The 72,089-nt window shown below is 46.5% G+C and overlaps 1 long non-coding RNA gene across 4 annotated transcripts; it reads left to right on the top strand.

Annotated features, from left to right (window-relative positions):
* The first annotated feature begins 27,953 nt into the window (after positions 1-27,953).
* On the top strand, positions 27,954-70,804 carry LOC148147032 (uncharacterized). Of its 4 annotated transcripts, XR_015760226.1 has the most exons (11): positions 27,954-27,998; positions 28,633-28,739; positions 31,951-32,033; positions 35,140-35,226; positions 38,956-39,060; positions 48,804-48,910; positions 52,317-52,425; positions 60,506-60,612; positions 64,121-64,462; positions 68,487-68,574; positions 70,025-70,804. It is a non-coding gene; the product is annotated as an uncharacterized LOC148147032 (long non-coding RNA). The 4 variants fall into 4 exon arrangements; XR_015760225.1 differs by lacking the exon at positions 38,956-39,060; XR_015760228.1 differs by lacking the exons at positions 38,956-39,060; positions 64,121-64,462 and having other exon boundaries at positions 68,482-68,574.
* Positions 70,805-72,089: the final 1,285 nt, after the last annotated feature.

Genomic DNA, 72,089 nt, shown 5'->3' with positions numbered 1-72,089 from the left:
GACACACACACAGCGAGGGAGGGACACACACACAGCGAGGGTGGGACACACACACAGCGAGGGTGGGACACACACACACAGCGAGGGAGGGACACACACACAGCGAGGGAGGGACACACACAGCGAGGGAGGGACACACACACAGCGAGGGTGGGACACACACACACAGCGAGGGAGGGACACACACACACAGCGAGGGTGGGACACACACACACAGCGAGGGTGGGACACACACACACAGCGAGGGTGGGACACACACACACAGCGAGGGTGGGACACACACACACAGCGAGGGTGGGACACACACACACAGCGAGGGTGGGACACACACACACAGCGAGGGTGGGACACACACACACAGCGAGGGTGGGACACACACACACAGCGAGGGTGGGACACACACACACAGCGAGGGTGGGACACACACACACAGCGAGGGTGGGACACACACACACAGCGAGGGTGGGACACACACACACAGCGAGGGAGGGACACACACACACAGCGAGGGAGGGACACACACACACAGCGAGGGAGGGACACACACACACAGCGAGGGAGGGACACACACACACAGCGAGGGAGGGACAGACACACACACAGCGAGGGAGGGACACACACAGCGAGGGAGGGACACACACACACAGCGAGGGAGGGACACACACACACAGCGAGGGAGGGACACACACACACACACACACAGCAAGGGGGGACGTGCACTCACACACCGAGGGGAGATGCGGACACACAATGGTGGGGATATGCACAAAGAGCAATGGAGGGACACACACACACAAGGGACGGACACACACAGACAGCAAGGGAGTGACACGCGCACACACATCCAGGGAGGGACACGCACACACAGCGAGGGAGGGACACGCACACACAGCGAGGGAGGGACACGCACACACAGCGAGGGAGGGACACGCACACACAGCGAGGGAGGGACACGCACACACAGCGAGGGAGGGACACGCACACACAGCGAGGGAGGGACACGCACACACAGCGAGGGAGGGACACGCACACACAGCGAGGGAGGGACACACACACACAGCGAGGGAGGGACATGCACACACAGCGAGGGAGGGACACGCACACACAGCGAGGGAGGGACACGCACACACAGCGAGGGAGGGACACGCACACACAGCGAGGGAGTGACACGCACACACAGCGAGGGACGGACATGCACATACACAGCGAGGTACATACACACACACACATACACAGCGAGGGAGGGACACACACACACACAGAGAGGGACACACATACACAGCGAGGAAGGGACACACACACACAGGGAAGGAGGGGCAAGCACACACACGGCGAAGGGGGGGAAATGTGCACAGAAAGTGAGAGGGGGCACGCACACACAGTGAGAGGGGACTCACACTGACACGGCGAGGCAGGGACACACGCACACACAGCAAGGGGAGACATGCACGAACACAGCGAGGGGGATATACACAAAGAGCAAAGGAGGGACACACACACACAGCAAAAGGGACACGCACACACACAAAGCGAGGGAGGGACACGCACACATACACACAGTTAAGGGGATACACGCAGACACAGCGAGAGTGGGTCACACACACACACACACAGCGAGCAAGGGACACAAACAGCGAGGGAGTGAAACATACACATACACAGTGAGAGAAAGACACACACACACACACAGTGAGGGAGGGAAGGACATGCACACACACACAGCAAGGGAAGGACACGCACACACAGCAAGAGAGGGACACGCAGACACAGCGAGAGTGGGTCACACACACACACACACAGCGAGCAAGGGACACAAACAGCGAGGGAGTGAAACATACACATACACAGTGAGAGAAAGACACACACACACACACACACAGTGAGGGAGGGAAGGACATGCACACACACACAGCAAGGGAAGGACACGCACACACAGCAAGAGAGGGACACGCACACACAGCGAGAGAGGGACGCGCACACACAGCGAGAGAGGGACACGCACACACAGCGAGAGAGGGACACGTACACACAGCGAGAGAGGGACACGTACACACAGCGAGAGAGGGACACGTACACACAGCGAGAGAGGGACACGTACACACAGCGAGGGAGGGACACGTACACACAGCGAGGGAGGGACACACACACAGCGAGGGAGGGACACACACACAGCGAGGGAGGGACACACACACAGCGAGGGAGGGACACACACACAGCGAGGGAGGGACACACACACACAGCGAGGGAGGGACACACACACACAGCGAGGGAGGGACACACACACACAGCGAGGGAGGGACACACACACACACAGCGAGGGAGGGACACACACACACACAGCGAGGGAGGGACACACACACACACACACACAGAGGGAGGGACACACACACACACACACACACACAGCGAGGGAGGGACACACACACACACACACACACACAGCGAGGGAGGGACACACACACACACACAGAGGGAGGGACACACACACACACACAGCGATGGAGGGACACACACACACACACACAGCGAGGGAGGGGGACACACACACACACACACAGAGCGAGGGAGGGACACACACACACACACACAGCGAGGGAGGGACACACACACACGCACACACACAGCGAGGGAGGGGGACACACACACACACACACACAGCGAGGGAGGGGGACACACACACACACACACACAGAGCGAGGGAGGGACACACACACACACACACACAGCGAGGGAGGGACACACACACACGCACACACACAGCGAGGGAGGGGGACACACACACACAGAGGGAGGGACACACACACACACACACAGTGAGGGAGGGACACACACACACACACACAGTGAGGGAGGGACACACACACACACACACAGTGAGGGAGGGACACACACACACACACACACACAGCGAGGGAGGGAGACACACACACACACACAGCGAGAGAGGGACACGCACACACAGCGAGAGAGGGACACGCACACACAGCGAGAGAGGGACACGCACACACAGCGAGCGAGGGACACACAAACAGCGATGGAGGGTCATACACAAACACTCACAGTGAGGGAGGGACACACACACAATCATAGCGAGGGAGGGACACACAAACAGCGAGGGAGACACACACACACACAGCGAGGGAGGGACACACACACAGCGAGGGTGGGACACACACACAGCGAGGGTGGGACACACACACAGCGAGGGTGGGACACACACACAGCGAGGGAGGGACACACACACAGCGAGGGAGGGACACACACACAGCGAGGGAGGGACACACACACACTCACAGCGAGGGAGGGACACACACACACAGCGAGGGGGGGACACACACTCACAGCGAGGGAGGGACACACACTCACAGCGAGGGAGGGACACACACACACACAGCGAGGGAGGGACACACACACACACAGCGAGGGAGGGACACACACACACACACAGCGAGGGAGGGAAACACACACACACACACAGCGAGGGTGGGACACACACTCACAGCGAGGGAGGGACACACACTCACAGCGAGGGAGGGACACACACTCACAGCGAGGGAGGGACACACACTCACAGCGAGGGAGGGACACACACTCACAGCGAGGGAGGGACACACACTCACAGCGAGGGAGGGACACACACTCACAGCGAGGGAGGGACACACACTCACAGCGAGGGAGGGACACACACTCACAGCGAGGGAGGGACACACACTCACAGCGAGGGAGGGACACACACTCACAGCGAGGGAGGGACACACACTCACAGCGAGGGAGGGACACACACTCACAGCGAGGGAGGGACACACACTCACAGCGAGGGAGGGACACACACTCACAGCGAGGGAGGGACACACACTCACAGCGAGGGAGGGACACACACTCACAGCGAGGGTGGGACACACACTCACAGCGAGGGTGGGACACACACTCACAGCGAGGGTGGGACACACACTCACAGCGAGGGTGGGACACACACTCACAGCGAGGGTGGGACACACACTCACAGCGAGGGTGGGACACACACTCACAGCGAGGGTGGGACACACACACACAGCGAGGGTGGGACACACACACACACTCACAGCGAGGGAGGGACACACACAGCGAGGGAGGGACACACACAGCGAGGGAGGGACACACACAGCGAGGGAGGGACACACACACAGCGAGGGAGGGACACACACACAGCGAGGGAGGGACACACACACAGCGAGGGAGGGACACACACACAGCGAGGGAGGGACACACACACAGCGAGGGAGGGACACACACACACACAGCAAGGGGGGACGTGCACTCACACACCGAGGGGAGATGCGGACACACAATGGTGGGGATATGCACAAAGAGCAATGGAGGGACACACACACACACAAGGGACGGACACACACAGACAGCAAGGGAGTGACACGCGCACAAACATCCAGGGAGGGACACGCACACACAGCGAGGGAGGGACACGCACACACAGCGAGGGAGGGACACACACACACACACACACACAGAGGGAGGGACACACACACACACAGAGGGAGGGACACACACACACACAGAGGGAGGGACACACACACACACACACAGAGGGAGGGACACACACACACACACACAGAGGGAGGGACACACACACACACACACACACACACAGCGAGGGAGGGACACACACACACACAGAGGGAGGGACACACACACACACACACACACACACACACACACAGCGAGGGAGGGACACACACACACACACACAGTGAGGGAGGGACACACACACACACACACACAGTGAGGGAGGGACACACACACACAGCGAGGGAGGGAGAGACACACACACACACACACAGCGAGGGACACGCACACACAGCAAGGGAAGGACATGCACACACAGCGAGAGAGGGACGCGCACACACAGCGAGAGTGGGACGCGCACACACAGCGAGAGAGGGACGCGCACACACAGCGAGAGAGGGACGCGCACACACAGCGAGAGAGGGACACGCACACACAGCGAGAGAGGGACACGCACACACAGCGAGAGAGGGACACGCACACACAGCGAGAGAGGGACACGCACACACAGCGAGAGAGGGACACGCACACACAGCGAGCGAGGGACACACAAACAGCGATGGAGGGTCATACACAAACACACACAGTGAGGGAGGGACACACATACGCACACACACACACACAGTGAGGGAGGGACAAGCACATACAGGGTGAGGGGGAGGAAATGTGCACAGAAAGTGAGAGGGGGTACACACTGATACGGCGAGGGAGGGACACACGTACACACAGCAAGGGGGGGTCATGCACTAACACAGCGAGGGGGATATGCATAAACAGCAAGGGAGGGACACACACACAGCGAGGGTGTGACACGCACACACAGCAAGAAGGACACACACACACAGCGAGGGAGGGACACTCACATACACTGCACGAGGGACACACACACTCACAGCAAGAGGGGACACGCGCATGCGCAAGCACACAAACACAGACACACACAGTGAGAGTGGGACACGCACACACACAGCCAGTGAGGGAATGACATGCACACACACAGGGAGGGAAGGACATGCGCGCACACACACACACACAGGGAGGGAAGGACATACAAACACACAGCGAGGGAGGGATATACACAAACACACAGAGCGAGAGAGGGACACGCAAATAAACAGCGAGAGTGGGACACACCCACACACACAGCGAGCAAGGGACACACAAACAGCGAGGGAGTGAAACGTACACACACAGTGAGAGAGTGACACACACACACACACAGTGAGGGAGGGAAGGACACGCACCCACAGCGAGGGATGGATACGCACACACAGAGTGAGGGACACGCACACACAGTGAGAGAGGGACACGCACACACAGTGAGAGAGGGACACGCACACACATATACACAGCAAGGGTGGGACACACACACAGCGAGCGAGGGACACACAAACAGCGAGGGAGTGAAACGTACACACACATTGAGGGAGGGGGACACACACACACACACTCACGGAAGGAGGAGCAAGCACACACACGGCGAGGAGGTGGAAGTGTGCACAGAAAGTGAGAGGGGGCACACACAGACACAGTGAGAGGGGACTCACATTGACACGGCAAAGGAGGGACACACGTACACACAGCAAGGGGGGGACATGCACTAACATAGCGAGGGGCATATACACAAAGAGCAAAGGAGGGACACACACACGCACGCACACACATACACACACACACACACACACACACAAAGCGAGGGAGGGACACGCACACAGCAAGCGAAGGACACACAAACAGAGAGGGAGTGAAATGTACACATACACAGTGAGAGAGTGACACACACACACACACACACACACACAGTGAGGGAGGGAAGGACATGCACACACACAGAGCAAGTGAGGGACACACATACACAGCAAGGGAAGGACATGCACACACACAGCAAGGGAGCGTCACACACAAACACACACAGCGAGGGAGGGACACACACACACACAGTGAGTGAGTGATACGCATACACACACATAATGAGCGAGGGGAGGATACCCTCACACACTGCAAGAGGGGCACACACACTCACAGCAAGAGGGGCACACACACTCACAGCAAGAGGGGCACACACACTCACAGCGAGGTTGAGACACGCAGACACAGCGAGGGTGGGATATGTGCTCAGAAAGCGATAGGGGACAGACACACACACACAGTGAGAGGACACACACACACACAATGAGGGAGGGAGACACGCAGACATACGCACACACAAACACACACACAGCGAGGGTGGGACACGAACACACACAGCGAGGTTGAGACACACAGACACAGCGAGGGTGGGACATGTGCTCAGAAAGCGAGAGGGGACAGACACACACACAGCGAGGGGACACACACACACACACAGTGAGGGAGGGAGACACGCAGACATACGCACACACAAACACACACACAGTGAGGGAGGGACACACAAACACACACACAGTGAGGGAGGGACAAACACAGACAGTGAGGAGAGTTACACACACACAACGAGGGAAGGGGACACACACACACAAACACATGCATACACAGTGATGTATCTCCTCGGACGTGTAATCGTCCAGCTCTCACTCCAGTCTGCTCCCTCACAGGGTCACCGTCTGTGACTCCCAGGTACAACTCGGCCTCGATCCTCAGTGCTGATTTATATTCTCCCAGGTGTGAGTCAGCCTCAAGCTCCTGCTCCAAGTTGCTCCCTCACACGGTCACTCCCTCTGTGACTCGGTGCTGATTTCGAGCCTCCTGCTCTGCTTTTTATCCAAATCCAAGTCCCAGTCGGCCGTGACCCTCGATGCTGATGTATATTCTCCCGCTCTGTGCTGCTCTCTCTCAGGTTCTCTCCCCTTGCGACTCCCAGGTAATGGTCGGCATCAAGCCTCTGCTGCGATTTATAACATCCCATTCCGCAATGCTCTCTTACAGGATCGCCGTTTTGTCTGGAAGACAGTGGGAAAGAGGAGGATTAGACAGAGCAGAGGGTGTTACAGTGATTGAGGGAGCTGTAGGGGATGAAACAGGTTATCTGGGGAGCTAGGCAGACCTGCAGCAACTAAAGAACGTTACTGGAATATACAGTGAGAGTTGCAGACACTGAAGAAGGCAAAGGAAATAGAGAGATGGTGGCTTGTTCATGACGGAGCTTTGTAGAGTCTAAAGGGTTCAAAGTTTGTGAGAAGATTTGTAGCTCGGGTGCTCGTTGTTGTGGTTCTGTTCGCCGAGTTAGAATTTTGTATTGCAGACGTTTCGTCCCCTGTCTAGGTGACATCCTCAGTGCGTGGGAGCCTCCTGTGAAGCGTTTCTGTGATCTTTCCTCCGGCATTTATAGTGATTTGTATCTGCCGCTTCCAATTGTCAGTTCCAGCTGTCTGCTGCAGTGGTCGGTATATTGGGTCCAGGTCGATGTGCTTATTGATTGAAACTGTGGATGAGTGCCATGCCTCTAGGAATTCCCTGGCTGTTCTCTGTTTGGCTTGTCCTAATATAGTAGCGTTGTCCCAGTCGAACTCACGTTGCTTGTCATCTGCGTGTGTGGCTATTAAGGATAGCTGGTCGTGTCGTTTCGTGGCTAGTTGATGTTCATGGATGCGGATCTTTAGCTGTCTTCCTGTTTGTCCTATATAGTGTTTTGTGCAGTCCTCGCATGGGACTTTGTAAACTACATTGGTTTTGCTCATGCTGGGTATTGGGTCCTTCGTTCTGGTGAGTTGTTGTCAGAGAGTGGCTGTTGGTTTGTGTGCTGTTATAAGTCCTAGTGGTTGCAGTAGTCTGGCTGTCAGTTCGGAAATGCTCCTGATGTATGGTAGTGTGGCTAGCCCTTTGGGTTGCGGCATGTCCTCGTTCCGTTGTCTTTCCCTTAAGCATCTGTTGACGAAATTGCATGGAGTTTGAACCCACCCTGCAGCTCACCAATAGGATCAACAACACACTGAGAAACCTACAAAGAAAAACGGACAGATAACTAGGTTTGACCTACAGAGAATGAAACCTGAAAGCAACAACACCCCCAGATTCTATGGACTACCTAAAGTGCACAAACCAGACATCCCACTCAGACCCATAGTATCACTACCAGGGACACCATCACACAAACTGGCGAAAGAACTACAGCAGAAACTGAACACCTGATTAGCGGATCCAGACACTCTATACAATCAACACATGAATTCTTGGACATCATCAGAAATACACACATAGCCAAGGAAGTAACTATGGTCTCATTCGATGTAACGGCACTGTTCACCTCTTTCGACAAAACCCTAGCCAGAGAAAGAATAGCCAACCTGCTGGACATACAGAACAGACAACAGGACGGTGAACCTATCAACAAAGACGACATCCTCAAACTACTGGATCTGTGCCTCACAACACACTTCACATTCAACAACCAAATATATGAACAAATCAACAGCACACCCATGGGCTCACCTATTTCTGGACTCATAGCAGAAGCAGTAATGCAAAGATTAGAACAAACAGTCTTACCGCAAATTCAACCCAAACTCTGGGTCAGATATGTGGATGACACCTTTGTAATCATTAAAAACACAGAAATAGAGAACACACACCGGATCATCAACGCCACACTCACAGGAATCAGATTCACTAGAGAGGAAGAAAAGGACAACCAACTCCCATTCCTAGACGTGATGGTACAGAGAACACCGAACGGAGAATTCACCACTAAGGTATACAGGAAAGCCACACACACAGACCAAGTCCTGAACTACAAAAGCAACCACCCCAACACACACAAAAGAAGTTGCATCAAGACACTGTTCAAAAGGGCCACAACACACTGCAGTACACCAGAACTGCAAAAAGAGGAAGAGGAACACCTATACAATGTATTCGCCAAAAACGGATACCCCCGCAATTTCATTAGGGATTGTCTGTATAGATCTGCTAGACGACTGTCCTCTGATATTGATGAGGGCAGTGCAGATGATGTGGTTTATATGGAGTTCATTAAAGTCTTTGACAAGGTCCCACACGGAAGGCTGGTCCAAAAGGGAAGAGCCCATGGGATCTAAGGCAAGTTTGCAAATTGGGTCCTCAATTGTTGGAGGGTTGTTTTTGTGATAGAAAGCCATTGTCCAGCGGGTGTACCACAGGGATCTGTGCTGGAATCATTGCTGGCTGTTACGTACATTAATAACTTGGATATCAAAGCAGAAGGAATCATTAGTAGGTTCGCAGATAACATGGAAGGTGAGGGTGTTGCCCACAGTGAGGGGGATGGACTCAGGCTGCAGTCTGATATCGATCAGATGATAAACTGAGCAGAGTAATGGCAGACAGAGTTTACTTCTGATCACTGTGAGGTAATGCACTGTGGCAAATCTAATAAACGAATGATATACATCATGAATGGTAGGTCCTCCTGGAATACTGAGGAACACAGGGACCTTAGTGGGCAAGTCCCTGGATGTCTGGAGGTGTCAGCACAGATAGTTAGGGTGGGGAATACACCTGAACTGGGAGCAGCAGAGCGACCCACATCCTGGTGGGGAACGTTGCTGGAGCTGCTCGAGAGGATTTAAACTCGTCGGGCAGGGCTGTGTGACCCCAAATAGTCGTAAGGCCAGAAAGAAAGCAATAGAAGTAGACAAGGCAGGCAAGAACATAGCAGACAATTAGGGAAAACTGGTGGATTAAACTGTCGTTATTTCAATGCAAACGGCCAGACAGATAAGGAAGATGAACCCAGAGCATGGATGGGAACATGGGACTGGGATACCATAGATATTACAGAAACACAGCTGAGGGAGCAACAGGACCAGCAGCTCAATGTTCCGGAGACAGATGCTACGGGAAGGATAGAACAGGAGACAAAACAGGAGGAGAGCTGGTGGTTTTGATTGGGGGAAACATCCCAGCAGTACCTAGAGGGAGTATTCATGCAGGATCGCCTAGTTAAGCGATATTAGTGGAACCGAGAAATAAAAATTGGCCATTAGTTTTCTACAGTCGTACTACAGCGATAGGCAATGGGAAATGAAGGAGCAAATATGTCAAGAGATTTCAGATATCTCTTAGAACAATAGGGTTGTAATGATAGGGGATCTTAACCGTTCCAAACCTGGACTGGGATTGCTACTAAGCTAAGCATTTGGATGGAAGGAATTTGTTAAGTGTGTTCCGAAAACTCCCAGTCATTATGTAAGTGGCCCAATTGGAGAATGGGGCTAAACCTGATCTCCCCTTGGGAAACAAGGTCGGGAACGGGACTGAGGTGTTAGTGGGGGAGCACTTGGGAAAGTTACCACAATTGTATTAGTTTGAAAATAGCGATGGAAAAGGACGGCCTGGTCCACAAGTTAAAGTTATTCAATGGAACAAGATAGTATTAGACAGGAATTTTTAAAGTAGATCTGGGGAGGCTATTTGCAGATAAAGGGAAGTCTGGCAAGTAGGATTATTTTAAAACCGAGATAAAAGGAGTGTTTAGCGGCAGCGTGTTGCTGTTAGTGTGCAGCTCAATGCTGACTGAATTAGGAAACACTGGCTGAGTTTCGAGGCTGTGGTCAAGAAAAAAGGGGTCACATGTCAGATATAACTGGCTGACTCAAGGAAATCCCTTCAGGAGCATCAGGACTGTAGAAATACACTTAGGATGGAAATCAGGAATGTAAAAAGGGGACACGAGATAGATTTGGCAGAGAAAGTTAAGGAGAATCCAAAGAGACTCTACAAGTGTATTAAGAGCAAAAGAAGAGCACGGGACAAACCCGGTATCCTTAATGATCAATGAAGCAAACGATGTGTGAAACTACAAGATCCGAAACAAATATTTCACTTTGGAACTGACTGTGGATAAAGACTGGGGCGATCAGGGAACTAAACAGTGTTTGGCCTGACCACTATTGGAATACTGTGTGCAATTCTGGTCTCAATGCCATCGGGAGGATGTCGTGGGACATGAAAGGATTCAGAAGAAATGACCAAAGATGTTGCCAGTGTTGGAGGGTTTGTGCTTCAGGGAAACGCCTGAATTGGCTGGGGCTGTTTTCACTTGAACATGGGAGGCTGAGGAGTTAACCGATAAAAGGTGTTTAAAATCATGATGGTCATCGACAGGGTCAATAGACAAGGTCATTTCCCCAGGCGAGGGAAACTTTTCAAAGGGGTCTAAAGGACAACTGGCTCCCGCAGAGTGGATGGAATAAGCTGCCAGAGCAAATAGTGGAGGCTGATAGAAATACATTTAAAAGGCATGTGGATGGGTGTATGAATAGTAAGGGTTCAGAGGGATATTGGCAAAATTGTGGCAAATGTGACTAGAAACGCCATGCAGGAGTTGGTCCGAAGGGCCTGTTTCCGTGCTGTACATCTCTATGACTCAATGTCTTGAAATGAGTACACATTATAGAAAAGGAGGTGCTGGAGGTTTTAAAACACAAAGGTAGATAAATCCCCAGGACCTGATCAAATGTATCTCAGGACATTGTGGGAAGCTGGTGAAGAAAGTGTAGGGCCCCTAGCATAGATATTTGTACCATAGAGTGCTATGTGTGATCGGCTGTTAGACTGGAGGGTGGCATTGTGGACAGTGAAGAAGGTTTTCTGAGATTACAAAGGGATCCTGATGAAATGTGTGAATGGCTGAGAAACTGTAGATGGAGTTCAATCTGAATAAATGCGAGGTAATGCATTTGGTACAACAAACACGGTCAGGACTTATACAATTAATGGCAAGACCTTCGGTAGTGTTGTAGAACAGAGGGACCTCAGGGTTCAGCTACATAATTCTTTGAAGTTTGCAACATGGAGAGACAGGATAGTTTAAAAAAAAGGTGCTTACCTCACTTGCTTTCATTGCTCAGTCCTATGGATATAAGAGTTGGGAAGTCATATTGAGATTATACAGGCCATTGGTGAGTCCTCTTCTGGAATACTGTGTCCAGTTCTAGTCGCCAAGTTATAGGAAGGATATTATTAAGCTGGAAAGGGTTGGGAGGAGATTTACTGGAATGTGGCTGGGTATGAAAGGCTTCAGTATAAAGAAAGGCTGAATAGGTTGGTATTTTTCACTGAAACCTGAATGTTGACAGATGACCTTATAGAAGTTTATAAAATCATGAGGAGGATAGATAGAGTTAATGGGAGTTGTCTTTTCCCATGGACAGGGGAGTCTCAAGACAAGGCACTACATTTTTAAGTTTAGAGGAGAGACATATAAAAAAAAGACATGAGAGGCACATTGTTTCACAGAGGGTGGGTTGTGTATGAAATGAACTTCCCAAGGAAGGGGTGAACATGGGGACAATTACAATGTTCAAAAGACATTTGGATTAGTACAGGAATAGGAAAGGTTTGAAGGGACATGATCCCGGAACAGGCAGGTGGGATGAGATCCGTTTTAGAGTATGTTTAGCGTTAACCAAACAGTGCGGTATGACTCTGACTATGATTATAATGTTGTGTCATCAATTAAGAAAGGCTGCAAGAGAAAGCCAGGGAACTACAGACTGATGAGCGAGACATCATGGTGGGTCAGTTGTTGGTGGTCATTCGGAGAGGTAGGCCTTACATGCATTTGGAAAGATAAGGCCTGATTGCGGACAGCCAGCATGGCTTTGTGCATGGGAAAACATGTCCCACAAACTTGACTGGAGTTTGCTCAAGATGTGACCAAAAAGATAGACAAAGACAGAGCAACAGACGTTGTTTCTGGCTTCCGCAAACCCATGATACATTGGTTAGTAACGGTAGATAACAAAGGATCAGGGAGAGCTTGCCAACTGGATACAAAATGGGATGACAGTGGGAGACAGAGGGTGGTGGGACAGGATTGTTGTTCAGACTGGAGGCCTCTGACCAGCAGTGTGCTGTAAGGATTGGTGCTGGGACCACTGTTGTGCACCATTTACATAAACAATCTGAGTGAAAATATAGGCGTCCCTGTTAGTATGTTTGTGGATACCAAGATTAGTGGAAGAGTGGGCAGGGAATATAGTTATCGAAGGGGATGTTAATCAACTGGGCCAAGGAATGAAAAATGGAGTTTAATTCAGATGTTGGATTTAGTCAAGACAAACCAGGGAGGACTAACACGGGTAATGGTTGGTACCTGGTATCCCTCACTGTGTGGGTCTAATTGCTGCCTCTGTCACTGGAGAGGTACTGAGTCACATCACCAGAGTGCCGGGTCAAACAATTGTGCAGGAAGAAAGGGTCTTGATTCATGTTGCACTGGGATACACAAACTGTGAGCAGGCGAAGTGATGGCCTAGTGGCATTATTGTGTGACAATTTATCCAGAAACTCAGCAAGTGTTCTCTGGACACAGGTTCAAATCCCACCATTGCAAATGATTGAATGTGAAGAAAATGCTTCAAAAACGATGTAATTAAAAGCCTGTAAGTGAGTATTAAACAATTGCTGATGTTAAGAAAAACCCATCTGGTGCATTCCTGTCTGTAGTGAAGTAATCTAAAATGGGACTGGGATATCACAGGTATTACAGGAACAACAGCTGAGGGAGGGACAGGACAGGCAGCTCAATGTTCCAGGGGACAGATGCTGCAGGAAGGACAGAAGGGGAGCTGAGAGAGGAGGAGAGCTGCTGGTTCTGACTGGGTGAACCATCCCAGCAGGACTGAGAGAGGATATTCCCGCGGGACCGCCCAGTGACGCTGTGTCCGTGGGATTAATCAGTAACAATGGGTCTTCCCTTTCCTCTGATTATTCTACAGACCCCGAGAGCCCCGCCCTCCTGCACCTTGACCTTCTCAAGATGGCGGCCCTGAGGCCCGCGATCCCTCTTCCCTCAAACAAATGGCGGCCGTGACCCTGGGCCGCTTCCCTGATCAGGGACCGCCGCCTCCTTACACGAGCCTGGAGGGTCTTTATCGAGTTATTTTTAACCTGTATCCAGGACTTGTGAAATCTCTCCGCTTCTTTCTCCCAGCGAGGCTCCCACACACCGGCTCTGAGCACCGCTCTCTGAAGCCGATCGCAGCCGCTGCCGGAGAAAGCAGCTCCATGTCTCTCTCTCTCTCTCTGTGCCCTGATCAATGTGACATTGCGCATGCTCCACATGGAAACTAAACTGCGCGTGCGTCTGAGATTATCAGTGAGTTTATAGAGAACATTCATATCTGCACAGGATCATGGGTGAAATATAAATCATTAACAATTGCTCTGTCGAGTTACAGTCATCGAGATGATTACTATGCAAATAGATTATTTGGTCCAACTTAATCATATTAGCCAGGTAAGTAAATTACCAATCGTTCTGGGAGTTTGAAAATAAGTTTCTTACTCGAGTTGTGTAAACCGACCTGTGAATTATTCTCAGCTCGTCCCCTACACTATTGCAAAATCACCCATGTGTTTATCGAAGGATTGTTTAAATCTCCCTAATGTACGTTATCAGATTTACATCTCAACTATTTCTTAAAAATCTCACATTGATTCATGGGAGAGGTTTAATGCTCCACTATGTAGTGAGAATGATCAATCCTGCAAAATAGTTGGCTTTCTGACCAATCCTGAAGCGTTCACTCCCCGAGAATGCGTTGGCCCCGCTCCTCACTCACTCTGGTTGGCGGACCGGCCGCTGCTCAGTCCTCCGGTTCCGCCCCTTCCTCCCAATTGCGGAGTTGATTCAGGCGCGACTCAGCAGGCTAAGGGACAAGGGAAGTTAGAGTCGATGCCTTGTGATGTGGTGAAAATATCCCGAATCTTGGATCGAGATGCCTGAGTTCATTTCACAGCTTTATTAAGAAAAAACAAGGGAAGGTAGGAACAGAGTAAAAACAATAGAATATGCAAACAATGTGGTGGGGCTCTCAATGCTCTGGTCATTTTAGTCTTTACCATGTGTTTCAGGGCCCCAGGGCAGACTGGAGCCACTCCTCCTTGTGCACAGCCAGATACCACGATTGTGGGGCAAAGTGATGTGGTGGGGTACAGATTCTCGATTAGTGGTTCTGGAAGAGCACAGCAGTTCAGGCAGCATCCGAGGAGCAGTAAAATCGACGTTTCGAGCAAAAGCCCTTCATCAGAAATAAAGGCAGAGAGCCTGAAGCGTGGAGAGATAAGCTAGAGGAAGGTGGAGGTGGGGAGAAAGTAGCATAGAGTACAATAGGGTGAGTGGGGGAGGGGATGAAGGTGATAGGTCGGAGATGGAGTGGATAGGTGGAAAAGAAGATAGGCAGGTAGGACAAGTCAGGACAAATCACGGGGACAGTGCTGAGCTGGAAGTTTGGAACTGGGATGAGGTGGGGGAAGGGGAAATGAGGAAACTGTTGAAGTCCACATTGATGCCCTGGGGTTGAAGTGTTGTGAGGCAGAAGATGAGGCATTCTTCCTCCAGGCGTCTGGTGGTGAGGGAGCAGCGGTGAAGGAGGCCCAGGACCTCCATGTCCTCAGCAGAGTGGGAGGGAGAGTTGAAATGTTGGGCCACAGGGCGGTGTGGTTGATTTGTGTGGGTGTCCCAGAGATGTTCCCTAAAGCGCTCTGCTAGGAGGTGTTCAGTCTCCCCAATGTAGAGGAGACCGCATCGGGAGCAACGGATACAATAAATGATATTAGTGGATGTGCAGGTAAAATTTTGATGGATGTGGAAGGCTCCTTTAGTGCCTTGGATAGAGGTGAGGGAGGAGGTGTGGGTGCAGGTTTTGCAATTCCTGCGGTGGCAGGGGAAGGTGCCAGGATGGGAGGGTGGGTTGTGGGGGGCGTGGACCTGACCAGGTCGTCATGGAGGGAACGGTCTTTGCGGAAGGCAGAAAGGGGTGGGGAGGGAAATGGTGGTGGGGTCTGTTTGGAGGTGGCGGAAATGTCGGCGGATGATTTGGTTTATGCGAAGGTTGGTAGGGTGGAAGGTGACCACCAGGGGCGTTCTGTCCTTGTTACGCTTGGAGGGGTGGGGTCTGAGTGCGAAGGTGCGGGATGTGGACGAGATGCATTGGAGGGCATCTTTAACCACGTGGGAAGAGAAATTGCGGTCTCTAATGAAGGAGGCCACCTGGTGTGTTCTGTGGTGGAACTGGTCCTCCTGGGAGCAGATACGGCGGAGGCGGAGGAATTGGGAATACGGGATGGCATTTTTGCAAGAGATAGGGTGGGAAGAGGTGTAATCCAGGTAGCTGTGGGAGTCGATGGGTTTGTAAAAAATGTCAGTGTCAAGTCGGTCGTCATTGATGGAGATGGAGAGGTCAAGAAAGGGGAGGGTGGTGTCAGAGATGGTCCAGGTAAATTTAAGGTCAGGGTGGAATGTTTTGGTGAAGTTGATGAATTGCTCAACCTCCTCGTGGGAGCACGAGGTGGCGCCAATGCAGTCATCAATGTAGCGGAGGAAGAGGTGGGGAGTGGTGCCGGTGTAATTACGGAAGATCGACTGTCTTACATAGCCAACAAAGAGACAGGCATAGCTGGGGCCCATACCTGTGCCCATGACTAGCCCTTTGGTCTGGAGGATGTGCGAGGATTCAAAGGAGAAATTGTTAAGGGTGAGGACCAGTTCGGCCAAATGAATGAGAGTGTCGGTGGAAGGGTACTGTTGGGGACGTCGGGAGAGGAAATAACAGAGGGCATGGAGGCCCTGGTCATGGCGGATGGAGGTGTAGAGGGATTGGATATCCATGGTGAAGATGAGGCGTTGGGGGCCGGAAAAATGGAAGTCTTGGAGGAGGTGGAGGGCATGGGTGGTGTCTCGAACGTATTTGGGGAGTTCCTGGACTGGGGGGATAGGACAGTGTCGTGGTAGGTAGAGATGAGTTCAGTGGGGCAGGGGCATGCTGAGACAATGGGTCGGCCAGAGTGCTTAGGCTTGTGGATCTTGGGAAGGGGGTAGAACAGGGCAGTGTGGGGTTCCCGGACTGTGAGGTTGGAAGCTGTGGGTGGGAGATCTTCTGAGGTGGTGAGGTTCTGTATGGTCTGTGAGATGATGGTTTGGTGATCGGGGGTGGGGTCATGGTCAAGGGAGCAGTAGGAAGAGGTGTCTTTCAGTTGGCATTTGGCTTCAGCGGGGTAGAGGTCAGTGCGCCAGATTACCACTGCACCCCCTTTATCTGCTGGTGAAATGGTGAGGTTGGGATTAGAGCAGAGGGATTGGAGGGCTGCGTGTTGTGACGGTGAGAGGTTGGAGTGGGGGGGGGGAGTCAACAGGTTGAGGCGGTTAATGTCCCGTTGGCAGTTGGAAATGAAGAGGTCGAGGGCAGGTAATAGGCCAGCACGGGGTGTCCAGGTGGATGCAGTGTGTTGGAGGTGATTCATCCAACGTATTAGAGTTATAGCATTTCCAGTCAATTTTGGGGAAGTTAAAGTCCCCCATAATGACCATCCTATTACTTTCACTCCTATCCAGAATAATTTTGCTAATCCTCTCTTCCACCTCCCTGGAACTCTGCGGAGGCCTCCTTCATCAGGTGATTGATCAGCGTCACTCCGAAAGCTAGTGCGCTTCCAATTAAACCTGTTGGACTATAACCTGGTGTTGTGTGATTTTTAACTTTGTACACCCCAGTCCAACACCGGCATCTCCGAATCATGAGAAAAATAAACTAGCACAGATTATAAAGACAGATAGCAAAATTTTATATTGAATGAGAAAAGAGTGGCTAAAGTAAATGTTGGTCCTTTGGAAAATGAGAAGGAACATTTAATTATGTGATATCACAGTGGAGGGCCCTAATACCTTGCCAATAATTAGCAAAGAGACAAAGATAGGTGAGGATTTGGAAACGATCATTATTACGGAACAGCTAGTGTTGGACTGTTGGAGGTATTTGAGATAATGACAGAAAAGTCTTCTGACCCTTATAGAATGCATCCCATGTTACTAAAGGAGATGCCAGGAGAAATAGCAAATGCACTGGCAGTAATTTTCCAAAATTCACTGGACTCTGTGGCAGTCCCAGCAGATTGGAAAGCAGCAAAAGTGATGCCACGTTTTTAAAAAGGAGGTGGACAAAAGGTGGGGAATTATACACCAGTTAGCTTATTCTCTGTAGTGGGAAAGATGCTTGGGTCTATTATCAAGGAAGAAATAGCAGGAAATCTTAATAGAAATTGTCCTATTGGACAGACAGAGCATGGGTTCATGTAGGGCAGGTCATGCTTCACAAATCGTTTGGAATTCTATGAAGACATTTCGAGCAAGGTGGACAACGGGGACCCAGTGGATGCGGTGTACCCGGATTTCCAAAAGGCCTTCAACAAAGTGATGTGCAAGAGGCTGTTGCATAATATAAAGGTGCATGGCGTTAGGAGTAGAGTATTAGCATGGATAAAAGATTGGTTGACTAATAGGAAGCAAAGTGTGGGGATAAATGAGTACTACTCTGGCTGGCAATCAGTGACTAATAGTGTGCCTCAGGGATCAGTGTTGGGACTGCGATTATTTAGAATTGATATAGATGATTTGGAGTTGGCGACCACATGTAGGGTGTCAAAGTTTGCATATGACACTAAGATGAGTTGCAGAAAACAGTGTGCGGAGGACTGTGAAACTTTGCAGAGGAACATAAACACATTGAGTGAGTGGGCAATGGTCTGGCATTTGGAATAGAATGTTCATAAATGTAAAGTCCTACTGTTTGGTTGGGGTAACATTAAAAAAGAGATTATTACTTGAATTTTAAAAAGTTGCAGGGGCTCCTGAGTAACCTTCTGCATGAAGGTTGGTCACCAGGTAAAACAATCGTGCGGGACGTGTGGATGGAAAGCTGTTGGTCAGGAAAGAAATAAACAGCAGGAAGTGGGAGGGAAATGGTGTTGGTATGGGCTGAGAGGTTTTACAAACATTTAGTGCACGTCGGAAAATACAAATTTGAAACTTACAGTCCCGTTTTTGCAGTAAACTGGAAAATAACCTCATCGTGTGATCGCCGCCATCTTTATTCGGGGCAAAGATTCATTGGACACGTGTGCGGCCGCCAGCTTTGTCGGGGGCAAAGTTGAGCGTTGTGTATGTGCAGCCCTCCCTGGTAGAGAGTCATAGGCAGGATTTACACAGAGCACATTCAAACCCAGAGAAATTGATGTTTTTTTTTTCTGGATTTGTTTCTTCATCCATTTAAATGATTTGGATGTGAATAGAGCTGGTACGGTTCGTAAGTTTGCAGATGACACCAAAATTGGAGGTATTGTGGACAGTCATAAAGGTTGTCTCAGAATACAATGGGATATTGATCAGATGGGCCAATGGGCTGCGGAGTGGCAGATAGGGTTTAATTTAGATAAATGTGAGGTGCTGCATTTTAGAAAAGCAAATCAGAGCAGAACTCACACTGAATTGTAAGGTCTTGGAGTGTATTGCTGAACAAAGAGACCTTGGAATGCATGTTCACAGTTCCTTGAAAGTAGAGTCACAGGTAGATAGGATAGTGAAGAAATTGTTTGGGATTCTTCCCTTTGTTGGTCAGAGCATTGAATAAAGGAGCTGTACAGGACATTGGTTAGGCCACTTTTGGAATATTGTGTGCAATTCTGGTCTCCCTCTTATCAGAAAGAGGCACTGAAACATGGAAGGTTTGAGAATTGATTTTTTAGGATGTTGCCAGGGTTGGAGGATTTGAGTTGCAGGGAGAGGCATAATAGGCTGGGGCCATTTTCCCTGGAGTGTCATAGGCTGAGGTGTGATGTTGAAGAGGTTTATAAAATCGTGAGGGACATGGATAACGTAAATGGACAAGGTGTTTACCCTGGGGTGGTGGAGCCCAGAACTAGAGAATATAGGTTTAGGGTGAGAGTAGAAAATTCAAAAGGAGCCTAAAGGGCAACCAAAATTGTAACATTTAAAAGGCATTTAATAGGAAGGATTCAGAGGGATGTCGGTCAAGTGCTGACAAATGGGAATAGTTTAGGTTAGAATATCTGGTTTGCATGGATGGGTTGGACTGAAGAGTCTGTTTTTGTGCTAGACATCTCTGACTGTGGGATCATAAAAGTGAACACTGCTCTGATTCACCTCTGGGCTCCTTGATGTCCACTTGTTCATTATCTAGCTTCCTCAGTCTGACATGTGTATTTTTGCCATGTTTAGTATTTTACTCCTACGTTCACAGATCTTTTTGTAAATGGATTGTCCACTGCTGCCCAATTCCTGACCGTATGCTGCTCCATTATCAGGTTATTTTTTCCACAATATCTTTGACTGTCAAGAATTTTTGCCAATAGTGAGTGGATTTTTCTTCCATTTCTGAGAGTCAAATTCTGCACCGTTTTCATTCCCTATAATTCATATTGCACTCCCAGAAACATCGTGTGTATTTCTCCTTCCACAGATACCAGTGATCATTGCCAAAGTCGTGTTGCTTGTGGAGAGGGTGATGTTTGACTTACTTGTACAGCTACAGTTTGAATGGTGAAGGCGCTCCCACAACGTGGTTGGGTAAGAGACATTACAGATTATTCACTCAGCGATAGTGAAAAGTAGAAGATATCTGTACAAATCAACATGTTTTTAATTTCACAAAAACATTGAGAACTTTTGACATAAGGCCACAGCTGGAGTATATTATGTCCAGTGACCAAAACCATTGCCAAATAAGCAATTTTTCAGGAATGCCTTAAAGGAAGAAAGCAGATCTTAGAGGGTGGGAATTCCAGACCGTGTTGCCTTGGAATCTATAGAAACAGTCACACAGCTGAACTCAAAAATAAACACATCATTGGGAGTCTAAACTAAAATGAGTTATTGAGATATGAAAGGGTGGTGCAGGGAGATAGGAATGATTACAGCCAGGAATTAAGTCAAGGATGTGAAAGTAAATTGTTGTTGCTTATAAATGGGAGCCTTTTGATGGATCAGCAAGTTCTGGTACAAGTGAGCACTTGGGCGGTAGAGTTTTAAATATTCTGGAGATTATAGGGAGGGTGATTGTGGGATGCTGGCCAGGAGTGGGTTTAGATAATGAAATCTAGAGTTAACAAAATGAATGAATGAGAGTTTCAGTAAATGAGCTGAGACTGTGGTGAGGTCAGGTAATATCACTGAAATCGAAATAGTGGTCTTGGAGTGGGACTGGGCTATCACCCTCACCTCACCTCTGGAATTCAGCTGTTTGTCAGTTTGTGAATCAAGTCTGCAACAAGATCAGGTACTGAGTGGCCCTGGCAGAACCCAAACTGGGTGTCACAGAAGGTTATTGCTGATCAGCTGCGTGACAGCACTGTTGATGACACCTTCCATCACTTCACTGCTGAGCGAGTGTCGACTGATGGAGGGAAATTGGCTGGGTTGGCTCTGTCCTGCGTTTTTGTGTTGAACATCCCTGGGAAATATTCCACAATGTCAGTAGGTGCCAGTGCTGGACTTGTCTTGGTGGGCAGCAAGTTCTGGAGCACAGCCATCAGTATTATTGCCACAATGTTGGTAGGGCCGACCGCCTTTACACTACTTCTCCATTTCTTGATCTGATTTGAAATAAGTTTTCAACCAAGTTGATTCACGTCTGTGATGTCAGGGATCAATGTAGAAGCCTCATCCACTTGGCACTGCTGGCTGAAGATTGCTGCAAATGCTGTTATCTTGTCTGTTGCATGGATGTGTGAGGCCCCTCCATCAGTAAGGTTGGGGATATCTGTGATGCTTCCTGCAGTGAGTTGTTTAATTGTCCATCACCGTTCCTGACGAGGTGTGGCAGAACTGCAGAGCTCAGATCTGATCCATTGGTTGTGGATCACATAGTTCTATTTGGTGTTGCTTGTGCTGTTTGTGCATGTAGGTTGGGTAGCTTCACCAGGTTGGCACCACATTTTTAGGTATGCCTGGTATTGCTCTTGGCATGCCCTGCGGAACTCTCCATTGAATTAAGATTGATCCCTTGGCTTGATGTTAATGATTGAATGGGGAATATACCAGGCCATGAGATTTCAGATTGGGCTGGAGTACAGTTCTGCTGCTGTTTTGGCCTACAGTGAGACAGAAGATGCAGGGTAAAGAGGGCTGATTGTGTTGTTGTATTTACCAGTGCATTGGTAGCTGTAATGTGGTCCATCCAGTTTCATTCCTTTGTTGAGACTGTGCAGTGATTAATACAATGAGTGATTTGATGGGCCACTGTCAGGAATGCATCTTTTAAAAAAATGTTTTGTGATTTACACATGAAAGAAGTGAAACTATCGTGGTATTCGAACAGATGAAAGATTCAACAGACAATCAAGGTATTTTTCAATGGATAATTTCAGTTACATCACACTTAACTTTTGCTATAAATTCTGTGCCTTAGAATTGTGCCCTTCACAATCACCTGATGAAGGAGCGTCGCTCCGATAGCTAGTGTGCTTCCAATTAAACCTGTCGGACTATAACCTGGTGTTGTGTGATTCTTAACTTAGAATATTACAGCACTACTAACAGGACTGCATGTAAACAGGCTCAGTCCAGTTAATCAATACATTCGGAAGGATTTCCTCCAAGTTTGATGACACAATATTCGTCAAAACCGTCAACTTCAACCTGCAATGTTGTTATTAACAAAAACTTCAGGCTGACACAAAGCTCCCCACCCCACTGCAATGTGGTAACCGGGCCCGGCCCAGGAAATGGAACTGGGACATTTGTGGACTGTGATCTCAAAGGAAGTGAGCAAACACAATTCTGACAGATTAGTCCTCAAAGGTGAGTAGCAAGTTTGAGACAAGGCAGGTGGTTTGCCTTCTTGCACTTAGCTTAATTGCATTTCTTATTTACAATCGTGTTTTGCAAAGTATAAAGAACTGTGTTTTTTTTTCATGGTTGGGGAGTTTTATCTGCGTTGATCACAGTTGCTGCCTCTCGCTCCCCAAGTCAAATCATAGGATCGATAACAAAACAATAAACTGCAGGTGCTGGAGATCTGAACCCCAGAAACAAAGTGCTGGAGAAACTCAGCAGTTCTAAGGGCATCGGTGAAGAGAAAAAATGTTACATTTCAATTTCAGTGACTCTTCGTCTGAATAGACAAATGGTCATGAGACTTGGACCTTACAATGTTTTCCCTCTCAAAGATGCTGCAGGGCCTGCGGTTCTCCAGCACTGTGCTTTCTATAGTGAACTTTATTTACAAACAGATCGGAAAAATACTAATCTCCAAAAGTGAAAGGTTCATTGCAAACATGAGCATAGTTTCCACACTTGAGTTACACAAGCACGTCTCAGTTTAAAAACAAGATTTAACTCAAAGTAACATTCCATCTCAAAATTAGCCGAGTTACACCAGTAATAAAGCTCATCCACCCAATGAGGCACTTCAGCACAACATCCTGCAGTGTTGCACACAGCCACTTTTACCAAAGAATGATCACATGTCACAAAATTGAAGGCCAAGAGCATGTCTCTTTAAAGGAGCTGAAGTCAAACTCAATTTTTGGAAAGATTTTTATTAAACCTGATTGAACATTTAAATCTCAGAGCATAATCTTTGCTTTTTTTAAACAAAGAGTGTGGGAAACATCCACACCTTGCTAAAGGTTCAGTTTGGCCTGATACATCGAGCCAAAGGTCAAGCAAACATCACACTTTCCATTCACTTTTACAAAGGGCTGACATCACATTTCTTCAGGATTTAAAGTATTTTATAAATTGTTTGGAAAATCATTGTCACATTAAAGAACTGGACAATAAATGTCATTGTATACAATAAGAGTGAAGCCTGTGACAACAGATTTAGCTTTGGAGGGCAGTGTATGCGCATTCTAAATTCTGGGAGCACTTTGGGAGACTGCTCCCAGATGGTGATAGTGAGCACATCTGGAATGCACTGTTTAGATTTGGGAATTCATGGGAAACAATCTGTGGTTTCACTAATACTTGGCTTGCGTTGTTGGTGTACAGTAAGCAATTCATAAAGTTACTTATGTATTGTTGTTGACTACCTGAATGGTCTTCAAATCTGCCAGGTTGCCTTCAATAGTGTGAATGCATCTATTGTAAATATTTGGAATATTCCAGAACTACCCAGTGCTTGGCAAATTCAGGGGGGACAAAAAAATCACATTGAGTAATTAAGAATCCAAGAGGACGTAACCACTGAATTATTCAATTCAAATAGTTAAATGGAGTGTTCACATTTAAAATACCTGTTATCCATATGAATGGATGGACTGACAGAATTGGGACCAAATTCCTGGCTGGGGCATGTGAAATGTGTTTTGATAAAGTCATCTGCATTTACCAACAATAATTTGGCAAACTCGGAAATTTAAAAAACAATACGAGCTTCATTGCTGCTCCAGTCGGGTCTCAAGCTCTGTGAAAAAATAACAATGTTCAGGTTTATTGCATACACTCTAAAACACATGTTCCTTCTACAGATCCTGCAAGTTTCCCCAATGAGCATAGTCCATCGAAATGATGTGGCTAACTTTGGCCAACTCATTTCTTTCCGAGCCTCTATCGCCTGAAGAGTGACCAGAAGCAATTAATCCACAAATGTGGGAACATTACTGACGAGGATTTTTTTCCTTCAGAATTGACTTCCATATATTCAGTGCCCACAACAGATAAAAAGCTTGTTACCTTATATAGAGCAATGATTCAGTGGGAGTAAAACGCTAACCTTTTCTTGCTTAACAATCACGCTGCCTAAATTTTAAACATGAACACTTCTTAATAGTTCACCAGATCCTGAAGAAATATTTTGTGTGAAACAAATCACATGATACATAGTTATTCAGATAATAAAACAAGTTTGTTCATTGAAGAACCCAGAGGAAAAGGTCATGAAATAATGTGAGTTTGATATACCTCAATCATCATTTCAAGTGCATTCTCTGCATAAATTCTCCTTTTCCTCCTCGAAGTATTCAACTTCTTGAATAACTGAGAGAATGAAGTCACAGTTGTACAACACAAAATCAGACCCTTCAGTCCAACTTGCCCATGCTGACCAGATATCCAAAATTAATCTAGTCCCATTTGCCAGCATTTGTTCCATATCCATCTTAAACCCTTTCTACTGATTATCAGTTTATTTTACGTTTTCAGCACTTGAAATACTGACTTTTTTTTTCTCCCAACATTGGTTAAAGAAATCATAAGTTCATTCATTTAAGTTAATTTTGTAATCTTTCACAAAGAAACAAGTGAGAACAACATATAGCTGAGCACAAAACAAAATACTGCAGCTGAGTGTTATCTAGGAACACTCTAAAGGTGAGGCACTGATACTGCACAAGTTTGTCAGCACAAGTTCAATTACTGACAATAATTTAGTAATGTCTTAGCCTTCACATCGTTAAGGTAAATGTGAGATATCTGAATTTCATGAATTGGTTCCTATTGCACTTTGATCAGCAAGAATTGTTCTTGGTTGAATCTACTCAAAGGTGAAATTGATGACCAAAGAAGCTGGACATCACAGTCGAAAAGTGTCATGCTGGAAAAGCACAGCAGGTCAGGCGACATCCGAGAAGCAGGAGACTTGATGTTTCGGGCATAAGCCCTTCATCAGGAATCACAGGCTTCAGAAAAATAACTGGCATAGACTTATGCCAATACATATGTAGAAGGGTCAGAGTATGTTACTATCAGATTAGAGACTAATTTCAGATTTGGTACCATTCAGTGCAACATTTCAGTATGATATTTACATATGTACCTAAAGGAGAAGTTGTCTAAAATTACAAGCTCTAGAATGATTATAGAATTAAACCTGGAAATAAAGCTGGTGAACAAGAATGGCAAAGTGAAGTCCCATCAGTATCGCCTTGGGCAGTTTCAAGTAAGAATTTGACAACAGGGTTGCACTTTGGTGTAACCTGCAGTCTGGCCAAATTGCAGCAAAAATCTGTTCAATTTTATCTGCAAACTATTGAATGCAAAATCATCCTTGCACACTAATGAGGCAGCATTTTCGGGTGTCATTTTTAACATATATTATTTTTAAAGTTACTCACAATTAAGAGTTACACTTGATGCTGTCTGCATAACACAGTACAAAAAGGAATTAACAAAAAAAAATTCTAACCCCAATTCAGAGTCACTAATTCATTGATATTGCATGGGTCCAGCATTTATAAGTAATCATTTTTAAAAAATAAATACAGATACATTTACTAACTATATTGGAGTACAGTCAAGTTTCTTACTGAACAGTGACAGGATTGGACAGAGTCCGCATGGATTTAAGAGAGGGGAATCATACTTAGCAAATCTACTGAAAGAATCTACAGAATATTAAAGTAAGAAATTGCAGGACATTTAGAAAAGCTTATCATTAAACATGGTAGATTGGGTTTTGTGGAAGAGAAACTATATTTGACAAATTTACGACAGTTCATTGAGGAGATAACAAGCAGAGCTGATAAAGGGTATTTGGATTTTAAAAATGCAAATTATAAGGTGCTACATAAAAGTTAATTGCATAATATAGGAGCTCATGGTATCAGGGTAATGTATTAGCATGGACTGAGGATTGGTTAACCACACTTGCTGTTGTTGAGTCCTCACTTGAAGTACTGTATACAATGTTGGCTCCCATATTTAATATAGGATAAACCAACATCAGAGACCATTCAAAAAAAGATTCACTTAGCTGCTTTGAGGACAAAAGGATTCACCTATCAAGAATAGATAAGCAGGGGTGATCTTATGGAAACAAGATTCTGATGAGTTTGACAGGGTGGATGTTGACTAGATCTTCTAGGACCAGTGAAGCCTCAAACCAGGGGACATTACATAAGGGAACATTCATTTTAGAAAAAGTACAGATTTTTTTCTCTCAGTGAATGGCTAGAATTTTCTCGCCCAAACTTTTGTGAAAATTAAATGTGGGAGGGGAATGGTTGGGTTCCTCTTTGGAGGGTTGTTCTGGCTTGTTGGGCTGAAGGGCCTGTTTGTTTCCACACAGTAGGGAATCTATGATTCAATCACAAATTATTTCAAAAGAGGGCAGATAGATTTTTGAAATATTGAGCAGTTGAGGGCTATGCAGATCAAGCATAAAAGAGGTGTTGAGGTCTGGGTTGGCCAAGCCATGATCTGATAGAATGGGGGAACAAGCTGAAGGGAATGAATGCCCTACTCCTGCTCCGATTCCTTGAGGCTCCATTTCATGTTTTTTTTTGTTTCCAAAGAAGAGCGTGATACAATGTGCAAAAGATCTCAGATGTTGTGAAAAAGTGGTGTTTATGTACTGATTCAGGTGGCATTGATTCATCGATCACAGCTATACAGTCATGAGTAGGAAGGCAATTCCCTCCATGAATAAAGGAAATCTACTGCAGAGCTCACACAAAGGGAATTCTTACCCTCAGTAAACTCTACCATTACATTACCCAACATATCAGCTAAAGCAGGACACACTGCGCATGCTCTAGCCAACAAAGGAACCCCAGGTGATTATTGTCAGCACCGGACCAATGAAAGGACGGTGGGCGGCGTTGGAGGACCTAACGGGCGGTTGGTCCTCCAACCAATCAAAGTGAATGAAGGGCGGAGCTAAACTAAACCATGTGATCATCGTCGCGCGCGGCGCAGAGTCGCTGTAATGAATGCTCGGCAAGTTATGGAGAGAAAGGATACGGTAAGGAAAGAAATAAACGGGGAACTGGAGAAAAACTGTGTTGCTATGAGCGGAGAGGTTTTACAAACAAATTGTGCGCGTCGGAAAACACAAATTTGAACGTCCCAGTCCCGTGTTTGCAGTAAATGAGGAATGGCCTCAGCGCGGCTGCAGGCCTGAGTGAGCGCCGCCATCTTTATTCGGGACAACGATTCACTGGACATGTGCACCGCCGCCATCTTTGTAGGGGGCAAGGTGCAGCCAGGCGCATGTGCAGACTTTCTCCAGTTTAGAGTTATTGGGATCATAGCAGCCAATAGTGCTCTGATTCACCTCTGGGCTCCCTCATCACCACTTTGTCAATATCTAGCTTCCTCAGTCTCGAACCATGGGTGTATTTTTGGTCTGTTTACGACTGTATTGTTACATTTATAGACCCTTTGTAAATTAGTTTTTCACTGCGGCCCAGCCCCTGACCATGTGCTGCTCTATTATCAGATTATTTTCTAAAATATTTTTGACAGTCAAGAATTCTTTTTTCTAATAAGCAAGTGTATTTTCATTCCATTTCTGACTATCAAATTCTGCACCATTTTCATTCCCTGTAATGCATTTTGCATTCCCTGAAACATCAACTGTGTTTCTCCTTCCACAGATACCAGTGATTAATGCCAAAGCCCTGATGCCTGTGGAGAGGATGATGTTCGACTTTCTTGTACAGCTGCAGTTTGTGTGGTGAAGGTGCTCTCACAGTGTGGTTGGGTAAGTGGCATTATAGGTTATTTTCAAATCATCACTGTTGCTGAATGAATAATGTCCAAATCAACAACAGTTCGTATTTTTATTATCATGCTTATAATTTCACAAAAATACTATTGAGAACTTTAGACATAAGGCCAGAGATGGAGATATTAGGTCAGATGACCAAAAGCATTGCCAAAAAGCAGGTTTTGAGGGATGTCTTAAAGATGGAAAGCAGACCTGTGAGGTTTTGGCTGCGAATTTCAGATCATGCTGCTTCAGCAAATGTAGAAATAGCCACACAGGTGAAGTAATGAATTAACAAATGGTTGGGAGTCTCGAAGAAAATGGGTTGTCAAGGTCTCAAAGTGTGTGTGGTGCAGGGAGCTAGGGATTATCACATTCTGGATCAGTGGTGCTGGAAGAGCACAGCAATTCAGGCAGCATCCGAGGAGCTTCGAAATCGACGTTTCGGGCAAAAGCCTTTCATCAGGAATAAAGGCAGAGAGCCTGAAGCGTGGAGGGATAAGCTAGAGGAGGGTGGGGGTGGGGATAGAGTAGCATAGAGTACAATAGGTCAGTGGGGGACGAGATGAAGGTGATAGGTCAGGGAGGAGAGGGTGGAGTGGATAGGTGGAAAAGGAGCTGGGCAGGTCGGACAAGTAAGCAAATGTGGCTGTAGTAGCGGGTTTGTTTCAGGACGTGGTTGAAGAGCTTCAGGGCAGAGGAAATGACCTGGGAGTTGCAGTGGGAGAGAGACTCCCTGAGATTCTTGTAGAGAGAGGAGGAAAACTTCTTCAAGGCAGGCATCCTTGTAGAGGATTCGCAGTAGGGATAATACCTTAGGGATTATCACAGCCAGGAATTAAATCAAGTGTGAGAATTTTAAATTGAGGGATATTGGCCAGGTGCTGGCAGGTGAGACTAGATTGGGTTGGGGTATCTGGTCGGCATGGATGGGTTGAACCGAAGGGTCTGTTTACTTGCTGTACATCTCTATGGCTGTATGCTGTTGATTCTAATTAGGAGCCTTTTGATGAATCAACAAGCAGCGATTAAGACTTTCTTGAGATTACAGGGAGGTTGAATGTGGGAAGCTGGCCCTGAGTGTGTTTGGAAAACGAAGTCTGGAGATAACACACGATGGATGAGAGTTTCAGTATATGAGCTGAGAGGAGGGTGGAATCAGCTCGAATTAGTGGTCTTGGAGTGGGACTGAGCTGTCACTCTCACCTCACCTCTGGGATTCAGCTGGTTGCCAGATTGTGAATCAGGGCGGTACCACAATCGGGACCCGAGTTGCCATGGTGGAGCCTAAAATGAGTGTCGCTCAGCTGGCTGTTGCTGAGCAGCTGCTGCTTGGTAGCCCTGTAGATGACATTTTCCATCACTTTACTGCTGATCAAGTGTGGACTGACAGAGGGAAATTGACTGGGTTGGATTGCCCTGTGTTGTTGTGTTGAACATCCCTGGGCAATGTTCCACATTGTCGGTAGATGCCAGTGCTGGAGCGGTACGTGGCTTGGTGGGTGGCAAGTTCTGGAGCACAAGCCATCAGTATTATTGCCAGAATGTTAGCAGGGCCCGTAGCCTTTGCACTACTTTACCATTTCTTGATGTTATTCAAACTGAATCAATCTGGCTTAAAACTCACATCTGTGATGTTAGAAACCACTGGAGAAGGCTGAGATGGATCATCCCACTTTGCACTTCTGGCTGAAGATTGCTGCAGATGCTGTCATCTTATCTGGTGCATGGATGTGTGAGGCCCCTCCATCAGTAAGGGTGGGGATTTCTGTGATGCTTCCTCCAGTGAGTTGTTTAATTGTCCATCACCGTTCACAACTGGGTGTGGCAGAACTGCAGAGTTCCGATCTGATCCATTGGATGTAGGATCACTTAGCTCTGTTGCTTGCTGCTGATGCTGTTTGATATGCAGGTAATTCTGTTTGATAGCTTCACCAGGTTGGCACTTCAGTTTTAAGTCTGCCTGGTGCTGCTCATGGCATGCCCTCCTTTCCTGTCCATTGTAATGGGTGAGACCAGGATTTGCAAACCCATGAGATTACAGATTGTGCTGGAGTACAGTTCTACTGCTGTTGATGTCCCACAGTGCCTCAGAGATATCCAGTTTGAGATCCTACATCTCTTCAAAGTCTGTCCCCATTAGAACGGTGATAGTGTCACTCAACACAATGGAGGTTTTTCTCAACTTTAAGCCAAGACTTTGTCTCCAAAGGAAATGTGTGATGGTCGCTCGTACTGATACTGTCATGGACAGATGTATCTGCAGCTGGTCAATTCATAACAATGAGATCAAGTATGTTTTTCCCTCTTGTTGGTTCCCTCACCACCCGCTGCAGACTCAGTTGAGCAGCTATGTCCTTTAGGACCTGGCCAGCTCAGTCAGTAATTCTGTTGCAGAGCTAGTCTCGATTGTGGACCTTGAAATCCTGTATCCAAGAGTACGTTTGACACCATTTTGTTGCCTGAGTGCTTCCTCCAAATGTTGTTCAACATGAAGGAGAAGTGATTCATCAGCCAGTACAGTATATGGTAATCAGCAGGAGCCATGAGACATCCTGGTCTCCGGAGTCAATGCTGTGTACTCCTAGGGCAAATCCTCCCTGTCTGTACACCACTGTGCCACCACCTCTGCCTGGTCTGTCCTGCCGGTGGGACAGGACATATCCAGAGATTTCAGGAGAAAGTGAAGATTGCAGATGCTGGAGATCAGAGTCAAGAGTCTGGTGCTGGAAAAGCACAGCAGGTCAGGCTGATGAAGGGCTTAGGCTCAAAACATCGATTCTCCTGCTCCTCGGATGCTGCCTGACTGTTGTGCTTTTCCAGCACCACAATCTCGATATCTAGGGATGGTGATGGTGGTGTCTGGTCATTGTTTGTAAGGGATGATTCCGTGAGTATGACTATGTCAGGCTGTTCCTTGACTAGTCTGTGAGACAGCTCTCCACATTTTGGCATCAAAAACCATATGTTAGTGAGGAGGACGTTGCACCATCGAGAGGGCTGATTCTGTGGTTGTAATTTCTGGTGCCTTGTTAGTTGCCAACTGGTCCATCCAGTTTCATTCCTGTGTTGAGACTTTGCATTGATTAGTACAGTGAGTAGCTGGCTGGGCCGCTGACAGGTTGGCAGGATTTTTTTCGCCATTGACAATGGTTTCATGGAGATCAGGAGATTCCTAATACGTTGTTTTTTCTCTTGAATTCAGATTCCATCATCTGCCAAGATGGGATTCGAACCAGGACTTCAGTCGTTTGTTTTAATATTCTGGGTAAAAGCTAAATACATCAGGTTTGTTCACTCATTTTAAATATCACTAACCCTGGTTTTGTTTCTTTGTGAAACACTGTCCATCATCCTGTCTCCTCCATCCTCCCCTCCAACAATGAGTGAGGAGCACATGGAGTTTCTCTGTCACTGAGACTGAGATAATCCGATCTGCTGTTTCTCTCCCTCCCACTAGCCCACTGAGCCAAACTGCCTCAGGTGATGTTCCTGGTTTTTGTCCTAAACCTACATCTTTCTCCAGTCTCTTGTCAAGCCTTATCAGAGCTTAACTTGACCCTTTACTCTAATCTCACTAAACTCACTTTCCAACACTCTTTCCTCTGCTGCCCCCTCATCACCCCCCCCTCGCCAATTCATAGATATTGTTCCTTGTTCTGTCTGTTGGTCTTTTCTGGTTATGTCCTTCTCTCCCATTCTGTGAAAAACTAATATTTGACCTCACCGTTGTTGGAAAATCCTGCTCCATCTCCACTCTCCATTTCCTTTCTGAATTCCTTGCATTTGGTGTCCCTCAATGATCTATCCTTGGTCTCTCCTCTATCTCACGTACATAGTGCCAGGAGGTGATATCGTCCAAAAACACTGTGTTAGGTTTCACATGTACACTGACGATGCCCAGCTCTCCCTCCCCATCATCCCTCTCCATTACTCCACTGTTACTCAGTTATCAAACTGCTTATCACATTCCCACTACTCGATTAGCTGCAATTTCCTCCAATGAAACATTGTCACGGTTAAACCCATTGCCTTACCTTTACCTTTCTGCTGAGCCCCTCCCTCTCACTGGGAACTCTCTGCGACAGAACTACATTCTTCACAATATTGCTGTTATATCTGACCCCAAGATGACCTTCTGATCAGACATCCACACAATCAACACCAGGAATTCCAGTGTCTTAAACGTTGCTTTTCTCCACCTCACCCCAGCTCCATTGCCACTGAAACCCGTTACCCGTGTCTGTGTCGCCTTAACCTTGAATCCAAAACAGAACCCTTGATTCCGTGACTCAGAATCTGGTTTCAGACTCCCCTCTCAGTATTTACCCTCAGACACATCCTCTCTGTATTTATCCTGTCAAACCCCTAAAGAATCCCATCTGTCTCAATGAGATCACCTCTCTTTCTCCAAAATCCAGTGAGTAGAGTCCCAACCTTTTCAGCCTTTATTTAAAAGATAATGCCTCCAAACCAGGGATCATCTCATTGAATCTTCAATAAAGTGACATATTTCCTTATCTAAAGGGACCAAAACTGTTCTCATTACTGCAGATATGGTGGTCTCACCAGCACTTCCACACGTTACTCTCGGGTATATATTCCAAACTCTAATACTAAAAACCTTTGAAACAAAACATTCCATTCCCCTTCCTGATTCCCTGTTGTAACTGTGTGGTAGCTTTCTGTGTTTCCTGAACAATTACCCTTGGTCCCTTTGTTGTGCAGCTTTCTACAGTTTCCACCATTTAAATAGTACTTTGTTCTTTTATTATCTCCTCCAAACTGAGCAACTTCCCATTTTCCCAAGTTACACCCCATTTGGCAACTTGTTGCCCCTTCTCCTGCGCATCTCTCTCTTTTCATAATCCTCCTAGACATTTTTACAGTTATGCCTTTTCTAGGAGATATCCCCCCTTCCCATTCTTCCAAACATTTACTGGGAGCACTGGGCAGTGGGAAGCAGGCAGCGTTGCTATCTTTTTAGGGATACGCTTTGGAGTGATTGCAAGGATCCTCCTACCCATTGGTCAGGATGGAGACAACTTGCCCATCGTTAGGCATTAGCCTTTCACACCCATGTCTTATTGATGAGGCAGAGCGGCAGCACGGAATGAAAGAAAAGAAAGTCATTCTTGTTCCCCATGTCTCACTGACGCTTGGATCATTTTCTCCAACGTGTCAAAGAACTGCTGTGTTCAGTCACATGAGATCTCAAGTTGGAATCTCCTAGAAACCCACAGATTTCCCCCTGAGTTGACTGCTGATGTCATCAAGGGTAATATGTACAGTCATCCTGGGCCACAAGGAGGGAATGGTGTGGGTTTCTAACTTGAACTGGTAGTGACAGATTTTATAAACTTGTATTACAGGTGGACATTCAGATGGTAATCTTAGTAAATATTCTGCTAAACTCTGATTGAATTACTCAGTATATCAGGATCTGGATATTCGCATTGTGTTCCAGATAAATCCCATTTGCTGCTTAAAAATTCTCCTTTGAATCATCGCATTCTCGCAAAAGGTCTCCCCAAACCTTCAATGTGTCATGTAATCCTTTTATGATGACGTGATGAGTATAAGGTTTATTATTCGAATGTGTAATTTTTGTATAAGGATGTCTCGGAGAGGGAGCTGAATATTCTTAAAGGGGAGAATAACCATTTTGAGGGGAGGCTGTTGTTTATTGGTATCAATGACATAGGAATAGAAGATTTCACATTATTGGATCATTGGAATCTCTTGTGGGGTAGAATTGACCTCCATCAGAAGGATGGATTGTACCTGCACTGGAAGGGAACAGTTGCTAGTGCTATTCAGGAGGCATTAAACCAGTGAAGGAATGTGGGTAAACCCAGAGAGAGAGTGAGGAAGAGCTAAGTCTGACGCTGGGACAGTTCAGACATCAAACAGTCAAGGCAGACAAGGGCAAGGCACAGAATGAGCAGTTACACTGCATTTATTTCAATGCAGGAGGCCCGATAGGTCGGGCAGAGGAGCTCAGGGTATGGTTTTGAACATGGCACTGGGATATTATAGCAATTACAGAGGCATGACTCAGGGATGGATAGGACCAGCAGCTTAATGTTCCAGTGTATAGATGCTATAGCAAAGATAGAAAGGGGGCAACAGAGCAAGGGGAGAGATATTTTTGATTAGGGATAACATTACAGCTGGGCTTCAAGCGGGTATTCCTGGGAGTACATCCAGGCAGGTGATACAGGTGGAACTGAGAAATAAGAAAGGGATGATCTCCTTATTGGGATGGTACTATTGACCCCCCTTCCCCAATAGTCCGCAGGGAGTTGAGAAGCAAATTTACTAAGAGATCACTTCTCTGTAAGAATAGTATGGTTGTGTACAAGACTTGACCTTCTTTGTTATTCATTCACAGGATGAGGGTGTCACTGGCTGGGCCCAAAGGGCAGTAAAGAGTCAACCACATTGCTGTGCGTCTGGAGTCACATGTAGGCCAGACCAGGTAAGGATGGCAGATTCCTTCCCTGAAGGATATTAGCGAATCTGATGAGTTTTTTTTCGCAATAATCAACAATGGATTCATGGTCTTTAATAAATTCTTACTTCCAAATTTTTATTGAATTCACATTCCACTCTCTGCCGTGATGGGATCCAAACCCTGGGCCCCAGAATGTTATCTGGATGTCTGGATTATCCATCTGGTGATAATCTCACTAGGCCATTTGGCAGGGTGAGTGACTGAGGTATCCGTGGGGCAGCACATCAGCACCACAGATCCCATGGTCTCTGCGGAAGATAGAAAAAGCTGGGGAGGGAGATATATCCCTGGTGGTGGGGTCTGACTGTAGGTAGCGGACATAGCAGAGGTTAATGGAGATTCGTGGGTGGCAGGTGAGGACTGGGGGGTTATATTCTTATTGTGGTTGGAGGGGTGGGGGGAAGGCGGAGGTACAGGAGGTGGAGGATATGCGTTGGAGCGCATTGTTGATCACGTGGAAGGGAAATGTGGTCCTTGAAATAGGAAACCTTTCTGGGATGTCCTGGAGTGGAACTGCTTCTCCTGGGAGCAGATATGGCAGAGGCAGAGGAATTGGGAGTACAGGATCACGTTTTTACAGTAATATACTCGAGGGTAATCAGGAGAGCAAAAAGGGGACTTGAAATATCTCTAGGAAATAGTTTAAGGAGAATCCAAAGAGATTCTACAAATACATTAAGGATAAAATAATAACCGGACAGAGAATAGGACCCCTTAAAGATCAACAAGGCCATCTATGGAACAACAGGAGGTGGGAGAAATACTATGCTATTCTATTCTAGAGAGTTTGGAGAAATAAATACTGATCACTGGAAAAGTGTCTATATTACAGAGGGGGAAGTACTGGATGTCTTAAACAGTAACAAGGTGGATAAATCCCTGGGACCTGATCAGGTGTATCCCAGAAATTTGTGGAAAGCTCGGAAGGTGATGGCATTGCCCCTCCCTGAAGTATTTATATCATTGTTTGTGACATGTGAGATGCTGGAAGATGGGTGCCATTATTTTAAAAAGGTGGTAAGGAAAGGCCAGGAAACAAGAGAACAGTCAACCTAACGTCAGTGGTAGGTAAGTTGTTGGAAGGGATTCTGAGTGTCAGGATTTACATGTATTTGGAAAGACGAGGATTGATTAGGGATCGTTAACATGGCTTTATGTGTGGGAAATTCTCTCTCTCTAACTTGATTGAGTTTTTTTGAAGATGTGACAAAGATGATTGATGAAGGCAGACTGTGGACATTGTCTATATGGACACTGAACGATGTTCCACAAAGCAGACTGGTTAGCAAGGTTAGATAACAACATGAAATGGCAGGAGAACGAGCCATTTGGATACAAAACTGGCTTGAAGGTAGGAGGCAGAGGGTGGTGATGGAGGGTTGCTTTGCGGACTGGAGGCCTGTGAGCAGCATTGTCCTGCAGGAATGGATATTGGGTCCTTAAATAAATGACTTGGATGTGAATATCAGATATGGTCAGTGGGTTTACAGAAGACACCAAAATTGGAGGTGTAGTGGACAATGAAGAAGTGGACAAGTTCAGAATGCAACAGTATCTTGACCAGATGGGCCATTGGAGTGAGGAATGGCAGACTGGGTTCAATTTAGACAAATGTAAGCTGTTGGATTTTGGAAAGGCAAATCGGAGCAGGACTTGTACACTTAATGGTAAAGCCCTTGGGAATGTTGCTGAACATAGAGACCATGGAGTGCAGGTTCATTGTTCCTTGAAAGTAGAGTCGCAGGTAGGCAGACTAGTGAAGGTGGTGTTTGGTATGCTTATATTTATTGGTCAATAAATTGAGTACAGAAGCTGGGACGTCAAATTGTGGTTGGACAGGACATTGATTAAGCCATTTCAGGAATTATGTTTTAAGTTCGAAATTCCCTGTTCTGGAAAGGATGTTGTGAATCTTGAAAGAGTTCAGACAAGATTTACAAAGACTTAGCTAGGGTTGGAGGATTTGGACTACAGGGAGAGGCTGAATAGGCCAGAGTTAATTTCCCTGGAGAGTCAAAGACTGGGAGGTGACTTCATGGAGATTTATAAAATCATGAAGGGCATGGATAAGGTGAACAGCCAGGGTCCTTTCCCCCCAGTTAGGTGGGATCAAAATAAGATCACATGGGCTTAGGTTGAGAGGGCAAAGATTAAAAACGGATCTAAGGGGCAAAGTTTTCAAGCTGTGTGTGGTGTATGTGTGGAATGAGCTGCCAGATGAAATAGTGGAAGCTGATACAATTACAACATTTGAAAGGCATCCGATTGGGTACATGAAGAGGAAGAGTTTCCAATGATACGGACCAATAGCTGGCAAATGGGGCTCCATTTGTTGAGGATTCCTAGTTGGCATGGACAAATTGGACCAAAGGTCTGTTTCTGTGCTGGACATCTCTATGACATGAATAAATTAAAATAAGATGTGTTCCTCTTTTGTGGAGAGTTAGTAGAAGCACAGATAATTGTCCTTGGAGCTGAGAAGGTTAAGCAGTGATTTTGACCAGGTGCAAATTTGTTTCTAGGATATCTAATCTGCAGAGAGAGTGGAAATGTTAACAATGTCACAATTTTAGTAACTATTTTCAGGTAATTGGCAAATAATGTGAACATTATTTTATTCAGTAAGTTCTGAGTATCTGGAACAGTCTGAATGGCAGCTGGACACAGACTCAGCAGTTATTCATAAACAGATTTGGAATTTTACTTTTTAAGGGAAGATTTGGGGGGCTATGGGCAAATGGGAAGGGAATTTGGACAGATTTGCAGCATCTCCATAGGGAGAGGGTATAGCCCAAATGGGCTGAATAGCCCCAACCCCTGTGCTCTGTGATACTGCCCCATTGAGTGTGAATGTTGTAGCTCATCCCAGGGCAGAGAGAGGCAGGATCCCACCACTCACCTCACAATGGGCCCCGATGATTGATGTCAGCGCAGGCCAATAGGGGGCAGAGGGCCGTACTGGAGGACCAGATCGTACCAGTTTGTCTTCCAACCAATCGGAGTGAATGAGGGCATCCTCAAGGCTGGAACTAAAGAAAGGCACATATCGCAGAGATTTGAGAAACTGGAGGACATGAGATAGGGAGCGTTCTGTGGCTGGTGAGGAATTATATAAATAAGGAAGAGTTGTGAGGCTGGATGAGGTGGCAGTGAACGGGAGAGTTGAGGATGGAGGAATTTAGAGTTAGTGAGGATTAGAGTCATAATGTTATACAGCAAGGAAATAGGCCTTGTGGTCCAACCAGTCCATGCCAACCATAATTGCAAACTGAACTAATTGTACCTGCCTCCGCTTAGTCCACATCCATCCAAATGTTTCCTATTTATGCACTAATCTGAATGTCTTTTAAATATTGTAATTGTATTCACAGCTACCACTTCCTCTGGAAGTTCATTTCACACATATAAATTGTTTTTAAAACCCTAATGTCTTTTCTCAAATCTTTCTCATTTCTTCGCAAAATGAATGCACCCGAGATTTGAATCCCCCTCTCCCTCGTCCATTCACCTTATCTACACTCTTTCTGATTTTATAAACCTCTAATAAGGTCACCCCTCAACCTCCTGCACTCCAGTGAAAAAATTCCCAGCCTCTCCAGCCTCTCCTTAGAACACAATCCCTCCATTCATGGCAACATGCAGGTAAATCTCTCCTGAACCTGCTCCAATTTAATAATATCCTTCCTATAACAGTACAACCAGAACTGGACAGAGTATTCCAGAAGAGGCCTTTCCAACTTCCTGTACATCCTCAACATAACGTCCCAACTCCTGTACTCAAAGGTCTGAACAATGAAGGTAAGTGTGCTAAGCACCTTAACCACCCTGTCTACATGTGACACAAACTTCAAAGACGTGAAGTCCTCAGTTTCTTTGTTCCCATATCACTACTCAAGGCCGTACTTTTATTGAGTGTAAGTCCTACCCTCGTTTGTTTTGTCAGGATGTTATATTTTGCATTTATTCCAATCCAAAAAATTTTGAGGATAAAGGCAGTAGGAGTATAATTAAGAGGGAAATCAGGAGGCAAAAAAGGGACGTGAGATAGCTTTGGCGAATAGGGTTAAGGATAATCCGAAGGGCTTTTGTAAATGAGGAACAAAAGGCTAACTATGGAGAAAATAGAGACCCTCAAAGATCAGCAAGGCAGCCATTGTGTGGAGCTGCAGGCGATGGCCAAGATAGGGAAACAAGTATTTTGCATCAGTGTTTACTGTGAAGAAGTAAATGGGAGATATAGAATGTGGGGAAATAAATGGTGACATCTTGAAAAATGTCCATATTACAGAGGAGGAGGTGGTGCTCAATGAGTGGCTAAGGAGCTGGTGCAGGGGAAAAGGATTCACGTTTTTTGGATCATTGTGATCTCCTCTGGAGTAGAGTTGACCTGCATAAGAAGGATGGATTGTACCTGAATTGGAAGGTGTCTAATGTCTAGGCAGGGAGACTTGCTGGTGATACTCGGGAGGCATTAAACCAGTGAGAGAGTGGGTATAAACCCAAGAAGATAGTGAGGAAAGAGATATGTCTGAGGCTGGTACAGTTCAGAAGTCAAATAGTCAAGGCAGGCAAGGGCAAGGCACAGAATGAAGTCGAACTGAGCAGTTGAACTGCATTTACTTCAATTGAAGAGGCCTGACAGGGAAGGCAGAGGAGCTCAGGGTATGGTTTTGAACATGGCACTGGGATATTATAGCAATTACAGAGGCATCACTCAGGGATGGATAGGACTGGCAGCTTAATGTTCCAGGGTATAGATGCTATAGGAAGAATAGGAAGGGAGACAAGAGAGGAGGGGGAGAGGCATTTTTGATTCGGGATAGCATTATGTTTTGCTTAGGGAGGATATTCCTGGGAGTACGCCCAGTGAAGTTATTTAGGTGGAACTGGGAAATAAGAAAGGGATAATCACCTTATTGGGGTTTTCTGCATGGATTTCGTCCGGGTGCTCTGGTTTCCTCCCACAGTCCAAAGATGTGCAGGTTGGGTGGATTGTCCAGGTTGAATTGCCTATAATGTTCAGGGATGTGCAGGTTGGATGGATTGTCCAGGCTGATTTGCCTATAATGTTTAGGGATGTGTAGGTTGGCTGGCCCTGGGAAATGCAATGTTACAGGGGGAGGTTAGGAGGCTCTCCAGGTCAGTATCAATGTGATGGGCTGAATGACCTGCTTGCACACTGTTGGGGGTCTCTGATAATTCTACTAGTTTTAAAATAGTTACAGAAAATAATATACCAGATCTAAAAGTTAAGGTTCTGAATTGGACAAAGGCCAATTTTGATGGCACAAGGCAAGAACTTTCATCTGGACCCTCAAGCCTGCTACCATTCAATAAGATCAGGGCTGATCTTTTCATGGCCTCCGCTCCACTTTCCTGCTCTCTCACCATAACCCTTAATTCTTTTCATTTCACAAATCTACCTTTTGCCTCAAGGCATTCAAGTTGATAACGTCAAATGCTGCACTTGGCAGGGAATTCCACAGATTCACAACCCTTTAGCTGAAGAAGCTCCTCCTGAACCCAGTCATAAATCTGCTCCCCCTTATTTGAGGTAATGCTCTGTAGTTTGACCTACCCCCTATCGAAATAGCCTCCCTGCTTCTGTCTTGTCTACTCCCTTCCTAATTTTATTGTTTCCTATCCAACCTCCCATTTTTCTAAAGTACAATGACTATAGAACCAGTTTTCTCAATCTCTCCACATACACCTACCCTCAACTCCTGACTCAAACTACTGAACCTCCTCTGTACTCCCTCCAGTGCCAGTACATCTTCCTGAAGTAAGGAGACCAAACCTGTACACAGTACTCCAGGTGTGGCCTCCCCAGCACCCTGTACAGCTGCAGCATAACCATCCCTCTGGCAAGGAAGGACAATATTCCCTTCACTGCCTTAATTACCTGCTGCACCTGCAAACCAACTTCCTGTGATTCATGCACAAGGACACCCAGCTCCCTCTGTACAGCAGCATGGTGCACGTTTTCACCATTTTATCATCCAGTTTGCTGTTAGTCCGACCAAAATGGATGACCTCACATATCCCACCATCTCTTTTATCCTTGGGATGCATTCCATCAGAGCCAGGAGACCCATGTATCTTTCGGCTGTTACCTTTCCCAACATTACATCTTTACTGAGAATGATTGCTTCTGTATCCTCATCTGCCATTGCCTCCATAGGCCTGCGACAATGAGAGTATATAGACAGTAAGTCCCTGTTAAGGCCAAGGCTGGTAGGTGTAAAGAATGCTGCCTGATGAAAGAAATTGTGGGCCTGGTCAAGAAAATGAAGGAGGGATATGGCAGGTACAGAGAGCTGTGTTTGTGTGAATCCCGAGAGGAGTATAGGGGCAGTAGGAGTATACTCGAGGTAAACCAGGAGGGCAAAAAGGGGACATGAGATAGCTTTAGGAAATAGGTTTAAGGAGAATCCAAAGTGATTGTACAAATACACTAAGGACAAATGAGTAACCAGGCAGAGAGTAGGTACCCGCAAAAATCATCAAGGCTGTCTGTGGAACCGCAGGAGGTGAGAGCGATTCTGTATGAGCGGAGAGGTTTTACAAACAAAATGTGCACATCGGAAAACATAAATTTGAATGTCCCAGTCTCGTGTTTTCAGTAAACGGGGAATTGCCTCAGTGAGGCTACAGGCATGGGTGCGCGCCGCCATCTTCATTCCGGGCAAGAATTCACTGGACATGTGCGGAGCCACCAGCTTTGTAGGGGGCAAGGTGCAGCCAGGCGCATGTGCAGCCTTTCTCTGGTACAGAGTCATTGGGCAGGATTTACACAGAGCACATTCAAACTCAGGGAAATGGATGTTTATTTCTGGATTTGTTTCGTCATTCATTTAAATGATTTGGTATCGTAAATGAGTTTGCAGGTCATACAAATTTGGAGGTATTGTGGATAATGAAGAAGGTTACCTCAGATTACAATGAGATATTGATCAGATGGGGTTTAATTTAGATAAATATGAGGTGCTGCAGTTTGGAAAAGCAAATCAGGGCAGGACTTGTACACTGAATGGCAAGGCCCTGGAGACGTTTGCGGAACAAAGAGACCTTGGACTGCAGGTTCACAGTCCTTGCAAGTCAAGTTGCAGGTAGATAGGATGCTGAAGAAGGTGTTCAGTATATTTTCCTTTATTGGGTCGAGCATTGAGTATAGGATGTGGGAGGTCATGTTGCTATACAGGACATTCGTTAGGCCACTTTTGGAATATTGTGTGCAGTTCTGGCCTGCCTCCTATCAGAAGGGTGCTGTGAAACTTGAAAGGTTTCAAAAAAGAATTACAAGGATGTTGTTCGGGTTGGAGGATTTGAGCTGTAGGGTGAGGCATAAAAGGCTTGGGCTGTTTTCCCTGGTGTGCCGTAGGCTGAGTGGTGATGTGATGGAGGTTTATACAATCATGAGGGGCACAAATAGAGTAAATGAACAAGGTGTTTTCCCTGGAGTGGTGGTGTCCAGATGTAGAGGGCATTTAGGGTGAACGGAGAAAATTTCAAAGGGGCCTAAAGGACAATTCTTTCATGCAGTGGGTGGAATGAATGCCAGAGGAAGTGGTGGAGGCTAGTACAATTAAAACATGTTAAAGGCATCTAAGTAGACACATGATATGATTAGGAAGCATTTACAGGGATATGGGCCAAGTGCTGGCAAATGGGAATAGATTAGGCTTGGATACCTGGTTGGCATGGATAAGTTAGACCGAAGGGTCTGTGTCGGTGCTATACATCTCTATGACTGTGGAATCATAACAGCTTACACTGTTCTGCTTCATCTCTGGGCTCCCTCATGACCCCTTTGTCAATATCTAGCTTCCTCAGTCTCAAACAATGGGTGTATATTTGGTCTGTTTAGTATTTTACTATTACTTTTACAGACATTTTTGTAAGTTAATTTTTCACTGCCGCCCAGCCCCTGACCATGTGCTGCTTATTAATTGTTTTCTGGAAAATCTTTGACAGTCAAGAATTATTTTTTCCAATAAGCAAGTGCATTTTCCTTCCATTTCTAACTATCAAATTCTGCACCATTTTCAAGACCTGTAATCCGTTTTGCACTCCCTGAAACATCAACTGTGTTTCTCCTTCCACAGATACCAGTGATTAATGCCAAAGCCCCTGTTGCCTGTGGAGAGGGTGATGTTTGACTTTCTTGTACAGCTGCAGTTTGTGTGGTGAAGGTGCTCCTATAATGTGGTTGGGTTAGAGACATTACAGAGTATTCATTACAGCAACAGTGATGATCTGAAGATAATGTCCAATTAAAGAACACTTTGTAGTTTTGTTATCCTGCTTATAATTTCACAAAAATATTATTGGGAACTTTAGGCATAAGGCCAGAGAAGGATGATATTAGGTCAGGTGACCAAAAGCATTGCCAAATAATCAGGTTTTGAGGAATGTCTAAAGGAGGAAAGCAGATCTGTGAGGTTTTAGCTGTGAATTTCAGACCTTTTTGCTTTGGCAACTGTAAAAGCAGCCACACAGGTGAGGTAATGAATTAACAGATCATTGGGAGTCTCGAACAGAATGGGTTGTCGAGATCTCAAAGGGTGTGTGTTGCAGCGAGCTCGGAATGATCACAACCAGGAATTGAATCAAGTGAGAATTTTAAATTGAGGGATGTGGGCCGGATGCTGACAGGTGAGACTAGATTGGATTGGGATATCTGGTCGGCATGGACGGGTTGGATTGAAGGGTCTGTTTCCATGCTATACATCTCTGTGGCTCTATGTTGTTGATTATGAATAGGAGCCTTTTGATGCATCGACAAATTTTGGTACGAGGGAGTACTTGATATAGTGTTTCTTGAGATTACAGGGAGGTTGAATGTGGGCAGCTGGCCAGGAGTTGTTTGGATAATGAAGTCTGGAGATGTAACAAGGTGGATGAGAGTATATGAGCTGATACGAGGGTAGAATCAGCTAGAAATAGTGATCTTGGAGTGGGACTGGGCTGTCGCTCTCACCTCACCTCTCGGATTCAGCTGGTTGCCAGATTGTGAATCAAGGCGGTAACACCATCGGGAGCGGAGTGGCCCTGGTGGAGCCTAAAGTGAGTGTCGCTGAGTTGGCTGTTGCGGAGCAGCTGCTGCTTGGTAGCCCTGTAGATGACATTTTCCATCACTTTACTGCTGATCGAGTGGGGACTGACAGAGGGAAATTGCCTGGGTTGGATTGCCCTGTGTTTTTGTGTTGAACATCCCTGAGCAATGTTCCACATTGTCGGTAGATGCCAGTGCTGGAGCGGTACGTGGCTTGGTGGGTGGCAAGTTCTGGAGCACAAGCCATCAGTATTATTGCCAGAATATTGGCAGGGCCTGTAGCCTTTGCACTACTTAACCATTTCTTGATGTTATTCAAACTGAATCGAACTGGCTTAAAACTCACATCTGTGATGTTAGAAACCACTGGAGAAGGCTGAGATGGATCATCCCACTTTGCACTTCTGGCTGAAGATTGCTGCAAATGCTGTCATCTTACCTGGTGCATGGATGTGTGAGGCCCCTCCATCAGTAAGGGTGAGGATATCTGTGATGCTTCCTCCAGTGAGTTGTTTAATTGTCCATCACCGTTCACAACTGGGTGTGACAGAACTGCAGAGCTCCGATCTGTTCCATTGGATGTAGGATCGTTTAGCTCTGCTTGCTGCTGATGCTGTTTGATGCAGATGGTCCTGTTTGGTAGCTTCACCAGGTTGGCACTTCATTTTTAGGACTGCCTGGTGCTGCTCATGGCATGCCCTCCTTTCCTGTCCATTGTGATGGGTGAGAGCAGGATTTACAAACCCATGAGATTTCAGATTGTGTTGGAGTACAGCCCTGCTGCTGTTGATGTCCCACAGTGCCTCAGAGATACCCAGTTTGAGATACTACATCTCTTCAAAGTCTGTCCCATTTAGAACGGTGATAGTGTCACTCAACACAATAGAGGTTTTTCTCAACTTTAAGGCAAGACTTGGTCTCCAAAAGGAATGAGTGATGGTCGCTCTTACTGATACTGTCATGGACAGATGTATCTGAAGCTGGTCAATTCATAACAATGATATCAAGTATGTTTTTCCCTCTTGGTTCCCTCACCACCCGCTGCAGACTCAGTTGAGCAGCTATGTCCATCAGGACCTGGCCAGCTCAGTCAGTAAATCTGTTGCAGAGCTAGTCTCGATTGTGGACATTGAAATCCTGTACCCAGAGTACGTTTGACACCATTTTACTTCCTCAGTGCTTCCTTCAAATGTTGTTCAACATGAAGGAGAACTGATCCATCAGCCAAGGGAGGACAGTAGGTGGTAATCAGCAGGAGCCATGAGACTTCCTGGTCTCCGGAGTCAATGCTGAGTACTCCAAGGGCAAATCCTCCCTGTCTGTGCCACGACCTCTGCCTGGTCTGTCCTGCTGGTGGGGCAGGACATATCCAGAGATTTCAGGAGAAAGTGAAGACTGCAGATGCTGGAGATCAGAGTCGAGAGTGTGGTGCTGGAAAAGCACAGCAGGTCAGGCTGATGAAGGGCTTAGGCTCGAAACATCGATTCTCCTGCTCCTCGGATGCTGCCTGACCTGTTGTGCTTTTCCATCACCACAATCTCAATATCTTGGGATGGTGATGGTGGTGTCTGGTCATTGTCTGTAAGGATTGATTTCATGAGTATGACTATGTCAGGCTGTTCCTTGATTGGGCTGTGAGACAGCTCTGCACATTTTGGCACCAAAATCCAGATGTTCGTCTGGAGGACGTTGCACCATCGAGAGGGCTGATTCTGTGGTTGTATTAAATGGTGCCTTCTTAGATGCTGAGTGGTCCATCCAGTTTCATTACTTTGTTGAGACTTTGCAGTGATTAATACAGTGAGTAGCTGGCTGGGCCACTGTCAGGTTGGCAGGTTTTTTTTCCGCCATTGACAATTATTCCATGGAGATCAGGAGATTCCTAATTCCAGGTATTTTTTCTTGAATTCAGATTCCACATCTGCCAAGATGGGATTCGAACCAGGACTTCAGTCGTTTGTTTTAATATTTTGGATAAAATTTAAACACATTATGTTTGTTCACTCACTTTAAATATCACTTACCCAGGTTTTGTTTCTTTGTGAAACACTGTTCACCATCCTGTCTCCTCCATCCTTCGCTCCAACAACAAGAGTTTGGAGTGCATGGAGTTTCTCTGTCACTAAGACTGAGATAATCCGATCTGCTGCTTCCCTCCCTCCCTCCCTCCCTCCCTCCCGCCTCCCGCCTCCCTCCTCCCGCCTCCCGCCTCCCTCCCACTAGCCCACTGAGTCAAACTGCCTCACGTGGTGTTCCCGGTTTTTGTCCAAACCTACATCTTTCTCCAATCTCATCTCATGTCAAGCCTTATCAGAGCTCATCTTCACCCTTTACCCTAATCTTAGGAAACCATAGACTTTACAACTCTCTTTTCTCCTCCTCCTCATCAGTCCCCCTCACCGATTCACAGACATTGTTCCTTGTTCTGTCTTTTCTGGTTATGTGTTTCTCTCCCATTCTGTGGAAAACTGACATTTGACCTCATGTTTTTGGAAAATCCTGCTCCATCTCCACTCTCCCTTTCCTTTCTGAATTCCTTGCATTTGATGTCCCTCATGGATCTATCCTTGCTCTCTCCTGTATCTCACCTACATACTGCCAGGAGGTGACATTGTGTAAAAGCACCATGTTGGGTTTCACATGTACACTGACGATGCCCAGATCTCCCTCCGCATCATCCCTCTCCATTACTCCACTGTTACTCAGTTATCAAACTGCTTACCACGCTCCCACTACTCGATTAGGTGCAGTTTCCTCCAATGAAACATTGTAGTGGTTAAACCCGTTGCCTGACAAATTCCTTTCCCTTACTGCTGAGCCTCTCTCTCTCTCACTGGGAACTATGCAGCAGAACTAAACTCTTCACAGTATTGCAGTTATATCTGACGCGAAGCTGATCTTCTGATCAGACATCTACACATCCCAAACACCAGGAATTCCAATCTCTTAAACGTTGATTGTCTCCTCCTCACCCCAGCTCCATTGCTACTGAAACCCCTTACCCATGTCAGTGTTGCCTTAAACTTGACGAATCTGAAACAGAACCCTTGATTCTGTGACTGACTCAGAATCTGGTTTCAAACTCCCCCCTCAGTATTTACACTCAGATACATCAGTATTTATTCTGTCAAACCCCTTAAGAATCTGGTGGTCCGGTCTGATTGTAGCTGGTGGAAATGGCAGAGGATGATGTGTTGTATCTGGGTGGAAGGTAAGGACTTGGGGGGGGGGGGGGGGGGGTTCTATCCTTGTTGCGGGGGGGGGGGGGGTGTTCTATCCTTGTTGCAGTGGGCGGGGGGGGGTGTTCTATCCTTGTTGCAGTGGGCGGGGGGGGGGGGTGTTCTATCCTTGTTGCAGTGGGCGGGGGGGGGGGGGTGTTCTATCCTTGTTGCAGTGGGCGGGGGGGGAGGGTGTTCTATCCTTGTTGCAGTGGGGGGGGGGGGTGTTCTATCCTTGTTGCAGTGGGGGGGGGGGGGTGTTCTATCCTTGTTGCAGTGGGGGGGGGGGGGGGTGTTCTATCCTTGTTGCAGTGGGGGGGGGGGGGGTGTTCTATCCTTGTTGCAGTGGGGGGGGGGGGGGGTGTTCTATCCTTGTTGCAGTGGGGGGGGGGGGGGTGTTCTATCCTTGTTGCAGTGGGGGGGGGGGGGGGTGTTCTATCCTTGTTGCAGTGGGGGGGGGGTGTTCTATCCTAGTTGCAGTGGGGGGGGGGGGTGTTCTATCCTTGTTGCAGTGGGGGGGGGGGGGTGTTCTATCCTTGTTGCAGTGGGGGGGGGGGGTGTTCTATCCTTGTTGCAGTGGGGGGGGTGTTCTATCCTTGTTGCAGTGGGGGGGGGGGTGTTCTATCCTTGTTGCAGTTGGAGGTGTGGGTTTCAAAGGCAGAGGTGCGGGAAGTGGAGGAGATATAGTGGATGATAGCGACACATGGGAGTGGAAATTGCAGTCCTTGAAATACGGGGCCATTTTGTATGTTCTGGCCTCACTGGAACACTGCAGTAAGCATGAGACAGAGATGTTGGCCAGGGAACAGACTTGTGTGTTAAAGTGGCAGGCAGCTGGAAGCTCGGGGTCTGTTTTTGCAGCAGAACGTAGATCATCAGTCGCCATTTCCACCACCTCCACGGAGATGCTGCCAGACACAGGTTCCTGTCCCCTCCATTAACAGCTATGCACCCTCCCAGCCAGATCGTAATCCACTCCTTTGTCTTTCCAAATGTTCCGATCTGTCTTTGGGTTCTGTCCCTGCCGATGACTTCCTCTTTAACCCTTATCTCCTGCAGTGCAAAGATCTGCAGGTTAGTTGAATTGGGGGTAAGGTCCAGTGAGGTGCATGTGCATGTCCCCTTCCGAGGATTGAGGGGTGGGGGGGGGTGGCGGTGTGCGATTTGAAGAGAGGCATTTACACATCAAGCACATACCAAGAAAAAATTATGTCTTTATATTCTTCCTGTACTGACTGTGAGTTTTGTTTTGTGAATTCATTTCATAGGATATTAAATCAGAATAATTGAGGCTGGGATCTCAAAAGCAGTTTTTACAGTCAATGGAGTCATCGGGATCTGAATATCATTGGCATTTAACTGTGGAAGGAGAAAGGTTTGTCTGTTCTGTTTGTGGGAAGATATCTCCAATATTCTTGTTAAGCAGAACGGCACGGTGGCACAGTGGTTAGCACTGTTGCCTCGCAGCGCCAGAGACCCGGGTTCAATTCCCGCCTCAGGCGACTGTGTGGAGTTTGCACGTTCTTCCCGTGTCTGCGTGGGTTTCCTCCGGGTGCTCAGGTTTCCTCCCACAGTCCAAAGATGTGCAGGGTCAGGTGAATTGGCCATACTAAATTGCCCATAGTGTTAGGTAAGGGGTAAATGTAGGGGTATGGGTGGGTTCGCTTCAGCGGGTCGGTGTGGACTTGTTGGGCCGAAGGGCCTGTTTCCACACTGTAATGTAATCTAATCTAATCTAATCTAATCAGAAAGATGTACAAATTCGTGGTTAGATCACCCTTTGGGTGTGTGCTCTGTTCTGGGCCCTGCAGCTGAGGAAGGAGATATTGGCCTGCGAGGGAGCACAGATTTATCCAAATTACACCTCGTCTCTTTGTAAGTACTCTCAGATTTAGACCCAATCACCCACTTCATGATGTTAACCTGTAAACTTCTATTACCTGCAAACTTCCCATTAAAAATCCTTTTGGACTCAAATTCCAGTACCTTTTCAGGTGGAATGTTCCAGCTTCTGACAACTGTCTGTTCATCCAGAAACTGCTGAGATCCATGTTGACTCTGGGGTTACAAAGGGCTGAATTGAAAGATGAGGTGCTGCCCCTGAGCTCCCATTGAGATGCATTCGAACAGTACAGGAGGCTGAGGGCAATGTAGGTGTGAGCAGACAATGAAAATGACAGGGCTGCACTGTGAGGGCTGCTTGGCTCAATGAGATTGTTCTGGAGTTGGGTGTAAACAGACTGATGTGAGACGGGGAGAAGGTGAGGCTGAAACTCAGTTTTAGTTCAGGCCCTTCAGATATTCACATGGTCCCAATGTGAACAGCCAGTTTTTAAGTGATACCTGCGGATTATTTGTTAACAGTTTTTAAAGTATTTTTCCTGAGGGCAGTTGAGTTAACCACATTGCTGTGGGTCTGGAGTCACATGTTGGCCAGACCAGGTGAGGATGACCGTTTCCTTCCCTGCAGGACATTAGTGAACCAGGTGGGTTTCAATTGACAATAGTTTCATGGTCATCATTCGCCTTTTCATTCTAGGTGGTATTCAATTCCGATGCCACCATCAGCCATGTTGGGATTCTATCCCTAATCCTCGGAACACTGTACATATCACTCATCTGGCAGGAATACCATTAAGCTATTGCCTCCATTTTTAGCATTGTTTAAAAGAAAGTTCCATCATTCTAGGTGTACAATGTGAGATAAAATACTGCAACGTCCATGTGTCAGCCTCTCCGAAAGGTCAATCAACAGAAATTTGTTTGGGGCCAAATATTTCACCTTTTTTTTTGGGGGGGGGCGTTTATTAAACAAAAATGAATCCAAATAAAAATCTTATGCCACGGACATGTAATTTCTGAAGCCGGAGGGGGATTACAGAGACAGGGAGGGATGTGGGGCCAGAGGGGGATTGTTGTCCAAACATCACTGTGGTGTACATGGACTGCAGCATTTCAGGGAGGCGGTTAACCACCACTTTCTCCAAGACAAGTAAAGGTGGCCAATAAATACTGGTCTGGGCAGCAAAGGCAATCCCCAGTGAGTAAAACCAAGCAGTGACCTCTCTGAGCTGACTTGCTGTGAAGTTAAAAACCTCTTTGGAAATGGAGTGGGCAGAGAAGAGAAACAGTGACATTTCACAGCTGCCCTCCGAGAGACCTCGCCCTTGGAAGTACTCCGAGCTGGGGATCAGATCAGTGAGTTTCAGTCTCTTCAAATGTCAATCTTAGCCGGTTTTATTTTATTCAATCTACAATAGTGAGTTAGGTGAGGATTTCTTTTTAATGTCTTAGGGTCTCTTGATTAAATGTTTAAGATATGAAACATAAGCATTGTTATTCTCTGGCAGTATTTTTCGAGCAGTAAGACTGTGTCTTTGTTTTGGTCTGTAGATTGTTAAGGCGGAGAGATGGCCTGTTGTAGAGTGGCGTGCTTTTCCTGTCGGATGTGGGAGATTAGGGAGAGTTTCAATGATCCTGATGATTATGTCTGTAGCAAGTGTGATTGCAAATCCTTTTGGATCGCATGGATTGGTGGAGGAGTGATTAAAGGCAGTGAGGAATTGACAGGAGCCGGGGGGTGTGATAGGTGGCAGTCTCAGGAATGCAGGATACTGCAGATACAGTCAGGTAGATGGGTTACCGCCGGGAAAGCTAGGAGGGGTAGGTCGGTACTGCAGGAGTCTCCTGTGGCTATCCCCATCTCAGGCAAGTATACTGTTTTGGAAAATGTAGGTGGTCATAGACTTTCAGGGGAATGTAGCACTGACAATCAAGTTACTGGTACTGAGACTGGCTTTTAACATAATGTGAGGTATATCCAGTTCCACAAGATCGATGGTGATAGGGGACTCTCTAGTCAGGGGCACAGTCTGCTGTTTCTGCAGCTGACAGTGATACATCAGAATGGGGTGGTGCTGCCCTGGTGCCAGTGTCAAGGATGTCTCTGAGGGAGCAGAGTATTTTCAAAAGGGAAAATAACCAGTGGGAGGTCATTGTATATTGGTACCAATGGCATAGGAAGGGGAAAGCATGGGGTCCTGATGAGCTGGGAGATTTGCTAGTGCCACTCGGGAGGCATTAAACCAGTGAGGGAGTCGGGGTAATCCTAAAGAGATAGTGAGAAAAGAGGTGAGTCTGAGGCTGGTAGTGTTCACCAGTCAGACTGTCAAGGTAGGCAAGAACAAGTCACCGAATGAGGTGCGACGGACCAGTTGCACTGCATTTATTTCAGTGCAAGAGGCCTTACAGGTCAGGCAGGTGGGCTCAGGGAACATGGCACTGGGATATTACAGCAATTACAGAGGCTTCACTCAGGGATGGATAGGACTGGCAGCTTCATGTTCCAGGGTATAGATGCTATAGCAAGGATAGAAAGGGGGCAACAGAGCAGGGGGAGAGGTGTTTTTGATTAGGGATAACATTATGGCTGGGCTTTGGGAGGATATTCCTGGGAGTACATCCAGGCAAGTTATTTGGTTGGTACTGAGAAATAAGAAAGGGATGACCATCTTAATGGGATTGTATTATAGACTCTCTCCCAATAGTCAGCGGGGAATTGAGACACAATTTTACCAGGAGACTTCAGTTATCTGTAAGAATATTATGGATGCAATGATAAGTGGTTTTTTTACCAACATAGCCTCGGAGTGCTGTAGTGTTAAGGGCTTGGATGGAAAGGTATTTGTTCAGTGTGTACGAGAACATTTCAGAATCAGTTTGTAGGATGTACCTACTAGAGAAGGAACAAAACCTGATCTGTTTTCTTTATTCATTCACAGGATAAGGCTGTCACTGGCTCGGCCAGCATTTATTGCTGCGTTTACCCAGAGGGCAGTTAAGAGTCAACCACGTTGCTATAGGTCTGGAGTCCCATGCAGACCAGACCAGGTAAGGATGGCATTTTCCTTCCCTAAAGGTCATTAGTGAACCAGATGGGTTTTCCAACAATTGACAGTGGAATCCTTGTCGTCACTAGATTATTTTTTCCAGATATGTATTGAATTCACGTTCCAAAATAGGTAGGAGGAGTGCCGAGGATGTTAGACAGGCTTTCAGGGAGCTAGGTTGGAAGCTCAGAGTTAGAACGAACAGAGTTGTTGTCTCTGGTTTGTTACCCGTGCCACGTGATAGAGATTCGAGGAATAGGGAAAGAGAACACTTAAATGCGTGGCTACAGGGATGGTGCAGGAGGGAGGGATTCCAGTTTTTGGATAACTGGGGTTCTTTCTGGGGACGGTGGGACCTCTATAAACAGGATGGTCTACACCTGAACCTGAGGGGCACCAGTATCCTTGGGGGGAGGTTTGCTAGTGCTCTTGGGGGGGGTTTAAACTAACTCTGCAGGGGCATGGGAACCCAGATTGTAGCTTCAGGGTGCAGGGCCTGGAGTGCAGGGAGGTTAGGAACATGGCATCAATTTCAAAGGAGGGTGCCTGTAAACAGGAAAGTGGCTTGAAGTGTGTATACTTCAATGCAAGAAGTATACGAAATAAGGTAGGTGAACTTGCAGCGTGGGTTGGTCCCTGGGACTTCGATGTTGTGGCTATTACGGAGACATGGCTAGAACAGGGACAGGATTGGCTGTTGCAGGTTCCAGGATTTAAATGTTTTAGTAGGGTCAGAGATGGGGGTAAAAGAGAGGGAGGTGTGGCATTGCTTGTCAAAGATAGTATTACAGTGGTGGAAAGGACGATGGATGAGGAGTTGCCATCTGAGGTAGTTTGGGCTGAGGTTAGGAATAGGAAAGGTGAGGTCACCCTGTTAGGAGTCTTTTACAGGCCTCCTAATAGTCCTAGAATCATTGAAGAAAGGATAGGGAAGGTGATTCAGGAGATGAGTGACAGTAATAGGGTGGTTGGTATGGGGGACTTTAACTTTCCTGATATTGATTGGGAAAGCTATAGCTCAAGTTCGTTAGATGGGTCAGTGTTTGTTCAATGTGTGCAGGAGAGTTTCCTGACACAATATGTAGACAGGCCAACAAGAGGTGAGGCCATACTGGATTTGGTTCTGGGTAACGAACCAGGCCAGGTGTTAGAATTAGAGGTAGGTGAGCACTTTGGGGATAGTGACCATAATTCGGTGATTTTTACTCTCGTGATGGAGAGGGATAAGTGTGTACTACAGGGCAAGAGTTATAGCTGGGGTCAGGGAAATTATGATGCGGTGAGGCATGACTTAGGATGTGTGGCTTGGAAAAGTAGACTCCAAGGCAAGAGTGTAAATGATATGTGGAGCTTGTTCAAGGAGCAACTATTGAGTGTCCTTGATAATTATGTACCTGTCAGGCAGGGAAGAAAGGGTCGTGCGAGGGAGCCGTGGTTTAATAAGGAATTGGAATCCCTTGTTAAATGGAAGAGGGCAGCCTATCTCAAGATGAGACGTGAAGGTTCAATTGGGGCGATTGAGAGTTATAGGGTAGCCAGGAAGGACCTGAAGAGAGAGCTAAGAGCAGCAAGGAGGGGACATGAAAGGTCCTTAGTCGGTAGGATTAGGGAAAACCCTAAGGCTTTCTATAGGTATGTTAGGAATAAAAGAATGACTAGGGTAGGAATAGGTCCAGTCAAGGATAGTAGTGGGAAGTTGCGTGTGGAGGCGGAAGAGATTGGGGAGGCACTGAATGAATACTTTTCTTCAGTATTTACTCAGGAACAGGGCATTGTCGTCGATGTGAATACTGAGTCACAAATAAGTAGAATGGATGGCTTTGAGGTATGTAGAGAAGAGGTGTTGGAAATCCTGGAAAAGGTGAAAATAGATAAGTCCCCTGGGCCTGATGGCATTTATCCTAGGTTTCTCTGGGAAGCAAGGGAGGAGATTGCAGAGCCATTGGCCTTGATCTTTATGTCCTCTTTGTCTACAGGAGTAGTGCCAGAAGACTGGAGGATAGCAAATGTGGTTCCCTTGTTCAAAAAGGGGAGTAGGGATAACCCTAGTAACTATAGGCCGGTGAGTCTCACTTCTGTTGTGGGCAAAGTCTTAGAGAGAATTGTAAGGGATAGGATTTATGCACATCTGGATAGGAATAATGTGATCAAGGATAGTCAGCATGGTTTTGTGAAGGGCAGGTCGTGCCTCACAAACCTTATTGAATTCTTTGAAAAGGTGACGAAGGAGGTTGATGAGGGGAAAGCGGTAGATGTGGTATATATGGATTTTAGTAAGGCGTTTGATAAGGTTCCCCATGGTAGGCTACTGCAGAAAATACGGAGATATGGCATTGAGGGTGAGTTGGAGGTTTGGATTAGGAATTGGCTGGATGGAAGAAGACAGAGGGTAGTAGTTGATGGCAAAGTTTCTTCATGGAGTGCCGTCACTAGCGGTGTTCCGCAAGGATCTGTTTTGGGACCATTGCTGTTTGTCATTTTTATAAATGACCTGGAAGAGGGGTTAGAAGGTTGGGTGAGCAAGTTTGCGGATGATACGAAAGTCGGAGGAGTTGTTGACAGTGAGGAAGAATGTGGCAGGTTACAGCAGGATATAGAGAAGCTGCAGAGCTGGGCAGAAAGGTGGCAAATGGAATTCAATGTAGCTAAGTGTGAGGTGATTCACTTTGGGAAGAATAACAAAAAGATGGGGTACTGGGCTAATGGTCGGATATTTGGTAGTGTGGATGAGCAGAGGGATCTTGATGTCCATGTACACAGATCTCTGAAAGTTGCCACCCAGGTAAATAGTGCGGTGAGGAAGGCATATGGCGTACTGGCTTTTATTGGTAGAAGAATTGAGTTCCGGAGTCCTGAGGTCATGATGCAGTTGTATAAGACTCTGGTGCGGCCGCATCTGGAATATTGTGTGCAGTTTTGGTCGCCATACTATACGAAGGATGTGGAGGCACTGGAACGGGTGCAGAGGAGGTTTACCAGGATGTTGCCTGGTATGGAAGGAAGATCGTATGAGGAAAGACTGAGACACTTGGGGCTGTTTTCATTAGAGAAAAGAAGGTTTAGGGGTGACTTGATTGAGGTGTACAAGATGATTAGGGGGTTAGATAGGGTTGACAGTGTGAACCTTTTCCCGCGTATGGAGTCGGGTATTACAAGGGGGCATAGCTTTAAATTAAGTGGGGGGTAGATATAGGACTGAAGTTAGGGGTAGGTTCTTCACTCAGCGAGTCGTAAGTTCATGGAATGCCCTGCCAGTAGCAGTGGTGGACTCTCCCTCTTTATGGGCATTTAAGCGGGCATTGGATAGGTATATGGAGGATAGTGGGTTAGTATAGGTTAGGTGGGCTTGGATCGGCGCAACATCGAGGGCCAAAGGGCCTGTACTGCGCTGTATTCTTCTATGTTCTAAAATCTGCCGTAATGGGATTCAAACCCGGGTCCCCTGAACCTTATTTGGGTCTCTGGATTAACTGTCTAGCGATAATTTCACTCCGTCATCACTGCCTCTTAGGAAATGAGGCAGGGTGAGTGACTGAGGTATCAGTGGGGCAGCGCATCAGCACCAAAGATCCCAGAGTATTGTGGCTCAGAGGTTAGTACTGCTTCCTCAGCACCAGGGACCTGGGTTTGATTCTAGCCTCGGGCACCTGTCTTTGTTGGAGTTGGCACATTCTCCCCAGAGCTGAAAATGTGTTGCTGGAAAAGCGCAGCAGGTCAGGCAGCATCCAAGGAACAGGAGAATCAACGTTTCGGGCATAAGCCCTTCTTCCCATAGTGTCTAGATGCAGTACATGAGGTTTTGGGATGTGCAGGCAAATCTCTGCCTGATGTGAAAAGATCCTTTTGGGAACTTGGACAGATGTCAGAGGGAGGTGTGGCCGCACGTTTTACATCTCCCGTGGCGGCAAGGGAGGGTCAAGGGTGTGGAGCGTGGGTTGGTGGGAGGGAGTGGACCGAACAAGGAAGGCGCAGTGGGAATGGTCTCTGTGGAACGCAGATAGAGGTGGGGAGGGAAATATGTCTCTGGTGGTGGGGTCTGACTTTAGGTAGCAGAAATAACAGAGGTTAATGTGCTGTATCTGGAGATTAGTGGGTGGAAGGTGAAGACTGCAGGGTTATATTCTTTATTGTGGCTGAAGGGGTGGGGTAAAGGCGGAGGTGCGGGAAGTGGAGGGTATGTGTTGGAGGGCGTTGTTGATCCAGTCAGAGGAAAATTACGGTCCGTGAAGTAGATCTTTCTCAGATGTCCTGGAATAGAATCCAAAGAGATTAAACAAATATCACAGACAAAAGATTAACTGGCCCAGAGAATAGGACCCCTTAAAGGTCAACAAGGCTGTCAATGGAACCACAGGGAGTGCAAAAGATATGCAAATATTTCACGTTATTTTTACTGGAGAAGTATATGGAAGCTCGAGAGTTTGGAGAAATAAACAGTGATAACTTGAAAAGTGTCCATGTTACAGAGGAGGTGGTACTAGATGTCTTAAATCGCATCTAGGTGGATAAAGCCCTGGAATATGATCAGGTGTATTCTGGAACTTTCTGGAAATCTAGTGAAGTGATTGTTGGGCCTCTCCTGAGGTATTTATATCGTTGATAGCGACAGGTGAGGTGCCATTATTTTAAAACACTGGTAAGGAGAGGCCATGGAACAAGAAAACAGTGAGCCTGAAGTCAGTGGCAGGCAAGTTGTTGGAAGGGATTCTGAGGGACAGGATATCCATCTATTTTGGAAAAGTAAGGAATGACAGGGAGAGTCAATGTGGCTTTGTACGTGCTCAATTGTGTCTCACTAACTTGACTGAATGTTTTGAAGTGACAAAGAAAATTGATTAATCCAGGCTGTGAATGTTGTTTATATGGACATTCAACAAGGTTCCACAAAGCAGAGTGGTTAGCAGGGTTAGATAACATGGAATGCAGGGAGAACAAGCCATTACAAAACTGCCTTGAATGTAGGAGACAGAGGATGATGATGGAGGGTTGTTTTGCGGACTGGAGGCCTGTGAGGAGCAATGTGCTGCAAGGATGGATATTGAGCCCTTAAATAAATAACTTGGATGTGACTATATGAGGTATGGTCAGTAGGTTTACAGAAGACACCAAAATTGGAGGTGTCGTGGACAGTGAAGAAGGTTAGTTCAGAATACAACAGGATCTTGATCAGATAGGCCAATGGGGCGAGGAATGGCAGACGGAGTTCAATTTAGATAAATGTGAGCTGTTGTATTTTGGAAAGGCAAATCAGGGCAGGACTTATACACTTAATGGTAAAGTCCTGGGGAACATTGCTGAACAAAGAGACCTTGGAGTGCAGGTTTATAGTTCCTTGAAAGTAGAGTCACAGGTAGGCGGGGTAGTGAATGCAGCATTTGGTACCCTACCCCCCCACCCCCGTTATTGGTCAATGCATTAAATGCAGCTGTTGTGACATCATATTGTGGCAAGACAGGGCACTGATTAAAGCCCTTCTGGAATTCTGTTTTCAGTTCCAATCTCCCCGTTCTTGGAATAATGTTGAGAAACTTGAAAGGGTTCAGAAAATATTTGCAAGGATTTTGCCAGGGTTGGACGGTTTGAGCTATTGGAAAAGGCTGAATAGACTGGGACTATTTTCCCTGGAGAATTGGAGGCTGATAGGTGATCTTATAAAATCATGAAGAGCATGGATAAGGTGAGCAGTCAGGGACTTTTTCCCAAGTTCGTTGGGTCCAGAACTAGAGGGTACAGGCTTAAGGTGAGAGGGAAAAGATTTAAAAGGGATCTAAGGGGCATCTTATTCATGTTGAGGGCATTGCAAGTAGGGAATGAACTGCCAGAGGAAGGGGTGGAGGCTAGTACAATTGCAGCATTTAAAAGGCATTTGATTGTGTATATGAAGAGGAAGGTTTTAGAGGGATAAGGGTGAACTGCTGGCAAATGGGACTCCATTAACACTCTCCGTTATTGGTCAATGCATTGAATACAGAAGCTGGGACGTCATACTGTGGCTGGACAGGACGTTGATTAAGCCACTTCTGGAATTCTGTTTTCAGTTTGAATTTCCCTGTTCTGGGAATGATGTTGTGAAACTTGAAAAGGTTTGGACAAGATTTACAAAAACGTTGCCAGGATTGGAAGATTTGGGCTACAGGGAGAGGCTGAATACTCTGGGGCTATTTTCTGTGGAGAGTCAAAGACTGAGGGGTGACTTCATGGAGATTTATAAAATCACAAGCGTGGATAAGGTGAGCAGCTGGCGTCCTTTTTCCTCAGGTTAGGTGGGTCCAAAACTAGAGCACGTGGGTTTAAGTTGAGAGGGCAAAGATTGAAAAGGGATCTAAGTGGCAACGTTTTCAAGCTGAGTGTGGTGTGTGTATGGGAGGAGCTACCAGATGAAGTAGTGGAGGCTGATAAAATAACAACATGTAAAAAGCTTCTAATTGGGTACATGAATAGGAAGGGTTTTGATGGATCCAGGCCAATAGATGGTAAATGGGAATCCATTAGTTTAGGATTCCTTGTTGGCACGGACGAATTGGACCAAAGGTCTGTTTCTTTGATCTTAATAAATTAAGATGCATTCCTCAATTTTGTGGAGAGCAAGCTGAAGCACAGATAATTATCCTTGCAGCTGAGAAGGGTGAAGCAGTGATTTCGATCTGGTGCAGATTTGGTTCCAAGGTCTTGAATTTGCAGAGAGAGAGAGAGAGAGAGAGAGGAATTGTTAACACTGTCACATTTTTTAGTAACTACTTTCAAGTAATTGACAAGTAATACAAGGTGAAAATGTGAACACTACTTTACTCAGTAAGTTCTGAGCATCTGGAACAGTCTGAACGACACAGATTCAGCAGGTATTCTGAAACAGACTTGGAATTTTACTTTTTAAGGAAAGATTTGGGGGGCTGTGGGCACATGGGAGTGGACTTGGGACAGATTTGCAGCATCTCCAGAGGGAGAGAGTACAGCCCCAATGGGCTGAATAGACCCCAGCCCCTGTGCTCTGTGATACTGCCCCATTCACTGTGAATGATGAAGCTCATCCCAGGGCAGAGAGAGGGATTAGCCCTCCACTCTCATCACAATGGGGCACGGCTGATTGACGGCAGCTCCAGACCAATGGGAGGAGAGTCTGTGTGGTCCTGCAGCCAATGGGATTGAATGAGGGCTGTGGGCATCAAAACAACACATGTCCATGAACTGTGCAGGTGCAGTGTCACTGTTTGGGGTTGGGAGAGACAGCAGAGACTGGGACAGATGCTGTTGGACCTGAATTACAAGTTCCTGGTAAATTAAACCCAAAAGAACTGCGGATGCTGTAAATCAGAAACAACAACCAGGAGGTTCTGGAAAAGCTCAGCAGGTCTGGCAGTATCTGCGATGAAAAATCATAGTTTCAGACCCAGTGTCCCTTCCTCAGGACAGATGTTACTGAGAAAAAAAGTCAGTTTATGTGCACACGTTAGTGTGGGGGGCGGATAAATGGTGTAAAGGACAGGTGGGGATAGAGTGAGAAGAACAGTTAGATAAAGGATACCGATCTGGCTGGGGGAGGGTGACTAGCTGTTAATGGAGACTGTTAGTGGCTAACCATAGGTAGTGTGTAATGGCAGGCTGTGAGAACAAGGACTGGTGTGTGGGGTAGGGGGCTACGACATGAGGTTGTTAACTTATGGTTAGCCAAGAACTGTCTCCATTTTAAGCTGTTGCCCACCTATATCACTCCACGATTGGAGCTGCCGAGGACACAAACCTTTGGAATATCCTCCCTACCTCCCTCTCTTCGCCTTAAAGATGTATCTAAAAATCGTTCTCTTTAATCAACGTTTCCATCATTCGTGAAGCATTTTAGGAGATTTGTCAAAGGCTCCATACAATGCAGGTAGTTCTTGTTATTGTCTGACATCAGGAGAAACAGGGATGACCCCTCTCTCTCATACCTGATGAACAGCAGAAAAAGCAGGAAGCACTGAGCATGCTCCAGCCCACAATGGGCCTCGGATTATTGATGTAAGCGCAGGACCAATAAGAGTGAGTCCCTCCCTATAATGCATTTTGCACTCCCTGAAATATTAACTGTGTTTCTCCCTCCACAGATACCATTGATCAGTGCCAAGGCCCCATTGCCTGTAGAGAAGGTGGTGTTTGACTTCCTTGTACAGCTGCAGTTCGTGTGGTGAAGGTGCTCCCACAATGTGTTTGGGTAAGAGCTATTATAGATTGTCAACTCTTCACTGTCGCTGAGTGAATAATGTGTGTGCAAATCAGCAACAGTTTGTTTTTTTTAATCATGTTTATAAATCCACAGAAATACTATTGAGAACTTCTGACATAAGGCCACAGATGGGGATATTAGGTCAGGTGATCAAAAGAATTGCCAAATAAGCAGGTTTTCAGGAATACCTTAAAGGAGGAAAGCAGGTCCGAGGGCGTTAGGGTGGGAATTCCAGACCATGTTGCCTTGGCAACAGTAGAAACAGCTAGACAGGTGAAGCAACGAATAAACACATCGTTGGGAGTCTGAAAGAAAATGAGTTGTCGGGGTCTCACAGGTTGTGTGGTGCAGGGAGACAGGGATGTTCACAGCCAGGAATTACATCAGGGGTGAGAATTTTAAATTGTTGCTTGTTAATAGGAGCCTTTTGATGGATCAACAAGTTTTGGTACAAGTGAGCACTTGGGCAGTAGGGTTTTAGATACTCTTGAGATTGCATATAAGTTGAATGTGGGAGGCTGGCCAGGAGTGTGCTTGGATAATGAAGTCTGGAGATAACACAGGGATGGACGAGTATTTCAGTAAATGAGCTGAGACTAGGGTGGAGTTGGGTGACGTCACTAATGTAGAAATAGTGTTTTTGGAGTTGGGCTCCTCCTCCTCATCACTCCCCCTCCCCAATTCAGATCCTTGTTCTATCTGTCTGTCTTTTCTGGTTATGTCCTTCTCTCCCATTCTGCTACAAATTAATATTTGACCCCACCGTTGTTGGAAAAACCTGCTCCATCCCAACTCTCCCTTTCCTTTCTGAATTCCTTTATATTTGGTGTCCCTTAAGGATCTCTCCTCAGTCCCTCCTGTTTCTCACCTACATACTGCCAGGAGGTGACATTGTCCAAAAACCACTGTGTTAGGTTTCACATGTACACTGACAATGCCCAGCTCTCCCTCCCCATCATCCCTCTCCATTACTCAATTATCAAACTGCTCATCACGCTCCCACTACGCAATTGGCTGCAATTTCGTGCAACGGAACGTTGCAATGGTTAAACCCATTGCCTTCAGTTGCTATTACAAATTACTTTCCCTTACTGCTGAGCCCCACCCTCTCCCTGGGAACTATCTGTGACAGAACCACACTCTTTACAATATAGCTCTCATATCTGACCCTAAGGTGACCTTCTGATCAGACATCTCCACAATCCCAAACACCAGGAATTCCAATCTCTTAAAATGTTGCTTGACTCCACCTCACCCCAGCTCCATTGCTACTGAAACCCCTGATCCGTGTCGGTGTTGCCTTAAACTTGACGAATCCAAAACAGAACCCGTGATTCCCCAACTATCCCAGAATCTGGTTCCAGACTCCCTCATGATGGGAAACATCCTCTCAGTATTTACCCTGTCAAACTCCTTAAGAATCCTGCATGTTACAATGAGATCCCCTCTCATTCTTTTCAAATCCAGTGAGTCGAGTCCCAACTTGTCCAGCCTTTTCTGAAAAGAGAATCCCTGCAAACCAGGGATCATCCCAGTCAATTTTCTCTGAAATGCCTCTGACGAAATGATGCACTTCCTTAAATAAAGGGACCAAAACTTCTGTCATTACTCCAGAAGTGGTCTGACTCGCACTTTATAAAGTTACTCTTAGTTATATACTCCAAACAAATCCTTTTAGACTTGCACAGATGTTGTTGGAAATGCTCAGCAGGTCATGCAGCATCTGTGCAGAAAAATCAGTTAAAGTTTTGGGTCTGGTCACCCTTCCTCAGATACGTTAACTCTAATTTATTTTCACAGATGCTGCTAGACCTGATGAGCTTTTCCAAAAACTTCTGTTTCTCTTCCTGGTTTACAGCATCTTCAGTTGTTTCGGTTTTCATTTCCTTTAAACTTGCCCCCGCTCCTCTATAATTTGTCATTTCCACCTTGGAAAAAAGATACACTTTTTTTGGACTCCCCTACCCTGGGAAAAAGAAACCATGACTAGTCACCCTATCATTGCTCCTCATAATTTTATAAAGGTCAATAAAGCCACCGAAAGTATCCAGTGCTGCAGGGAAATAGCCTCAGCCTATTCAGCCTCTTCCTATGGTTCAAATGTTCCAATACTGGCACCACCAGGTAAAACTTTTCTGAACTCTTGCAAGTTTCCCAACATCTTTCCTGTAACAGGGAGACTGGAATTGAAAGCAGTCTGGGGATTCCAAAAGTGGCCGAGCCAATAAACTGTACAACCGAAACATGATCTCCCAACTCCTATCCTCAATGCACTGCCCAATAACAGCTAGCATACCGCACACCACCTTCACCGACCTGTCTACCTTCAACCACACTTTCAAGGAACAATCAACCTACACTGCATGGTCTGCTTGTTTGTCAACACTTCCCAAGAACTTGCCATTAAGAGGTTGAGTCCTATTCTGATAACATCTTTCTGAAATCATGGAGACCACAATTGAATGCAGCATTCTAAAACTGGCCTCACCAATGCCCTACTCAGCCACAACGTGACCTCCTAACCCCTGTACTCAATGACAGAATCCCCACAGTGTGGAAGCAGGCCTTTCTGCCCATGAGACCATACCAACCATCGGAACAGTATTCCACCCTAACTCTGTAACCGACCATTACCCAAAGCTAATCAATCTAAACTGCATGTCTTTGGAATTGTGGGAGGAAATTAAGAGCACCCAGGGAAGCCCACGCAGACACACGGGGAGAATGTGCAAATACCACACAGACAGTGGAATCAAACCAGAGTCCATTTATTGACCAGCACATTCCATTAAAGGTCAGTGTCCCAAATGCCACATTCAGCACCTGATCTCCCTGAAACTCCACTGTCCAGGAGCTATGCAGTTGTTCTGAGCCCTTCAGAGGAAATTAAGGTGAGGAGGAGAAAACACGAACAGGGTTGAGTTGTAGATCTGTAAAATAACTCTCCATCTTCCCCCTCTCTGTTCCCCCCGTCCACCCCCCCACTGTCGGTGAGTCCTTTGTCGCCCCCCCACCCCTACCTCGTCGGTCGCCCCTCCCCCGTTGGTCTGTCCCACAATCTGTCGGTCTGTCCCCCCATCTTTTGTCCCCTTGGTCTGTCCCCCCTCTGTCAGTTGCCCCCCTGTCGGTCGCACACCCGTCTCTTTTTCCCCCCCCCCCTCCATCGGTTCCCCCCCCTCAGTCTGTTCCCCCTCTTTGTCAGTCGCCCCCCAACCGTCGGTCTCCCCCTCTGATCCCCCTGTCTGTTCCCCTCCTCTCTAATCCCGTTTTCTGTCCCTATCCATTTCTGTGCCTCCCCTCTCTATCCCCCCCTCTGTCCACACCCATTTCTGACCCAACCCTCTCGATCCATCCACCCTCTCTGACCCTCCACCCACCCCCTCTCTGCCTACCCTCCCTTCCCAGTCCCCTAGTTCTGTACTCCCCCCTCCGCAGGGAAAATATCTTGTCTATTTACCCTATCCATGCCCAGCCTGATTTTAAAAATCTCTTTCAGGTTACCGTTCAGCCTCTGACACTCCAGGGAAAACAGCCTATTCAACCCTGGCAACATCCTGTACTTCTTTTCTGACCCCTTTCAAGTTTGAGAACATCCATCTGATAGGAAGGAGACCAGAATTGCATGGAATATTACAAAAAGTTGCCGAATCAATGTCCTGTACAGCCGCAATATGACCTCCCAACCGCTACACTCAATGCTCTGACCAAAAAAGGCAAGCAGACCAACTGCCGTCTTCACTATCCTATCTACTTGCTACTCTACTGTCAAGGAACTATGAACCTGCACTCCAAGGACTCTTTGTTTAGCAGCACTCCCCTGGAACTTACTATAAACTGTGTAAGTCCTGCTAAAGTTTGCTTTTCCAAAATGCAGCAGCTTGCATTTTTCTGAACTGAACTCCTCAGCCCATTCACCCATCTGATCCAGATCCCCTTGTACTCTGAGGTAATCTTTTTCCCTGTTTGCTACACCTCCCATTTTGGTGTCATCTGCAAACTTACGAACAATAACTCTTATGTTCACAACCAAATCATGGATATAAATGATGAAAAGTAGTGGATCCAGTACCGATTTATGTGACACTCCACTGGTCACAGGCCTCCAGCCTGAAAAGCACCCTCTGCCTTCTACCTTCGAGCCAGTTCTGTACTCCATGCGATCTAACCTTGCTGATCAGTCTCCCATGAGGAACCTTGTCAAACACGTTACTTAAGTCATGTAGATCATGTCTATGCTCTGACCTCAGCAATCCTCTTTGTTATTTCTTCAAAGAAACTGAGTCAAATTCATGAGACATGATTTCCCATACACTAAGCTGTTATTAGAATCCAGGATTTAACTCTGTACATTGGGGTCTGTGTTGCCCAGTTATAGGTGTTAATATTCTGGATGAAGTTCAAGTACACCAGCATTTTGTCAGTGACTGTGTATTGAGTCTTGTTAATGTCACCAACACAGTTGAGTTCCTTTTGAAAGGCAGTCCCCATATCCCTTGCCCACCAGGAAATAGTGGCAGTGTCCTTACCTCTGGACCAGGAGGATCAGGCTCAGAGTTGAGGAACAGCATCTTTGAAGAGGCTGATTAGTAAACCTGCCCAAACAACCAGGCCATACTATCTCCCAGCTGTCCCTGCCTGAGCCTCCAAACAGAACCTTCCTGTAGTTTCTCTCCTGTCAGACTCTCCCATTGCTCAGTTTGTCCAGGATTCCCTCCTGCTGCTGCACTGCTCCTGTCCCTCACGGACCTGTCCATCCTCCAGTATCCTCCACCTTCATTGTTTACAATCTCATTACACCAGTTCTCCAGCCCCGCCCCTTCCCGTCTATAGATACTGCTCAGTGGTTAGCACTGCTGCCTCACAGCACCAGGTACCTGGTTTCGATTCCAGCCAAACCCAGAGTTTGTGCATTCTCCCCGTGTCTGAGCGGGTTTCCTCCGGGTGCTCCGGTTTCCTTCCCCAATCCAAAGATGGGCAGGACAGGTGAATTGGCCGTTCTAAATTGCCCATAGTAATACATTAGTCAGGGGTAAATATAGGGTCGGGGAATGGGTCTGTGTAAGTTTTGGAGGGTCATTATGGACTTGTTTGGCCGAAGGGCCTGTTTCCATACTGGAGGGATTTTGATATATTGGGCAGCAGCTGCTGTCAATCACCCAGGCTCCTGTTTGATCGCGAGCACGTGCTGTAGGAGAGGAGACCAGTGTATGGGCACAGTGCTAGACAATTGTGGGAGTATGCACAGTGCCTGGGAAGAAGGCTGTGGTTGTGAGGGATTAATCTGTCATGGGCATCTTCCTCCCTCTGGGAGCAGGACCCAGGGGAATGGCCCGTTTCATGGCCCCCTGACGTGATCAGACTATCAGTGGTCCAGCATTTTGCAGAAAGTTATCAGAACTCTTTTGTGAAGATTTAGGGTTTTTATGGAAAGCGACAAGGACGGGCCTGCAATTAGAGTTATAATTTGGTTCATTTTAGTAAGACGGGATTTGGCTAGAGTGTGCAGGAAGCAGTGTATGCAGGATGGTTGTCATCAGAGCATTCACCAACACCCCCCCAGGAAACTGAATTCAAAGAGAGGAGAGAGTGTGTGAGAACTGGGCGTGGAGGAAAGGAGTGAGGAGGTTGATTTTTGACTGAGAGTTAAAACTTTGGGGAACAAGAAACTACAATTTAATACTATAATTGTCTTATAAAGATCCATCCTGTATTAACGTGGTGAGTTGTTTTCTCAGTTGTAGAGTACTGAAAGGGTGGATTTGTGGATGAGAAATTCAAATTGAACTTCATGTTCAGATCTGATAGTTACTTGATCCGTGCCGATCTGAATATCATTGGCTTTTTCATGTGGAAGCAAAGGTGTGTATTCTGTCCGTGGGCGAATATTTCAAATGTCAGTGTGACTGGAAACATTACTGAGGTACAGCCAAGTCCATGTTATGTGCTGAGTGTGGAGAAAGAGTTCATTTGTTTTTGAAAGTCTGAAAAATCATGGCACGTTTCCCAGGAACAAGTAAGCCACAGCTTTGCTTTGTTGAAGGACAAGTCTTTAATTAACCATGCAACCAGAAAGACACAAGGATACCTGCACCATGGGAAACAGTATGAAAACGGGGTGTTATAAAAGAGTTCATTCTCGATCATGGATTGTAATCCATTGGCGTTGTCACGTCGGTTCCAGCACCATGGGGAAATACTGGAAATATGAAGAATGCCGTGTAGGTTTCAGTTATTAAACTGTAAAAAGTGCAGAACAATTTACAAGGATGTTGCTAGGGCTCAGGGGTCTGAGTTATAGGAAGAGGTTGGACAAGCGAGGATATTTTTGTTTAGAGCAGAGGAAACTGTGGGGGTACTTTTCTAGAAATGTATAAGACCATGAGAGGCATGGGTAAGGTGAATGCATTCAGTTTTTTTCCCAGGGAATCAAGAACTGGACGGCACCAGTTTAAGGTTAGAGGGGAACTAATAAAAGGGAAGCTGAGGGGCAACTGTTTTACACAGAGGGTGGTATGTATATGGAATGAGCTGCCAGTGGAAGTGGTTGAGGTGGGTACACTCACAACAGGTAAAAGACATTTGGACAAATACATGTAAGGAAAGGCTCAGAAGCAAATGGGCCAAGTGCAGGGAAATGGGGTTAGTGTGGATGGACATTCTGGTCAGTATGGGCCAGTTTGTGCCAAAGGGCCTGTCTCTGCTGCAGGATGCTATAACTCTAAGTGCATCTGCTATTTCTCCCACTAACTCTGTTGGTATCCTGGGATGTGTTCCATCAGAGCAATGAGACTTGTCTACCTTTAGCTCCATTAGCTTGCCCAGCTCTAACTCTTTCACAATAATAGTTATTTCTACGTCCTCACCTTCCTCAGTCTCCTTATCAATTACTGGCATGTTCTTCGTATCCTCCACTGTGAAGACTGACTGCTGTGTACTCATATTCCTAAACCCTGCTGGATAGGAATAACTGGGCACAGAACTCTGAGAGGTCGTCTTTGAGTCTTTATTGATGAAACATGGCTGTTACCTGGATAGTGTACATGCAGAGCACCTCCAGGCAGCATCAGGTAATTCCCCGCCTGTCCGATGTAAAGCTCCCATTCTTATACCTTTGTGGTTTGGGACTTTGAATAGAGATTGTCGCTCAGTGTTATCTCCATGGCAACGGTCAGTTAGAAAGTCGAGTTCATTTTCGCACTTTGTGGTTAAAATGCACACCCCTCTCCCACGCCCCTGTGGCTCCCTCAAGTGTCTGATGGGCACTTCATTTTCACTGGGGTATCTATCAGGATTCCCCAGTGTTGGAGAATCCGGTATTGGGGTGGGGTGGACAAACTTATAAATCACACAACACCAGGTTATAGTCCAACAGGTTTATTTGGAAATACAAGCTTTTGGAGTGTGCTGTGAGTTTTAACTTGATCAGGATTATCTCTATGGTAACAGTTAAGTGCTTCAACAATTACAGAGGCCATATGTTCCCCACACAGTAAGTTCCCCTCTCGCAGTGTAAACTGCTATTCCGGCCCTTGGGTTAACTACTCATCACTTTTCTCCCCCAATCCCATCTAGCTTTCTTTTGATCTTCAAAATTTTTCTAATCTCCTAGTTTCTCCATGGTCTTTGCCAATTTGTATTTCAATTTGATAGACTCCCTTATTTCCTGAGCCACTCGTGGCAGATTACTCCTTTTCCGACAGTCCTTCCTTTTCACTGATATATATTTTTGCTGAGCACTTCGAAAAATTGCTTTGGTATTTCCCCCACTGTCCGTCAACTTTCCCACCGTAAAGTCTTTGCTTCCAGTTTACATTAGCCAACTCCTGCCTCATCCTATTGTAGTCTCCTTTGTTTAAGCACAGGATCTTGGGATTGGATCTAATCTTCCAGTTTTCCAGCTGTGTTCGAAATTCAACCAGATTTATCAGAAGTCTTTTATCAGATTACAAGGTGAGATGATGTTTCCTGGGTGTTTTGCGTTTCATTGTCAAAGACCTTGGCTTTGTAGTAAAGTTTAGGATAGATATTCACAACAGAGTATTCTGGACGGTGTGAATGTACTGCACAGTCTAAAACCATAAATCACTGTCTCCCCTCAGTTTAAAATTGCAAAATCGTTATCTCCTATATACTTCCTCACTACCTAAGTTTGGAACGCTAATCCACCTGACTATCCTGCATTTTTCAAAATCTCCTTTGGTGAAGTTGGTGATTTTTGGATTCAGCTTTCCAGTTATTACCGTAAGAAGATAAGCACTGAGCACAGGAGAGGCAATGCAGCCGTTCGAACCAGCTCTATCATTTAATACCATGATGATTGAGCTCATCTCGGTCTCAGCTGGATTTTCCCACTGTTCTCTCTCACCCTTCATCTCATTGCAAAATAAACATCTGCATCTCTTCATTAAATCTGCTCATTGTCCTTGCAACTACCGCATTTTGAATAGGGAATTCCCCAGATTCATAACACATTGAGACAAGTACATTCTTCTTCATAAGAATATAATAGACTTCCTATAGTGCAGAAACAGGGTATTCATCCAACAAGTCCACACCAACCTATGATGAGCATCCCATGCAGACCCACCCTATCCCTGTAACCCTGCATTTCCCATGGCTAATGGCCCAACCGGCACATAGATGGACACTGTGGGCAATTTAGCATAGGCAATTCACCTAACCTACACATCTTTGGACTGTGGGAGGAAGCTCGAGCACCCTAGGAAACCCACGCAGACATGCTGAGAACGTGTAAACTCCACACAGTCGCCTCTGGCTGAAATAAAATCTGGGTCCCTGACGCTGTGAGGCAGCAGTGCTAGCCACTGAGCTACATCTGCTTAAAATCCGCTACCCCTTATTAACCTCCCCACCCCGCAATTGGCTGAATCTCTGTTCCTTACATCAGAAATCAGGTTGTGGAAGCCAATGTCTCAGTAAAATCCAGTAACGGCCCGTGTCTGAATGGGGATCCTATACACCTCACCTTTCATTCACTATCCAGAAACATGTCTTCAGTGGCTTCATGGGGGCTACAACTCCCACAATCCCTGAGGCAGGGACCACACATGTGCGGGGAAGCCCAGCACTGCACATGTACAGAATATTGGTGGATTTTGGAGCATGTGCTTTGGGGCAATTAGCGGAAAGCATTTGACATTGTGATTGGCTGGAGGAGGAACGTATCAGCTTGTAGTATAGACCGGTTGGGGGGGATCTGCTTACCAGTAACTCCATGAGAATGGCGGCGGGTACATTCGGGACAGCAGAGTCAGAATGGTGGGAGAGAGTAAGTGGGCTGGAGCGTTACAGCTTTGGCGGAAGAAAGGGAAAAAGATATTCCAGAGAAGCTAGAATTGTCTGCTCTGAATTTCTAACCTGTATATATTCCTTTATACAGGGTGCTCGATGGTGAAGATTTGCAGACTGGAATCTCAAACTCATGTGCAGATCATGATTAAGTTAACCAGCATTTGAAGAACCAAAGATGGAGAATAACTTGGACAAAATCCAGCGACACTCTCCCTCCCAGCATTGTTGGTCTATCTGTGTCAAATGGACTGTGAGTGGTTCAAGACAGCAGCTCAATACCACCTTCTCAACGGTAACTAGAGATGGGGAATAAATGCTGGCTGAGCCAGTGATGCCCATATTCTGGAAACGGTTTCGATCTTTAGTTGCTGAAACCCCGTTGATGTTACTGCAGGATGATGAGGGACGCTGAGTGCGTCCTCCAGAAGGCAGAACCATCACATTACCCGAGCCTACACCCACACAGTAACACAGCAACACCACTGGAACAAAAGGCAGTTACGCCAAAGGAGGACTTAGATATAATTCTTTGAGATAAAGTCATAAAAGGGGATTGGAACACAGCAGGAACAGGAGATTGAGCGGGATGGTCAGCTGTTTCCCATTGAATGGTGGAGCAGGATTGAAAGGCTGAATGGCCTCCTGCTGCTATCTCCCAGGTATGTATATAGCCATGAAGGCCGGCTAGGAAGATGTAGGCAGGGCAGGGATTCTGCAGGGGAATGCACTTCCACATCAGTTTTCAGTGAGGGACAGTTTGGTGGATTTTATTTAACATTTGTCTTTAACACAAGGTTTGTGAATTTGATTTTAAAATATTGTAGCTATTTATTCCACAATAAATAAAACTAAAAGAAAAGAAATGAAACTATCTGAATATAACAGTTTTTAAAATTTAAAATGCCCTTTAGAACAAAATCCTGTCTCTTCCCGGACACCATCACTTTCCAGTTACTCAAGCTCCAGGGAAATATTTCCTCCCTGTCTGAACCTCTGGTTTGATTTAACTGATTTTCAGTTCTCATTCTGTGAGCTGTGAAGCATTCTTTATTCCCCATTTCTCTCACACAGCTGAGCAACCTTCCCACCATCAACATCATCATTACACCATTTTGGTTCACATATAATCACCAGCAGTAAGCCACCCATGTAACCAATTGAATATTTATAAACAACACCCCTTACAGGCAAAGCAAACCATTACAAATGACAAAGTGGGAAGGGACAAAATCAAAGTAGAGGTGGGGGTGAGGAGGCAGCGATGGAGATAAAGCACTATATCCCCTGCAGTGCCCACCTCTATCTAAAGGCATCGGGAGAATTGATACACACCACATGCTCCTTCTCCAAGGACACCCTGTTGTGTCGCCTTTATCCTCAATCATGGAATAAAATCCCTACAGTGTGGAAGGAGAGCATTGGTCCATCAAACCCCACCAACTAACTAAAGAGCATCCCATCTGGAGCACTCTACCCCGTAACACTGCATTTCCCATGGCTGATCCACCGAGTCTGCACAATCCTGGACACTGTGGACAATTTAGCACGACTGATCCACCTAACCCACAAATCTTTGGACTGTGGGAGGAAACCAGAGCACCTGGAGTGGACCCACACTATCCTGGGGAGAATGTGCAAACTCCACCCAGGCTGTTGACCAAGGCTGGACTCCAATCTTGTACCTGATGCTGTGAAGCAGCAATGCTATAGAGCAATTTAAATCAAAACAGATGATCCCTGCTCCTTGTCACATTGCTGTTTGTGGAGACTTATTGCCCAGAGAGATATCCTGAGATTCAGAAAGAGACAATATAAATTCAGTCAACTCCTGCCGAGTTAATCTGATCAACATCAATACTCCAACAGTGCCATCAGACCTCGTACCTACTCTATCATTTACGATTTTTAACCCATGGGAAGTTTGTTACCAGCTTCGATGACAGCCATAATGCTCTGACCACTTTGACGGAGCCAGTGCAAGTCATTTCTAATAGTTATCAATAGATTGAATCTAAACAGGATGCCCCACAACAGGAAGTGCTCTGACACTCAATGCCTGCAAGCCAAGGTCATTGTCCTAAAACCACTCACGTCTGGCAATACCATTGAAGGTATTTTATACAGTAACCTTTCAGTCTCAATTGTCAGTTCCA

This window comes from Chiloscyllium plagiosum, unplaced genomic scaffold (assembly GCF_037043375.1).
Source record: "Chiloscyllium plagiosum isolate Xiang-an unplaced genomic scaffold, Cpla_swu_hap1 HiC_scaffold_18, whole genome shotgun sequence".
Classification (NCBI taxonomy): Eukaryota; Metazoa; Chordata; class Chondrichthyes; order Orectolobiformes; family Hemiscylliidae; genus Chiloscyllium; species Chiloscyllium plagiosum.
This window is presented reverse-complemented; position numbering and strand designations above follow the sequence as displayed.